Source organism: Cetorhinus maximus, chromosome 25 (assembly GCF_964194155.1).
Source record: "Cetorhinus maximus chromosome 25, sCetMax3.hap1.1, whole genome shotgun sequence".
Classification (NCBI taxonomy): domain Eukaryota; kingdom Metazoa; phylum Chordata; class Chondrichthyes; order Lamniformes; family Cetorhinidae; genus Cetorhinus; species Cetorhinus maximus.
The window spans coordinates 33,989,414-34,059,874 of NC_135903.1; the positions used below are offsets into that span (position 1 = coordinate 33,989,414).

General features: G+C 43.2%; 7 protein-coding genes across 7 annotated transcripts in view; all 7 read left to right on the plus strand.

Annotated features, from left to right (window-relative positions):
- Positions 1-347: 347 nt before the first annotated feature.
- On the plus strand, positions 348-5,886 carry LOC144667756 (interferon alpha-H-like). Its single transcript, XM_078529200.1, has 4 exons — positions 348-479; positions 2,745-2,834; positions 5,440-5,679; positions 5,788-5,886. The coding sequence occupies exons 1-4, from the start codon at positions 348-350 to the stop codon at positions 5,884-5,886; spliced, it is 561 nt and encodes a 186-aa protein (XP_078385326.1).
- A 4,109-nt stretch (positions 5,887-9,995) lies between these two features.
- Positions 9,996-13,510, plus strand: LOC144667755 (interferon alpha-F-like). The gene is made up of 4 exons (XM_078529198.1): positions 9,996-10,127; positions 10,304-10,393; positions 12,986-13,225; positions 13,333-13,510. The coding sequence occupies exons 1-4, from the start codon at positions 9,996-9,998 to the stop codon at positions 13,429-13,431; spliced, it is 561 nt and encodes a 186-aa protein (XP_078385324.1). The 3' UTR covers positions 13,432-13,510.
- Positions 13,511-21,338: 7,828 nt separating this feature from the next.
- Positions 21,339-23,889, plus strand: LOC144667757 (interferon alpha-F-like). The gene is made up of 4 exons (XM_078529201.1): positions 21,339-21,470; positions 21,647-21,736; positions 23,443-23,682; positions 23,791-23,889. Exons 1-4 carry the CDS (start codon positions 21,339-21,341, stop codon positions 23,887-23,889), a joined length of 561 nt encoding a protein of 186 aa, XP_078385327.1.
- Positions 23,890-31,743: 7,854 nt separating this feature from the next.
- LOC144667758 (interferon alpha-F-like) lies at positions 31,744-37,377 on the plus strand. Its single transcript, XM_078529202.1, has 4 exons — positions 31,744-31,893; positions 34,235-34,324; positions 36,931-37,170; positions 37,279-37,377. Exons 1-4 carry the CDS (start codon positions 31,762-31,764, stop codon positions 37,375-37,377), a joined length of 561 nt encoding a protein of 186 aa, XP_078385328.1. The 5' UTR covers positions 31,744-31,761.
- A 3,803-nt stretch (positions 37,378-41,180) lies between these two features.
- On the plus strand, positions 41,181-48,018 carry LOC144667759 (interferon tau-like). The gene is made up of 4 exons (XM_078529203.1): positions 41,181-41,385; positions 44,208-44,297; positions 47,572-47,811; positions 47,920-48,018. The coding sequence occupies exons 1-4, from the start codon at positions 41,254-41,256 to the stop codon at positions 48,016-48,018; spliced, it is 561 nt and encodes a 186-aa protein (XP_078385329.1). The 5' UTR covers positions 41,181-41,253.
- Positions 48,019-60,056: 12,038 nt separating this feature from the next.
- LOC144667760 (interferon alpha-F-like) lies at positions 60,057-64,356 on the plus strand. The gene is made up of 4 exons (XM_078529204.1): positions 60,057-60,188; positions 60,356-60,445; positions 63,909-64,148; positions 64,258-64,356. Exons 1-4 carry the CDS (start codon positions 60,057-60,059, stop codon positions 64,354-64,356), a joined length of 561 nt encoding a protein of 186 aa, XP_078385330.1.
- Positions 64,357-69,380: 5,024 nt separating this feature from the next.
- The window catches only part of LOC144667761 (interferon alpha-F-like), a 5,600-nt gene continuing 4,519 nt past the window's right edge, over positions 69,381-70,461 (plus strand). Inside the window, exon 1 of the mRNA XM_078529205.1 lies at positions 69,381-69,512. Coding sequence (XP_078385331.1) covers positions 69,381-69,512 — 132 coding nt within the window. The remainder of the gene's footprint in view (positions 69,513-70,461) is intronic.

The window sequence follows — 70,461 nt, forward strand, 5'->3', positions numbered from 1 at the left end:
ACCGGGGATTTTCCACTCGCTGCTTCCGGAATCTCCAGCTTTTACATTCCTGACCTCAGAAAGGAAACCGGACAAACTATTGATCTCCCGCAGCTCTTCCAAAAATCCTCGAGCCCGTTTTCACTTTTCGAATGTAATGCCACACATTAAAGCCGACAGCATGGCAGCGCCAGTGAGAGCACCGAGCAGACTCCACACTCACACTCACACCGTTCGGCAGCACAGGCGCTCGCTCCCGGATCACAAGCGGCTCCGATTCGACTTTCCCAGTTTAAATCCGCCGCGGAATCACGAAGCAGTCGGTTTCTCATCTTTCACATCAGTGTTTCACTCTGGGTCGCTTGATCATGGCTTTGGCGAGTATCTGGAGATTCTGGATGGTGTTGCTCTTCTTGTCCGGGACCCTCAGTCTGGGATGTGACAGGCTGCAGTTACAGCAAGTTCTCAACACAGAGACTCTCAGCAAACTGAATGCAATGGTGAGTTGAACCCAAAACACCGAGTCGGTAATTATGTTGAGGGGAGAGAGGGAATCAGCCTCCAGGAGAGATTAAATCTGGATTTGGGTGAAGGAACAAATGGGATCTGAGAGGAAATTGGAAAGCAGACATTGAGGAGGAGGGCGCTCAATGACGGAAGAAGCGGAATGTGAACCTGAAGGGGGAGAGGGGGCAAATCAGAGACAGCCCATCAGTAACAACCATTCAGAATAATAGAGCCACTTTAAGGTCTCAAGGTGCCTCACGGGAATGTTATACAGCAACATTTGTTGTGGTGGGCACAGCAAGATTTCAAACTTTGCAGATGATACAAATTTTGGAAATGTTGTCAACTGTGATGCGGATGGTGCTGAACTTAAAAACGACATTGGCATGTTTGTGGATTGGGCAGACAAGTGGCAGATGAAGTTCAATGTAGAGAAATGTGAGGTGATACGTTTTGGGAGGCAAGATAAGGCGAGACCTTATAAAATAAAGGGAGTGACTCTACAGGATGTGCAGGAACAGAGGGACCTCGGTGTATATGCGGATTGGTCATTGAAGATGGCAGGGCATATTGAGAGCAGTTAATAAAGAATATACTAGCATAGGCTTTATTAATTGTGGCGTTGAGTAGAAGAGAAAAGAGGTCATGTCGAACTTGTATAAGACACCAGTTAGGCATCATCTGGAGTACTGTTCTGGGCACCATACTTGAGGAAGGATGTAAGGGTATTGTTGAGAGTACAGAGGAGGTTAACAAGAATCATTCCCAGGATAACGAACTGTAGCTACGCGGGAGGATTGGAGAGGTTGTCACTGTTTTCCTTGGAGAAAAGAATGTGGAGATTAGGCTTAATTGAGGAACTCAAGGTACCCTGTGGGGTATGGACAGCGTTAATAATAAGAAACCGTCTCCACGAAAACGAACATCAAGAAATATAGGGCACAGGTTGAAAATAGTTGGCAAAGGGAGTAAATGTGATATGAGGAGCAATTTTTGAACCCAGGGTGTGATTGGAGCAAACTTCACGCAGTGCTTTCAATATTTGAAAATGAGGGTGAGAATTTTAAAATGAAGGTATTTCTTATCCAGGAGACTGACGCTGTGTTTTGTTTGATCTCCCTGAGGAGATGCATGTCGAACAGAAATAGAAAGGGACCTAAAATAGATTCTTGGGGACACAGAGGCTAAACGTTGGGGCTGGGTGGGTGATGGTGGGGAAGAGATGCCATTCTGGGCTTTTACAGTCTGCATTTAGACAGTGGGAGCCAGGCAGTGTATCCCCAACCAGCAGGCCCATGGTGGAGAAAGTTGAATTCTGATGTTCATGTCGACTATGTCACAGGGCTAGAAGGAGGAGAATGTTTTACATATGTCACGGGCATGTTGAATGTAATTTATGAATTTGCCTATCACCTTATGGAGATCTTGTGATGCAATGGGTCGGACCTGCTTTCAGGCAGAGAACTCAAGAACAAGTACAGCCTTATAATGAATCAATGTTACCAAATGCCCCTTCATTGCCCCCTTAATGCGAATCCGTTCAATTTGGAGGAAGCATGATAATGTTCCCAAAACATTGTTAAAACTGTTGATCCAAATTATTAGAACTTTGAGCTGGAACCGAGCGCGGGTTGTGATTTTCTCTCGGGCATCTTCCAGTCACTGGTTCAGGAATCTCCAGATTTCAGATTCCTTACCTCAGACAGGGAGCAGACAAACTCTTCCTCTCCTGAAGTCCTTCCAAAACTCCCGCAACCAGATTTCACTTATAGAGTGTAATAGCAACATCGCCAGTCCCCCCTCTTCACAGCGACAGCTCCTCCCAGCACAATTCTCACACAAACATACACAAACAGGACTGGACATTCAGGCGGTCGCTCCGGCTTCACAAGCTGCAGCATTTCCACTCCTCGTGTTTCATTCGCTTCAAAGTAACAGACTTTCGGAGTTGATCCCAGATCCGGTCAGTGTCTGATCCTCAACTCGGGGTGTTTCACTCTGGGTCGCTTGATCATGGCTTTGGCGAGTATCTGGAGAATTTGGATGGTGTTGCTCTTCTTGTCCGGGACCCTCAGTCATATTTCTTGATGTTCGCTTTCGTGGAAACGGTTTCTTATTATTTACGCTGTCCATACCCCACAGGCTATCTTGAGTTCCTCAATTAAGCCTAATCTCCACATTCTTTTCTCCAAGGAAAACAGTGACAACCTCTCCAATCCTCCCGCGTAGTTACAGTTCACCTCCTCTGTACCTCTCAGGGCGGACCTTTTCCCCGACACTGTATAAGACAGAGACTCTCACTGAAAACCAAACCCTTGAACCTGGTGAAACTCTCGAAGGAATTAGAGGTGAGTAAACACTCGGTTCATTTGATTCACACAGGGCTTATATACAAAGTAAGATCAACAACCGGATCGGAAACTTCCACATCAGGAATTTGGAATAGAGTGATTTGTACCCATTGTGAATGTAGGAGCAGTCTCACTTATTGTATTTCACTCACTATCTCACTCATGAACTATATCACTCTCTCTAACCGCACTCACTACTCCCTTATCTCCAACTCTCTCCCTCCCAGATATTATGTCCCTCCCTCTAACTACCTGCTCTGCGAGCCATCCGACTGGATCTCCCATCTCCTTTTCCTGCAGGGTCTCTAGATTATTCCGTGCAGACCACTGCCTGATGGGCCTGTTGTCAAAGGTGTTTCTCTGCCTGAACATTTCTACACGGGATAGGTGGTGAGTCAGGTTCCAAAGGCTTCGAGTGTTCCCGACAACAAGGCCAGTCCCATCCTTTGCAACACCGGGGACAGGTTGAAAGTCAGCACTTGCAGTTTGCGTTCCAAGGGTCCACGCACAGCTTGATGCAGCAAGACACAAATGTAGTCATCAGGATGAGGGCGATGTTGACTGCGTTTGGTCCTCTGATCATTGACTATGTGAAAACTTCTCAACTTTTCTCAACCTAACACCCTTTAATTTTCTCACCGCCTCTAACCACCTCACTTCCTCTAAACATCTTATTCCCTGTAACAATTTGCCTCCCTCGAAACATCTCACTCCTCAGCTGCACTGAAAGACTTTGGGGCATGAACCACGCAGGCAGGTTAGGCCATAGGAACATAGAATGATCCTGTGCTGAAGGAGACCGATTGGGCAGAATGGCCTGTTTCTGTGCCACGTTTCCGATCAACTACCTGGTGGAAAAATACGTTAGTAGGTACGCACTAACCAGCATTCATATATTCAAGAAAAATCACCTTTCCCAAACTTGATTGAGTTATGTGATAATGCAGCAGAGAGTGTTCATGAGGTTAGTGCGCTTAATCTTCTGATGATGTCATCATACCTCTGCAGCACTTTGAATGAACGATTCAAATTATTCCCGATCTCATCCCCCATTACAATGCAAAAATCTTCTCTGACTATTTATCCAATTCTCTCTTGAAAGTTATTATTGAATCTGCTTTTGCTGTTTTGAAAATCAATCCATACGCACAGTTTTAAAAGACTAATCATCAGAAGATCCAGCGCACAATCCTCATCAACGCTCTGCTACATTAACACATAACTCAATCAAGCTTGGTAAAGATAATTTGATGGTAAAGATGTCTCCCCAGAGATCTCTGTGTCTGAAGGTTTCCCACCACCCAAAATGGTCTAACTGGCCTGTATTTGTTGGGTTTATCCCTCTTCCATTTTTGAATGGGATGTAAGTATTTGAAATCTTCTGGTCCGCTGCCATCATGTCCCTCATATCTAAAGAGGACTGGAGGAATGCGGCCAGAAGTGTCATTTCAACCCTTGCTTTCCTCAGCAATCTCAGCTGTATTCCGACCAGATCAGGTGACTTTCCTAACCTGAGTGCTGCCAATATTTTACGTACCTCCTCTTTATCTATTTTAATCCTACCCAATTTCTCTACTCGCTCCCCCTTCACTGTGACTTTTGAAGCATCTGCTTGTGAAGTGAAGACAAATTCCAAGAACTGGTTTAGGTCCTCCGCCATGTCCTTTGTGTCCCACAAGAAGATTTATTTTTTGCTCACTAATCAACACAAACAAACATTTATTTACATGCTTATTAAAAGTTATTAGCTTCCCTCTTATGTGACCTGCTCATCAATTCTCATGCATTCTGTTTATTCCTTATTTCTTTTGATAACTTTTCTCCATATTGGCTGCATTCAGCTTGGTTCCTCACTCAGCTAAGAGCCTAATGTTTCACATAAGGCTTCGTTTTCTGTTTTGTTTTAATGTCTACATCTTTTGGCGATGAGGTCATTGACCTTGCCATGCCCTTCCTTTCTGCTTCATTGAAAGGAGTCCAGTCTGCAACCATAACATCTCCACTTAAAAAGAGCCTCAATTGCTACTTTCCTCCTGAGGAAGCACTATTTAAGAGGAGTCAGTGGCTTAGTGGTAGATTCACAGGGTTAATAATTCATGGCCTAGGCTAATGCTCTGGGCACCTGAGTTCATGCCCCATCACACAGCTGGTGGAATTTTAATTCAATCAATAAACGTGGAATATAACACTAGTGTCAGTAATACTGACCATGCAACTATCATGGATCTTTGTAAAACCCTTCTGATTCACTAATGCCTTTTAAGAAAGGAAATGTGACTTCTGCATCTGGACTGGATGACATGTCACTCTCAGCACATGGTCGAATCTTCACTGTCCTTTCTAATATTCAGTTCAAGGGACATTAGGGATGGACATGTAATTCTGGCTTTGCCAGTGATGCACACATCCCATGAATGTCTAAAGGAAAATAGAATCCTTGATTCAAATACACCTGGGCCAGATCCCCTTTAAATGCACTAAAATTAATCCTCCCCCTTTTGCCCATTTTCAGCTGTATTTGTATTTTGTTCTTTAACATAGTCTGTTCTAAAATTAAAAGTGAACATGTCCTTTCTAATGTCATTCTCTACATTATACACAGATACAGGATAGGATCCAGATTGTCCATCAAACCCTGTGTCACATCAGAAAGATCTACAGCATGAACCTGGGTTCAGCCGCATGGGCCCAGGACAAGGTGGAAAACCTTCGGCTTCTCCTGGATCGGCAGCTCGGTGAGCTGGAAGAATGTGTCAGGAAAGCAGGATCAGAGCACAAGATGAGGAGAAACTCCGCCATTCACAATTACTTTAGGAAACTGGAAAAGTTTCTCAAACAGGAGGTAGGTCAATTGATAAATGACAATGTGATTGCTGGCATGTAGTTCATTTCACCACATTTAAATCTGCTCATTCTCTAATCGGTTTCCCTGAATAATTTTCTTTTTCAGAAATTCAGTGACTGTGCCTGGGAAATAATGCGCAATGAGACCAGAGCCCGTTTACAACAGCTCCTTTTCATCATAGCACAAATCATCAGAAGAAACTGAGAAAGATGTTTAGCACAGACTGGGAGCAATGAATATTTATTTTAAAAACTTTTAACATAAAGCTATTTATATATATATTTGTAACAAATTTTATATTTTATTGTACTGATGACAGAACAATGAGTGACATGATTGGATTATTTATTTATTTTAATTATTCATTTATTTATTGATATTTATTGCTATGATATTTTCCCCTGATATAATCCTAACCCTTTAGTGGGTGGGGTGTCTGCTCTGGAATTTACTGGTAGGCTTTCAAGATATGGGTTTTCAGACCTATAAACCCTGGGCTGCACTGACCTTTCCATTTCTCCTCTCCTAAGTGGCCAACTTTTCAATCTATTTCAGCCACTGTAATTTATTGATCTTTATTGTTGTGATGTCTTCATGTAATGAAATGTTACATGTAATTTAATGTGTAATGTGAATTTTTAATGATAATTTATGTATTGATATTTATTAAGTGTTGGCGAACAGATAAATTTTTTTGTAACTGGAATATTTTATACACAATGAGAGCCTTTGGTACAAATAAATTGTTTTCAATATTACGCATTGACTGGAATGATGTTCATTTTTCAATTCTGTCGGTTGGCTTTCCATACTCAATACAAATGCTCTGGATTCTCCCAGCTGCTGCCTCTTCCTGTCAGCCCTTCTCTGTTCGCCTCTTCTGTCTCCACAATCAGATTTTCCCTCACCCGTTGGAACTGTGAACCTATTGTGAACCGAACTGCCCTGATTTATCATCTTTTACCCCTCTGCATCTCAACGCCACATTCCAGCTCCAAAGGAGAGAGGCCTGAGCTTGATGTTCAGGAGACAAGTGGAAAATAGAGGTATAAATTAGAAATGGACAGATGGAGAAATGGAATGGGTGGACATAGAAGATGACTGGAGTGTCAGCCTCTGCGAATATATGGGGACATCAGACAATGGGGTTGAGAATGACATCAGGTAATGAGTAGGAAGGAGAATGAGTGCAGAGTGGGAATGGAAATCTTTTGTTTCGCATGGTTGTTTACACCTTCTGAAAATCTGTATGATAAATACTGTCTGCATTACATTAGAACAGAAGAAAAAAGAGAAGTAGGCCATTTGGCCACTCAAGCCTGCTCCACCATTCAATAAGATTCCAACTGATTTGATTGTGGCCTTAAATCCACTCCCCTGCCTGCCACCTATAACCTTTGACTCCTTTGTTGATCAATCCCATCTAACTCATACTTGAATATATTCAATAACACAATCTCCAACTGTACTCTGAGGTGGAGATTTAAAAGATTAATGACACTCAGCACAAAAGAAATCCACCTCATCTCCGTCTCATGTGCATATTGAAACTTTGGCCCCCAGTTAGAGACTCCCACAGAGAGGAAACACCTCAACATCTACACGGTCAAATCTCCTCACAATCTTAAATGATTCAATGACATCACCTCTCATTCTTCCAAACTCGAAGGAGTATAGGCTCAACCTGGTTATGATTGCTTCATAAACCAACTTCTCTTTCCAGGAATCAACCTGGTGAACCCTCTCTGAAGTGTCTCCAATGCAAGTTAATCCCTGCTTAAATAAGGAGACCAAATCTGTACATAGTACTCCAGGTCTGGTCTCACAAATGGCCTGTAGAGTTGAAGCAAAACTTCCCTACTTCTATTCTTCATCCTCTTTGCAATAAAGGACCACATACCATTTACCTTTCCAATTAATTGCTCTACCTGTTTGCTAAATTTTAATTGCTCAGGTCCAAGGACACCCAGGTCCCTCTGCACTGAAAGATTCTGTGTTCTTTCTCCATTTAAACAACATTCTGACTTTCTGCTGGGCAGAGCAACGGCTAACTTGTGTCCTACATTACATCAGTCACTATATATCTAAAGTACTTTATAAGCTGCTGAGTGCTTTGAGACACCTGTGGTCAGGAAGGGCACAATGTGAAAGGAAGCCTGTTTTGAAAAAAATATCATCGAGAAAGTTGGGCCTACACACAAAACTGCCCTCACTCCAGGGTGAAATTATCAGCAGTGCAGTTGTTTACAGGCCTTCCAAAGGGCCCCAAAAAATAAACTGGATGATTTGGGTTTGAGCACAGCAACAGACATGTGTTAAAAGATATGCAAAGCAACTTTATTAATTTACAAAGACAATAACTATTGCACTCCAATTCCAAAAAAGTGGGGATGAACCAATCCAATTTCCATCACCATTAATTTCTACAAAACAGAAAACCGACCCCAAAAGTGGTATCAAGTTGTGAACGTCAGTAAGTCTACAACGCTCTAACCAACTTCAATATTTACTGTCCACCACCGACAAACACTGGGGTCAGTGTGTACCATGTACATGGTGAACTGCAGGATCTCACCAAAGCCCCTTCAACACCGCTTCCCAAACTGACGGCTTCTACAACCCAGAAGAACAAGGGTAGCAGGTGCAAGGGACCAGCAGAAAAGTTCGTTTCCCATTCAAGGGACAAGATACTGACTTGGAACTATTTCCCATTTTTTCACTGTTACAGGCTAACACTCCTGGAAAACCCTTCCCAACACCTCTGTAAATTCACCTACACCACATGAATGGCAGCAGTTCACGGGTTGAAGGGGGCGGTTCATCACCACCTTCTGTCGGGTAATTAGGGAGGAGCAACAAATTCTGGCCTTTCCAGAGACGCCCACGTCCCATCAAGGAGAAAATGAAACCAAATTTTGCAAAAGGAGCTGTGAATGGGCCGCATATTTTAGTAATGTAAAAATGCACACGCTCCCGCAGGTCCTTCCTATTTCCTCCAATGTCACTCTCCAGTGCTTTTAATATTCTTCCTTCAGTTCCCTGACCCTCCTTCCGCCTCCGCCTTCAATAATTACAATTCCCACTGTTTTATTCGCCAATAACAGCATTTTCGTAAGTTGTAGTTTCTCTCGTGTCTCCAGTTGGGGAATGTGGGATCCCGCTCCCACATCTACCCGGACGGTAGATTTTGGTGACACTTCCAGCTGAGAGGGATTTGGTGCCATTTCCTATGTAGCCGGGCATTTAGCGAATACCCCAAAGCAATTCCCAACTGCCCCTCACCCCTCTCAGTCTGATCCACCCTCTTTACAAACCCTCCTCCCTTTCGGAAATGACAAAACACGTCACTTTCCTTCAGGCACTTTCGCTTTTGGCTGAAATGGACACCAGGTTAATTTCCAGAGAGAAAGTGACACAGACACTTTCCCGGGAGAGAGACAAGAAAGAAAGGATGAAAGAAAAGAGAGCGGGATCACTTTCGGACTCAGAATCGGAGCAGATCAAATATTCTTTCAATCCGACTCTGAAAATGGCTCCAGAAAACAACCGAGAAATGAGAAACTTCTCCCAGTTAAAGAGCAGATTGTGGGACAGGTCAATCGGAGCGGAGTCTGTCCCCATGAAGCGGTGTCCCTGGGCTGTGAGCCGAGCTGTCTGCAATGTCCAACCTGTGAAGTGTGAACAGGACAAGCGCCAGGTGAACACACCGCGGGGACACAGTGGATTTCAAAGGGAATCGCTCTTCATGGTGCCCAATGTCAGCACTAAAAGCCGCCGCACCGGATCACCGCTGTCGCTCTCTCTATAATCCGGATGATAAAATCCAGCCCCCGATACATGTTCACACTGCCCCCAATTCAGAGCCTCCCTCTACACCACCTTCGTGCCCCAGGTGAGCTGAAGCCACACAACACTGAGCTGGAACCGAGCGCTGCCTGTGATTTTCAACCGGGGATTTTCCACTCGCTGCTTCCGGAATCTCCAGCTTTTACATTCCTGACCTCAGAAAGGAAACCGGACAAACTATTGATCTCCCGCAGCTCTTCCAAAAATCCTCGAGCCCGTTTTCACTTTTCGAATGTAATGCCACACATTAAAGCCGACAGCATGGCAGCGCCAGTGAGAGCACCGAACATACTCCACACTCACACTCACACTGTTCGGCAGCACAGGCGCTCGCTCCCGGATCACAAGCGGCTCCGATTCGACTTTCCCAGTTTAAATCCGCTCGCAAGAACCATTTTCGCCGCGGAAACACGAAGCCGCCGGTTTCTCATCTTTCACATCGGTATTTCACTCTGGGTCGTTTGATCATGGCTTTGGCGAGTATCTGGAGATTCTGGATGGTGTTGCTCTTCTTGTCCGGGACCCTCAGTCTCGGATGTGACAGGCTGCAGCTACAGCAAGTTCTCAACACAGAGACTCTCAGCAAACTGAATGCAATGGTGAGTTGAACCTGCAGCCAGAGCAGGAGGTGAATCACATTGTGTCCGCTTGCTGTGAAATGTCACATCAGGGGAAATGTTTTGCAATTTGTCATTTTGTGCAATGAATAGCCTGTGATTCTCCAGTATTTGAGTTTTTGGGGCTGATTGTAACAGTGATTGTTTTCCCCTCTCAGGGCGGACCCTTTCCCCGACACTGTATAAGACAGAGACTCTCACTGAAAACCAAACCCTTGAACATGGTGAAACTCTCGAAGGAATTAGAGGTGAGTGAACACTCGGTTCATTTGATTCACACAGGGCTTTTATACAAAGTAAGATTAGCAACCGAATCGGAAACTTCCACATCAGGAATTTGGAATAGAGTGATTTGTACCCATTGTGAATGTAGGAGCAGTCTTACTTATTGAATTTCACTCACTATCTCACCCATGAACTATATCACTCTCTCTAACTGCATTCACTACCGACTTATCTCCAACTATATCCCTCCCTGATATTATGTCCCTCCCTCTAACCACCTGCTCTGGGAGCCATCCGACTGGATCGCCCATCTCCTTTTCCTGCAGGGCCTTTAGATTATTCTGTGCAGACCACTGCCTGCTGGGCATGTTGTCAAAGATGTTTCTCTGCCTAAGCATTTCTACACGGGATAGGTGGTGAGGCAATTACAAAGGCTTCGAGTGTTCACGACAGCAAGGCCACTCCCATCCTTTGCAACACTGGGGACAGGTTGAAACTCAGCACTTGCAGTTTGCGCTCCAAGGGTCCACGCACAGCTTGATGCAGCCAGACACAAATGTAGTCATCAGGATGAGGGCGATGCTGAGAGCATTTTGTCCTCTGATCATTGACTACGTGAAAACGTCTCAACTTCTCTCAACCTAACACCATTTAATTTTCTCCCTGCCTCTAACCACCTCACTTCCTCTAATCATCTTATTCCCTGTAACAATTTGCCTCCCTCGAAACATCTCACTCCTCAGCTGCACTGAATGACTTTGGGGCATGAACCACGCAGGCAGGTTAGGCCATAGGATCATAGAATGATCCTGTGTTGAAAGAGACCGATTGGGCAGAATAGTCTGTTTCCTTGCCACGTTTCCGATCAAGTACCTGGTGGAAAAATACGTTAGTAGGTACGCACTAACCAGCATTCATATATTCAAGAAAAATCACCTTTCCCAAACTTGATTGAGTTATGTTATAATGTAGCAGAGAGTGTTCATGAGGTTAGTGCGCTTAATCTTCTGATGATGTCATCATACCTCTGCAGCACTTTGAATGAACGATTCAAATTATTCCCGATCTCATCCCCCATTACAATGCAAAAATCTTCTCTGACTATTTATCCAATTCTCTCTAGAAAGTTATTATTGAATCTGCTTTTGCTGTTTTGTAAATCAATCCATACGCACACTTTTAAAAGATTAATCATCAGAAGATCCAGCGCACAATCCTCATCAACGCTCTGCTACATTATCACATAACTCAATCAAGCTTGGTAAAGATAATTTGATGGTAAAGATGTCTCCCCAGAGATCACTGTGTCTGAAGTTTTCCCACCACCCAAAATAGTCTAACTGGCCTGTATTTGTTGGGTTTATCCCTCTTCCATTTTTGAATGGGATGTAAGTATTTGAAATCTGCTGGTCCGCTGCCATCATGTCCTTCATATCTAAAGAGGACTGGAGGAATGCGGCCAGAAGTGTCATTTCAACCCATGCTTTCCTCAGCAATCTCAGCTGTATTCCGTCCAGATCAGGTGACTTTCCTAACCTGAGTGCTGCCAATATTTTACGTACCTCCTCTATCTAGTTTTATCCTACCCAATTCCTCTACTCGCTCCCCCTGCACTGTGACTTTTGAAGCATCTGCTTGTGAAGTGAAGACAAATTCCAAGAATTGGTTTAGATCCTCCGCCATGTCCTTTGTGTCCCACAAGAAGATTTATTTTTTGCTCACTAATCAACATTTATTTACATGCTTATTAAAGGTTTTTAGCTTCCCTCTTACGTGACCTGCTCATCAATTCTCATGCATTCTGTTTATTCCTTATTTCTTTTGATAACTTTTCTCCATATTGGCTGCATTCAGTTTGGTTCCTCACTCAGCTAAGAGCCTAATGTTTCACATAAGGCTTCGTTTTCTGTTTTGTTTTAATCTCTACATCTTTTGGCGATGAGGTCATTGACCTTTCCATGCCCTTCCTTTCTGCTTCATTGAAAGGAGTCCAGTCTGCAACCATAACATCTCCACTTAAAAAGAGCCTCAATTGCTACTTTCCTCCTGAGGAAGCACTATTTAAGAGGAGTCGGTGGCTTAGTGGTAGATTCACAGGGTTAATAATTCATGGCCTAGGCTAATGCTCTGGGTACCTGAGTTCATGCCCCATCACACAGCTGGTGGAATTTTAATTCAATCAATGAACGTGGAATATAACACTAGTGTCAGTAATACTGACCATGCAACTATCATGGATCTTTGTAAAACCCTTCTGATTCACTAATGCCTTTTAAGAAAGCAAACGTGTCTTCTGCACCTGGACTGGATGACATGTCACTCTCAGCACATGGTCGAATCTTCACTGTCCTTTCAAATATTCAGTTCAAGGGATATTAGGGAAGGACATCTAATGCTGGCTTTGCCAGTGATGCCCACATCCCATGAATGAATAAAGGAAAAAAGAATCCTTGATTCAAATACACCTGGGCCAGATCCCCTTTAAACAAACTAAAATTAATCCTCCCCCTTTTGCCCATTTTTAGCTCTATTTGTATTTTGTTCTTTAACATAGTCTGTTCTAAAACTAAAGGTGTACATGTCCTCTCTAATGTCATTCTCTTCATTATACACAGACACAGGACAGGATCCAGATTGTCCATCAAACCCTGCGTTACATCAGCAAGATCTACAGCATGAACCTGGGTTCAGCCACATGGGCCCAGGACAAGGTGGAAAACCTCCGGCTTCTCCTGGATCGGCAGCTCGGTGAGCTGGAAGAATGTGTCAGGAAAGCAGGATCAGAGCACAAGATGAGGAGAAACTCTGCCATTCACAATTACTTTAGGAAACTGGAAAAGTTTCTCAAACAGGAGGTAGGTCAATTGATAAATGACAATGTGATTGCTGGCATGTAGTTCATTTCACCACATTTAAATCTGCTCATGCTCTAATCGGTTTCCCTGAATAATTTTCTTTTCAGAAATTCAGTGACTGTGCCTGGGAAATAATCCGCAATGAGACCAGAGCCCGTTTACAACAGCTCCTTTTCATCATAGCACAAATCAGCCGAAGAAACTGAGAAAGACATGTTTAGCACAGACTGGGAACAATGAATATTTATTTTAAAAACTTTTAACATAAAGCTATTTATATATATATTTGTAACAAATTTTATATTTTATTGTACTGATGACAGAACAATGTGTGACATGATTGGATTATTTATTTATTTTATTTATTCACTTATTTATTGATATTTATTGCTATGATATTTTCCCCTGATATAATCCTAACCCTTTAGTGGGTGGGGTGTCTGCTCTGGAATTTACTGGTAGGCATTCAAGATATGGGTTTTCAGACCTATAAACTCTGGGCCGCACTGACCTTTCCATTTCTCCTCTCCTAAGTGGCCAACTTTTCAATCTATTTCAGCCACTGTAATTTATTGATCTTTATTGTTGTGATGTCTTTATGTAATGAAATGTTACATGTAATTTAATGTGTAATGTGAATTTTTAATGATAATTTATTTATTGATATTTATTAAGTGTTGGCGAACCGATAAAATTTGTTTGTAACTGGAATATTTTATACACAATGAGAGACTTTGGTACAAATAAATTGTTTTCAATATTACGCATTGACATGAATGATGTTCATATTTCAATTCTGTCGGTTGGCTTTCCATAATCAGTATAAATGCTCTGGATTCTCCCACCTGCTGCCTCTTCCTGTCAGCCCTTCTCTGTTCGCCTCTTCTGTCTCAACAATCAGATTTTCCCTCACCCGTTGGAACTGTGAACCTATTGTGAACCGAACTGCCCTGATTTATCATCTTTTACCCCTCTGCTTCTCTACACCACATTCCAGCTCCAAAGGAGAGAGGCCTGAGCTTGATGTTCAGGAGAAAAGTGGAAAATAGAGGTATAAATTAGAAATACACAGATGGAGAAATGGAATGGGTGGACATAGAAGATGACTGGAGTATCAGCCTCTGTGAATATATGCGGACATCAGACAATGGGGTTGAGAGTGACATCAGGTAATGAGTAGGAAGGAAAATGAGTGGAGGGTGGGGATGGAAATCTTTTGTTTCGCATGGTTGTTTACACCTTCTGAAAATCTGTATGATAAATACTGTCTGCATTACATTAGAACAGAAGATAAAAGAGAAGTAGGCCATTTGGCCACTCAAGCCTGCTCCACCATTCAATAAGATTCCAATTGATTTGATTGTGGCCTTAAATCCACTCCCCTGCCTGCCACCTATAACCTTTGACTCCTTTGTTGATCAATCCCATCTAACTCAGACTTGAATATATTCAATAACATAACCTCCACTGTTCTCTGAGGTGGAGATTTAAAAGATTAATGACACTCGGCACAAAAGAAATCCTCCTCATCTCCGTCTCACGTGCATATTGAAACTTTGGCCCCCAGTTACAGACTCCCACAGAGAGGAAACACCTCAACATCTACACGGTCAAATCTCCTCACAATCTTAAATGATTCAATGACATCACATCTCATTCTTCAAAACTCAAAGGAGTGTTGGCTCAACCTGGTTAAGATTGCTTCATAAACCAACTTCTCTTTCCAGGAATCAACCTGGTCAACCCTCTCTGAAGTGTCTCTAATGCAAGTTAATCGCTGCTTAAATAAGGAGACCAATGCTGTACATAGTACTCCAGGTCTGGTCTCACAAATGGCCTGTAGAGTTGAAGCAAAACTTCCCTACTTCTATTCTTCATCCTCTTTGCAATAAAGGACAACGTACCATTTACCTTTCCAATTACTTGCTCTACCTGTTTGCTAAATTTTAATTGCTCAGTTCCAAGGTCACCCAGGTCCCTCTGCACTGAAAGATTCTGTGTTCTTTCTCCATTTAAACAACATTCTGACTTTCTGCTGGGCGCAGCAATGGCTAACTTGTGTCCTACATTACATCAGTCACTATATATCTAAAGTACTTTATAAGCTGCTGAGTGCTTTGAGACACCTGTGGTCAGGAAGAGCACAATGTGAATGCAAGCCTGTTTTGAAAAAAATATCATCGAGAAAGTTGGGCCTACACACAAAACTGCCCTCACTCCAGGGTGAATTTATCAGCAGTGCAGTTGTTTACAGTCCTTCCAAAGGGCCCCAAAAAATAAACTGGATGATTTGGGTTTGAGCACAGCAACAGACATGTGTTAAAAGATATGCAATGCAACTTTATTAATTTACAAAGACAATAACTATTGCACTCCAATTCCAAAAAAGTGGGGATGAACCAATCCAATTTCCATCACCATTAAATTCTACAAAACAGAAAACCGACCCCAAAAGTGGTATCAAGTTGTGAACATCAGTAAGTCTACAACGCTCTAACCAACTTCAATATTTACTGTCCACCACCGACAAACACTGGGGTCAGTGTGTACCATATACATGGTGAACTGCAGGATCTGACCAAAGCCCCTTCAACGCCGCTTCCCAAACTGACGACTTCTACCACCCAGATGATCAAGCGTAGCAGGTGCAAGGGACCAGCAGAAAAGTTCGTTTCCCATTCAAGGGACAAGCATCCTGACTTGGAACTATTTCCCATTTTTTCACTGTTACAGGCTAACACTCCTGGAAAACCCTTCCCAACACCTTTGTAAATTCTCGTACACCACATGAATGGCAGCAGTTCACGGGTTAAAGGGGGCGGTTCATCATCACCTTCTGTTTTGTTTTAATCTCTACATTTTTGGCGATGACGTCATTGACCTTTCGATGCCCTCCCTTTGTACTTCATTGAAAGGAGTCCAGTCTGCAACCATTACATCTACGGTTAAAAAGAACCTCAATTGCTCCTTTTCTACTGACAAAGCACTATTTAAGAGGAGATGGTCACTTAATGGTAGATAGTGGTGGTAGATAGTAGTGGTAGATTCACAGGTTTAATAATTCATGGCCTAGGCTAATGCTCTGGGTACCTGAGTTCATGTCCCATCACACAGATGGTGGAATTTTAATTCAATCAATAAACGTGGAATATAACACTAGTGTCAGTAATACTGACCATGCAACTATCATGGATCTTTGTAAAACCCTTCTGATTCACTAATGACTTTTAAGAAAGGAAACGTGAATTCTGCACCTGGACTGGATGACATGTCACTCTCAGCACATGGTCGAATCTTCACTGTCCTTTCAAATATTCAGTTCAAGGGACATTAGGGATGGGCATCTAATGCTGGCTTTGCCAGTGATGCCCACATCCCATGAATGAATAAAGGAAAAAAGAATCCTTGATTCAAATACACCTGGGCCAGATGCCCTTTAAACGCACTAAAATTAATCCTCCCCCCTTTGAACATTTTTATCTCTATTTATAATTTGTTCTTTAACATAGTCTGTTCTAAAATTAAAGGTGAACATGTCCTCTCTAATGTCATTCCTTACATTATACACAGACACAGGACAGGATCCAGATTGTCCATCAAACCCTGCGTCACATCAGCAAGATCTACAGCATGAACCTGGGTTCAGCCACATGGGCCCAGGACAAGGTGGAAAAGTTCCAGCTTCTCCTGGACCGGCAGCTCGGTGAGCTGGAAGAATGTGTCAGGAAAGCAGGATCAGAGCACAAGATGAGGAGAAACTCCGCCATTCACAATTAATTTAGGAAACTGGAAAAGTTTCTCAAACAGGAGGTAGGTCAATTGATAAATGACAATGTGAATGCTGGCATGTAGTTCATTTCACCACATTGAAAACTGCTCATTCTCTAATCGGTTTCCCTGAATAATTTTCTTTTTCAGAAATTCAGTGACTGTGCCTGGGAAATAATCCGCAATGAGACCAGAGCCCGTTTACAACAACTCCTTTTCATCATAGCACAAATCAGCAGAAGAAACTGAGAAAGACATGTTTAGCTGAGACTGGGAACAAAGATTATCTATTTAAAAACTTTTAACATAAAGCTATCTATATATATATTTGTAACAAATTTTATATTTTATTGTACTGATGACAGAACAATGAGTGACATGAGGAGATTATTTTATTTATTTATTTATTTATTTATTGATATTTGATGCTATGTCATTTTCCTCTGATATAATCCTAACCCTTTAATGGGTGGGGTGTCTGCTCTGGAATTTACTGGTAGGCTTTCAAGATATGGGTTTTCAGACCTATAAACCCTGGGCCGCACTGACCTTTCCATTTCTCCTCTCCTAAGTGGCCAACTTTTCAATCTATTTCAGCCACTGTAATTTATTGACCTTTATTGTTGTGATGTCTTCATGTAATGAAATGTTACATGTTATTTAATGTGCAATGTGAATTTTTAATGATAATTTATTTATTGATATTTATTAAGTGTTGGCGAACAGATAAATTTTTTTGTAACAGGCAAATTTTATACACAATGAGAGCCTTTGCTACAAATAAATTGTTTTCAATATTACGCATTGAGTGGAATGATGTTCATTTTACAATTCTGTCGGTTGCCTTTCCATATTCAGTATAAATGCTGTGGATTCTCCCACCTGCTGCCTCATCCTGTCAGCCCTTCTCTGTTCTCCTCTTCTTTCTCCACAATCAGATTTTCCCTCACCCTTTGGAACTGTGAACCTATTGTGAACAGAACTACCCTGATCTATCATCTTTTACCCCTCTGCTTCTCAACGCCACATTCCAGCTCCAAAGGAGAGAGGACTGAGCGTGATGTTCAGGAGACAAGTGGAAAATAGAGATATAAATTAGAAATGGACAGATGGAGAAATGGAATGTGTGGTCATAGAAGATGACTGGAGTGTCAGACTCTATGAATATATGGGGACATCAGACAATGGGTTTGAGAATTACATCAGGCAATTAGTAGGAAGGAGAATGAGTGCAGAGTGGGGATGAAAATCTTATATTTTGCATTGTTGTTTACACCTTCTGAAAATCTGTATGATAAATACTGTCTGCATTACAATAGAACAGAAGGAAAAAGAGAAGTAGGCCATTTGGCCACTCAAGCCTGCTCCACCATTCAATAAGATTCTGACTGATTTGATTGTGGCCTTAAATCCACTCCCCTGCCTGCCACCTATAACCTTTGACTCCTTTGTTGATCAATCCCATCTAACTCAGACTTGAATATATTCAATAACACAACCTCCACTGTTCTCTGAGGTGATGAAATTAAAAGATTAATGACACTCGGCACAAACGAAACCCTCCTCATCTCCGTCTCAGGTGCAGTTGCCACATATTGAAACTTTGGCCCCCAGTTACAGACTCCTCCAGAGAGGAAACACCTCAACATCTACCCGATCAAATCTCCTCACAATCTTAAATGACTCAATGATATCACCTCTCATTCTTCAAAACTCGAAGGAGTATAGGCTCAACCTGGTTAAGATTGCTTCATAAACCAACTTCTCTTTCCAGGAATCAACCTGGTCAACCCTCTCTGAAGTGTCTCCAATGCAAGTTAATCGCTGCTTAAATAAGGAGACCAAAGCTGTACAAAGTACTCCAGGCCTAGTCTCACAAATGGCCTGTAGAGTTGAAGCAAAACTTCACTACTTCTTTTCTTCATCCTCTTTGCAATAAAGGAGAACATACCATTTACCTTTCCAATTAATTGCACTACTGTTTGCTAAATTTTCATTGCTCAGTTCCTAGGACACCCAGGTCTCTCTGCACTGAAAGATTCTGTGTTCTTTCTCCATTTAAACAACATTCTTACTTTCTGCTGGGCACAGTAAAGGCTAACTTGTGCCCTACATTACATCAGTCACTATATATCTAAAGTATTTTATAAGCTGCTGAGTGCTTTGAGACACCTGTGGTCAGGAAGGGCACAATGTGAATGCAAGCCTGTTTTGATAAAAAGATCATAGAGAAAGTGGGGCCTACACACAAAACTGACCTCACTCCAGGGTGAATTTATCAGCAGTGCTGTTGTTTACAGACATTCCAAAGGGCCCCAAAAAATAAACTGGATGATTTGGGTTTGAGCACAGCAACAGACATGTGTTAAAAGGTTTGCATAGCAACTTTATTAATTTACAAAGACAATAACTAATGCACTCCAATTCCAAAAAAGTGGGGATGAACCAATCCAATTTCCATCACCATTAATTTCTACAAAACAGAAAACCGACCCCAAAAGTGGTATCAAGTTGTGGACGACAGGAAGTCTACAACGCTCTAACCAACTTCAATATTTACTGTCCACCACCGACACACACTGGGATCAGTGTGTACCATGTACATGGTGAACTGCAGGATCTCAGCAAAGCCCCTTCAACACCGATTCCCAAACTGACGACTTCTACCACCTAGAAGAACAAGGGTAGCAGACGCAAGGGACCAGCACCAAAGTTCGCTTCCCATTCAAGGGACAAGCATACTGACTTGGAACTATTTCCCATTTCTTCACTGTTACAGGCTAACACTCCTGGTAAACCCTTCCCAACACCCCTGTAAATTCACCTACACCACATGAACGGCAGCAGTTCAGTGGTTAAATGGGGCGGTTCATCACCACCTTCTGTCGGGTAATTAGGGAGGAGCAACAAATTCTGGCCTTTCCAGAGACGCCCACGTTCCATCAAGGAAGAAATGAAGCCAAATTATTCAAAAGAAGCTGTGAATGGGCCGCAGATTTTTGTAAGTTAAAAATGCACACGCTCCCGCAGGTCCTTCCTATTTCCTCTAATGTCACTCGCCAGTGCTTTTATTATTCTTCCTTCAGTTCCCTGACCCTCCTTCCGCCTCCGCCTTCAATAATTACAATTCCCACTGTTTTATTCGACAATAACAGCATTGTTGTAAATTGTAGTTTCTCGCGTGTCTCCAGTTGGGGAATGTGGGATCCCGCTCCCACATCCACCCGGACGGTAGATTTTGGTCACACTTCCAGCTGAGAGGGATTTGGTGACATTTCCTATGTACCCGGGCATTTACCGAATACCCCAAAGCCTTTCCCAACTGCCCCTCACCCCTCTCAGTCTGATCCACCCTCTTTACAAACTCTCCTCCCTTTCGGAAATGACAAAACACGTCACTTTCCTTCAGGCACTTTCGCTTTTGGCTGAAATGGACACCAGGTTAATTTCCAGAGAGAAAGTGACACGGACACTTTCCTGGGAGAGAGACAAGAAAGAAAGGATGAAAGAAAAGAGAGCGGGATCACTTTCGGACTCAGAATCGGAGCAGATCAAATATTCTTTCAATCCGACTCTGAAAATGGCTCCAGAAAACAACCGAGAAATGAGAAACTTCTCCCAGTTAAAGAGCAGATTGTGGGACAGGTCAATCGGAGCGGAGTCTGTCTCCATGAAGCGGTGTCCCTGGGCTGTGAGCCGAGCTCTCTGCAATGTCCAACCTGTGAAGTGTGAACAGGACAAGCGCCAGGTGAACACACCGCGGGGACACAGTGGATTTCAAAGGGAATCGCTCTTCATGGGGCCCAATGTCAGCACTAAAAGCCGCCGCACCGGATCACCGCTGTCGCTCTCTCTATAATCCGGATGATAAAATCCAGCCCCCGATACATGTTCACACTGCCCCCAATTCAGAGCCTCCCTCTACACCACCTTCGTGCCCCAGGTGAGCTGAAGCCACACAACACTGAGCTGGAACCGAGCGCTGCCTGTGATTTTCAACCGGGGATTTTCCACTCGCTGCTTCCGGAATCTCCAGCTTTTACATTCCTGACCTCAGAAAGGAAACCGGACAAACTATTGATCTCCCGCAGCTCTTCCAAAAATCCTCGAGCCCGTTTTCACTTTTCGAATGTAATGCCACACATTAAAGCCGACAGCATGGCAGCGCCAGTGAGAGCACCGAGCAGACTCCACACTCACACTCACACCGTTCGGCAGCACAGGCGCTCGCTCCCGGATCACAAGCGGCTCAGATTCCACTTTCCCAGTTTAAATCCGCCGCGGAATCAAGAAGCCGTCGGTTTCTCATCTTTCACATCGGTGTCTCACTCTGGGTCGCTTGATCATGGCTTTGGCGAGTATCTGGAGATTTTGGATGGTGTTGCTCTTCTTGTCCGGGACCCTCAGTCTGGGATGTGACAGGCTGCAGCTACAGCAAGTTCTCAACACAGAGACTCTCAGCAAACTGAATGCAATGGTGAGTTGAACCTGCAGCCAGAGCAGGAGGTGAATCACATTGTGTCCGCTTGCTGTGAAATGTCACATCAGGGGAAATGTTTTGCGATTTGTCATTTTGTGCAATGAATAGCCTGTGATTCTCCAGTATTTGAGTTTTTGGGGCTGATTGTAACAGTGATTGTTTTCCCCTCTCAGGGCGGACCCTTTCCCCGACACTGTATAAGACAGAGACTCTCACTGAAAACCAAACCCTTGAACCTGGTGAAACTCTCGAAGGAATTAGAGGTGAGTGAACACTCGGTTCATTTGATTCACACAGGGCTTTTATACAAAGTAAGATCAACAACCGGATCGGAAACTTCCACATCAGGAATTTGGAACAGAGTGATTTGTACCCATTGTGAATGTAAGAGCAGTCTTACTTATTGTATTTCACTCACTATCTCACTCATGAACTATATCACTCTCTCTAACCGCACTCACTACCCCCTTATCTCCAACTATATCCCTCCCTGATATTATGTCCCTTCCTCTAACTACCTGCTCTGCGAGCCATCCGACTGGATCTCCCATCTCCTTTTCCTGCAGGGCCTATAGATTATTCTGGGCAGACCACTGCCTGATGGGCCTGTTGTCAAAGATGTTTCTCTGCCTAAGCATTTCTATACGGGAAAGGTGGTGAGGCAATTCCAAAGGCTTCGAGTGTTCACGACAGCAAGGCCACTCCCATCCTTTGCAACAACGGGGACTGGTTGAAACTCAGCACTTGCAGTTTGCGTTCCAAGGGTCCACGCACAGCTTGATGCAGCAAGACACCAATGTAGTTATCAGGATGAGGGCGATGTTGAGAGCATTTTGTCCTCTGATCATTGACTACGTGAAAACTTCTCAACATTTCTCAACCTAACACCATTTAATTTTCTCCCTGCCTCTAACCACCTCACTTCCTCTAATCATCTTATTCCCTGTAACAATTTGCCTCGCTCGAAACATCTCACTCCTGAGCTGCACTGAATGACTTTGGGGCATGAATCACGCAGGCAGGATAGGCCAAAGGATCATAGAATGAAGGTTTATTTTATGCTCATGAATGATCAAAAACAAAAATTTAATTACATGCTTATTAAAGGTTTTTAGCTTCCCTCTTACGTGACCTACTCATCAATTCTCATGCATTCTGTTCACTCCTCATTTCTCTTGATAACTTTTCTCCATATTGGCTGCATTCAGCTTGGTTCCTCACTCTGCTAAGAGCCTAATGTTTCACATAAGGCTTCGTTTTCTGTTTTGTTTTAATCTCTACATCTTTTGGCGAGGACGTCATTGACCTTTCCATGCCCTTCCTTTCTGCTTCATTGAAAGGAGTCCAGTCTGCAACCATAACATCTCCACTTAAAAAGAGCCTCAATTGCTACTTTCCTCCTGAGGAAGCACTATTTAAGAGGAGATGGTGGCTTAGTGGTAGATTCACAGGTTTAATAATTCATGGCCTAGGCTAATGCTCTGGGTACCTGAGTTCATGCCCCATCACACAGCTGGTGGAATTTTAATTCAATCAATAAACGTGGAATATAACACTAGTGTCAGTATTACTGACCATGCAACTGTCATGGATCTTTGTAAAACCCTTCTGATTCACTAATGCCTTTTAAGAAAGAAAACGTGACTTCTGCACCTGGACTGGATGACATGTCACTCTCAGCACATGGTCGAATCTTCACTGTCCTTTCAAATATTCAGTTCAAGGGACATTAGGGATGGACATGTAATGCTGGCTTTGCCAGTGATGCCCACATCCCATGAATGAATAAAGGAAAAAAGAATCCTTGATTCAAATACACCTGGGCCAGATCCCTTTTAATTGAAACTAAAATTAATCCTCCCCCTTTGCCCATTTTTATCTCCATTTATAATTTGTTCTTTAACATAGTCAGTTCTAAAATTAAAGGTGAACATGTCCTCTCTAATGTCATTCTCTACATTATACACAGACACAGGACAGGATCCAGATTGTCCATCAAACCCTGCATCACGTCAGCAAGATCTACAGCATGAACCTGGGTTCAGCCACATGGGCCCAGGACAAGGTGGAAAACCTTCGGCTTCTCCTGGATCGGCAGCTCGGTGAGCTGGAAGAATGTGTCAGGAAAGCAGGATCAGAGCACAAGATGAGGAGAAACTCTGCCATTCACAATTACTTTAGGAAACTGGAAAAGTTTCTCAAACAGGAGGTAGGTCAATTGATAAATGACAATGTGAATGGTGGCATGTAGTTCATTTCACCCCATTTAAATCTGCTCATTCTCTAATCGGTTTCCCTGAATAATTTTCTTTTTCAGAAATTCAGTGACTGTGCCTGGGAAATAATTCGCAATGAGACCAGAGCCCGTTTACAACAGCTCCTTTTCATCATAGGACAAATCAGCAGAAGAAACTGAGAAAGATGTTTAGCACAGAATGGGAGCAATGAATATTTATTTTAAAAAACTTTTAACATGAAGCTATTTATATATATATTTGTAACAAATTTTATATTTTATGAGTCACAATGAGTGACATGATTGGATTATTTATTTATTTTATTTATTCATTTATTTATTGATATTTATTGCTTTGAGATTTTCCCCTGATATAATCCTAACCCTTTAGTGGGTGGGGTGTGTGCTCTGGAATTTACTGGTAGGCTTTCAAGATATGGGTTTTCAGAACTATAAACCCTGGGCCGCACTGACCTTTCCATTTCTCCTCTCCTAAGTGGCCAACTTTTCAATCTATTTCAGCCACTGTAATTTATTGATCATTATTGTTGTGATGTCTTCATGTAATGAAATGTTACATGTTATTTAATGTGTAATGTGAATTTTTAATGATAATTTATTTATTGATATTTATTAAGTGTTGGCGAACAGATAAATTTTTTTGTAACTGGAAATTTTATACACAATGAGAGCCTTTGCTACAAATAAATTGTTTTCAATATTACGCATTGAGTGGAATGATGTTCATTTTTCAATTCTGTCGTTTGGCTTTCCATACTCAGTGTAAATGCTCTGGATTCTCTCACCTGCTGACTCTTCCTGTCAGCCCTTCTCTGTTCTCCTCTTCTGTCTTCACAATCAGATTTTCCCTCACCCATTGGAAATGTGAACCTATTGTGAACCGAACTGCCCTGATTTATCATCTTTTAGCCCTCTGCTTCTCAACGCCACATTCCAGCTGCAAAGGAGAGAGGACTGAGCGTGACATTCAGGAGACAAGTGGAAAATAGAGGTATAAATTAGAAATGGACAGATGGAGAACTGGAATGGGTGGACATAGAAGATGACTGGAGTGTCAGCCTCTGCGAATATATGGGGACATCAGACAATGGGGCTGAGAGTGACATCAGGTAATGAGTAGGAAGGAGAATGAGTGGAGAGTGGGGATGGAAATCTTTAGATTCACATGGTTGTTTACACCTTCAGAAAATCTGTATGATAAATACTGTCTGCATTACATTAGAACAGAAGAAAAAAGAGAAGTAGGCCATTTGGCCACTCAAGCCTGCTCCACCATGCAATAAGATTCCGACTGATTTGATTGTGGCCTTAAATCCATTCCCCTGCCTGCCACCTATAACCTTTGACTCCTTTGTTGATTAAATCGCATCTAACTCAGACTTGAATATATTCAATAACACAACCTCCACTGTTCTCTGAGGTGGAGATTTAAAAGATTAATGACACTCGGCACAAAATAAATCCTCCTCATCTCCGTCTCACGTGCATATTGAAACTTTGGCCCCCAGTTACAGACTCCCCCAGAGAGGAAACACCTCAACATCTACACGGTCAAATTTCCTCACAATCTTAAATGATTCAATGACATCACCTCTCATTCTTCAAAACCCGAAGGACTATAGGCTCAAACTGGTTAAGATTGCTCATAAATTCTCTTTCCAGGAATCAACCTGGTCAACCCTCTCTGAAGTGTCTCTAATGCAAGTTAATCCCTGCTTAAATAAGGAGACAAAAGCTGTACATAGTACTCCAGGCCTGGTCTCACAAATGGCCTGTAGAGTTGAATCAAAACTTCCCTACTTGTATTCTTCATCCTCTTTGCAATAAAGGACAACATACCATTTAACTTTCCAATTAATTGCTCTACCTGTTTGCTAAATTTTAATTGCTCAGGTCCAAGGACAACCAGGTTCGTCTGCACTGAAAGATTCTGTGTTCTTTCTCCATTTAAACAACATTCTGACTTTCTGCTGGGCACAGCAACGGCTAACTTGTGTCCTACATTACTTCAGTCACTATATATCTAAATAACTTTATAAGCTGCTGAGTGCTTTGAGACACCTGTGGTCAGGAAGGGCACAATGTGAATGCAAGCCTGTTTTGAAAAAAATATCATAGAGAAAGCTGGGCCTTCACACAAAACTGACCTCACTCCAGGGTGAATTTATCAGCAGTGCAGTTGTTTACAGTCCTTCCAAAGGGCCCCAAAAAATAAACTGGATGATTTGGATTTGAGCACAGCAACAGACATGTGTTAAAAGATTTGCAAAGCAACTTTATTAATTTACAAAGACAATAACTATTGCATTCCAATTCCAAAAAAGTGGGGATGAACCACTCCAATTTCCATCACCATTAATTTCTACAAAACAGAAAACCGACCCCAAAAGTGGTATCAAGTTGTGTACGTCAGGAAGTCTACAACGCTCTAACCAACTTCAATATTTACTGTCCACCACCGACAAACACTGGGGTCAGTGTGTATCATGTACATAGTGAACTGCAGGATCTCACCAAAGCCCCTTCAATGCCGCTTCCCAAACTGACGACTTCTACCACCCAGAAGAACAAGGGTAGCAGGCGCAAGGGACCAGCAGAAAAGTTCGTTTCCCATTCAAGGGACAAGCATACTGACTTGGAACTATTTCCCATTTCTTCCCTTTTGCTGGCTAACAGTCCTGGAAAACCCTTCCCAACACCCCTGTAAATTCACCTACACCACATGAACGGCAGCAGTTCAGGGGTTCAAGGGGGCGGTTTATCACCACCTTCTGTTTTGTTTTAATCTCTACATTTTTGGCTAATGACGTCATTGACCTTTCGATGCCCTCCCTTTGTACTTCATTGAAAGGAGTCCAGTCTGCAACCATAACATCTCCAGTTAAAAAGAGCCTCAATTGCTCCTTTTCTCACGAGGAAGCACTATTTAAGAGGAGATGGTGGCTTAGTGGTAGATTCCCAACTTTAATAATTCATGGCCTAGGCTAATGCTCTGGGCACCTGAGTTCATGCCCCATCACACAGATGGTGGAATTTTAATTCAATCAATAAACGTGGAATATAACACTAGTGTCAGTAATACTGACCATGCAACTATCATGGATCTTTGTAAAACCCCTCTGATTCATAATACCTTTTAAGAAAGGAATCGTGCCTTCTGCACCTGGCTTGGATGACATGTCACTCTCAGCACATGGTCGAATCTTCACTGTCCTTTCAAATATTCAGTTCAAGGGACATTAGGGATGGGCATCTAATGCTGCCAGTGATGCCCACATCCCATGAAAGAATAAAGGAAAAAAGAATCCTTGATTCAAATACACCTGCGCCAGATCCCCTTTAAACACACTAAAATTAAACCTCCCCCTTCTGAACATTTTTAGCTCTATTTGTATTTTGTTCTTTAACATAGTCTTTTCTAAAACTAAAGGTGAGCATGTCCTCTCTAATGTCATTCTCTACATTATACACAGACACAGGACAGGATCCAGATTGTCCATCAAACCCTGCGTCACATCAGTAAGATCTACAGCATGAACCTGGGTTCAGCCACATGGGCCCAGGACAAGCTGGAAAACCTCTGGCTTCTCCTGGATTGGCAGCTCGGTGAGCTGGAAGAATGTGTCAGGAAAGCAGGATCAGAGCACAAGATGAGGAGAAACTCCGCCATTCACAATTACTTTAGGAAACTGGAAAAGTTTCTCAAACAGGAGGTAGGTCAATTGATAAATGACAATGTGATTGCTGGCATTTAGTTCATTTCACCACATTTAAATCTGCTCATTCTCTAATCGGTTACCCTGAATAACTTTCTTTGTCAGAAATTCAGTGACTGTGCCTGGGAAATAATCCGCACCGAGACCAGAGCCCGTTTACAACAGCTCCTTTTCATCATAGGACAAATCAGCAGAAGAAAGTGAGAAAGACATCTTTAGCACAGACTGGGAACAAAGATTATTTATTTTAATGGCTTTTAACATAAAGCTTTTTATATATATATTCGTAACATATTTTATATTTTATTGTACTGATGACAGAACAATGAGTGACATGATGGGATTATTTATTTTATTTGTTTATTTATTGATATTTATTGCTATGATATTTTCCCCTGATGTAATCCTAACACTTCAGTGGATGGGGTGTCTGCTCTGGAATTTACTGTCAGGCTTTCAAGATATGGGTTTGCAGACCTATAAACCCTGGGCCGCACTGACCTTTCCATTTCTCCTCTCCTAAGTGGCCAACTTTTCAATCTATTTCAGCCACTGTAATTTATTGATCTTTATTGTTGTGATGTATTCATGTAATGAAATGTTACATGTTATTTAATGTGTAATGTGAATTTTTACTGATAATTTATTTATTGATATTTATGAACTGTTGGCAAACACATAAATTTATTTGTAACTGGAAAATTTTATGCACAATGAGAGCCTTTGCTAAAATAAATTGTTTTCAATATTACGCATTGACTGGAATGATGTTCATTTTCCAATTCTGTCGGTTGGCTTTCCATACTCAGTATAAATGCTCTGGATTCTCCCACCTGCTGCCTCTTCCTGTCAGTCCTTCTCTGTTCTCCTGTCCTTTCTCCACAATCAGATTTTCCCTCACCCGTTGGAACTGTGAACCTATTGTGAACCGAACTGCCCTGATTTATCATCTTTTACCCCTCTGCTTCTCTACACCACATTCCAGTTCCAAAGGAGAGAGGCCTGAGCGTGATGTTCAGGAGACAAGGTGAAAAGAGAGGCATAAATTAGAAATGAACAGATGCAGAAATGGAATGGGTGGGCATAGAAGATGACTGGAGTGTCAGCCTCTGTGAATATATGGGGACATCAGACAGTTGGGTTGGGAGTGTCATCAGGCAATGAATAGGGAGGAGAATGAGTGGAAAGTGGGGATGGAAATCTTTTGTTTCGCATGGTTGTTTACACCTTCTGAAAATCTGTATGATAAATACTGTCTGCATTACATAAGTACAGAAGGAAAAAGAGATGTAGGCCACTTGGCCTCTCAGGCCTGCTCCACCATTCAATAAGATTCTGACTGATTTGATTGTGGCCTTAAATCCACTTCCCTGCCTGCCACCTATAACCTTTGACTCCTTTGTTGATCAATCCCATCTAACTCAGACTTGAATATATTTAATAACCCGACATCCACTGTTCTCTGAGGTGGAGAATTTACAAGATTAATGACACTCGGCGCAAAAGAAATCCTCCTCATCTACGTCTCACGCGCATTTGCCCTATTTTGAAACTGTGCTCCCCAGTTACAAATTCGCCCACAGTGGAAACGCCTCAACATCCACCCGGACAAATCTCCTCACAATCTTAAATGATTCAATGACATCACCTCTTATTCTTCAAAACTCGAAAAGAGTATAGGCTCAAACTGCTAAGATTGCTTCATAAACCAACTTCTCTTTCCAGGATTTAACCTGGTGAACCCTCTCTGAAGTGTCTCCAATGCAAGTTAATTCCTGCTGAAATAAGGAGAACAAAGCTGTACATAGTACTCCAGGCCTGGTCTCACAAATGGCCTGTAGAGTTGAAGCAAAACTTCCCTACTTGTATACTTCATCCTCTTTGCAATAAAGGACAACATACCATTTACCTTTCCAATTACTTGCTCGACCTGTTTGCTAAATTTTCATTGCTCAGTTCCAAGGACACCCAGGTCCCTCTGCACTGAAAGATTCTGTGTTCTTTCTCCATTTAAACAACATTCTGATTTTCTGCTGTGCACAGCATAGGCTAACTTGTGTCCTACATTACATCAGTCACTATATATCTAAAGTATTTTATAAGCTGCTTAGTGCTTTGAGACACCTGTGGTCAGGAAGGGCACAATGTGAATGCAAGCCTGTTTTGATAAAAATATCATAGAGAAAGCGGGGCCTACACACAAAACTGCCCTCACTCCAGGGTGAATTTATCAGCAGTGCAGTTGTTTACAGACATTCCAAAGGGCCCCAAAAAATAAACTGGATGATTTGGGTTTGAGCACAGCAACAGACATGTGTTAAAAGATTTGCAAAGCAACTTTATTAATTTACAAAGACAATAACTATTGCATTCCAATTCCAAAAAAGTGGGAATGAACCAATCCAATTTCCATCACCATTAAATTCTTCAAAACAGAAAACCGACCCCAAAAGTGGTATCAAGTTGTGTACGTCAGGAAGTCTACAACGCTCCAACCAACTTCAATATTTACTGTCCACCACCGACACACACTGGGATCAGTGTGTACCATGTACATGGTGAACTGCAGGATCTCAACAAAGCCCCTTCAACACGGCTTCCCAAACTGACGACTTCTACCAACCAGAAGAACAAGGGTAGCAGACGCAAGGGAGCAGCACCAAAGTTTGCTTCCCATTCAAGGGACAAGCATACTGACTTGGAACTATTTCCCATTTCTTCACTGTTACTGGCTAACACTCCTGGAAAACCCATCCCAACACCTCTGTAAATTCACCTACACCACATGAACGGCAGCAGTTCAAGGGTTAAAGGGGGCGGTTCATCACCACCTTCTGTCGGGTAATTAGGGAGGAGCAACAAATTCTGGCCTTTCCAGAGACGCCCACGTCCCTCAAGGAAGAAATGAAGCCAAATTATGCAAAAGTAGCTGTGAATGGGCGGTAGATTTTTGTAAGGTAAAAATGCACACGCTCCCGCAGGTCCTTCCTATTTCCCCTAATGTCACTCGCCAGTGCTTTTAATATTCTTCCTTCAGTTCCCTGACCCTCCTTCCGCCTCCGCTTTCAATAATTACAATTCCCACTGTTTTATTCGCCAATAACAGCATTGTTGTAAATTGTAGTTTCTCTCCAGTCTCCAGTTGGGGAATGTGGGATCCCGCTCCCACATCCACCCGGACGGTAGATTTTGGTCACACTTCCAGCTGAGAGGGATTTGGTGACATTTCCTATGTACCCGGGCATTTACCGAATACCCTAAAGCTTTTCCCAACTGCCCCTCACCCCTCTCAGTCTGATCCACCCTCTTTACATACCCTCCTCCCTTTCGGAAATGACAAAACACGTCACTTTCCTTCAGGCACTTTCGCTTTGGGATGAAATTGACACCAGGTTAATTTGCAGAAAGAAAGTGACACGGACACTTTCCCGGGACAGAGACAAGAAAGAAATGATGAAAGAAAAGAGAGCGGGATCACTTTCGGACTCAGAATCGGAGCAGATCAAATATTCTTTCAATCCGACTCTGAAAATGGCTCCAGAAAACAACCGAGAAATGAGAAACTTCTCCCAGTTAAAGAGCAGATTGTGGGACAGGTCAATCGGAGCGGAGTCTGTCTCCATGAAGCGGTGTCCCTGGGCTGTGAGCCGAGCTCTCTGCAATGTCCAACCTGTGAAGTGTGAACAGGACAAGCGCCAGGTGAACACACCGCGGGGACACAGTGGATTTCAAAGGGAATCGCTCTTCATGGGGCCCAATGTCAGCACTAAAAGCCGCCGCACCGGATCACCGCTGTCGCTCTCTCTATAATCCGGATGATAAAATCCAGCCCCCGATACATGTTCACACTGCCCCCAATTCAGAGCCTCCCTCTACACCACCTTCGTGCCCCAGGTGAGCTGAAGCCACACAACACTGAGCTGGAACCGAGCGCTGCCTGTGATTTTCAACCGGGGATTTTCCACTCGCTGCTTCCGGAATCTCCAGCTTTTACATTCCTGACCTCAGAAAGGAAACCGGACAAACTATTGATCTCCCGCAGCTCTTCCAAAAATCCTCGAGCCCGTTTTCACTTTTCGAATGTAATGCCACACATTAAAGCCGACAGCATGGCAGCGCCAGTGAGAGCACCGAGCAGACTCCACACTCACACTCACACCGTTCGGCAGCACAGGCGCTCGCTCCCGGATCACAAGCGGCTCAGATTCCACTTTCCCAGTTTTAACCCGCTCGCAAGAACCGTTTTCGCCGCGGAACCACGAAGCCGCCGGTTTCTCATCTTTCACATCGGTGTTTCACTCTGGGTCGCTTGATCATGGCTTTGGCGAGTATCTGGAGATTTTGGATGGTGTTGCTCTTCTTGTCCGGGACCCTCAGTCTGGGATGTGAGAGGCTGCAATTACAGCAAGTTCTCAACACAGAGACTCTCAGCAAACTGAATGCAATGGTGAGTTGAACCCAAAACACCGAGTCGGTAATTATGTTGAGGGGAGAGAGGGAATCAGCCTCCAGGAGAGATTAAATCTGAATTTGGGTGAAGGAACAAATGGGATCCGAGAGGAAACTGGAAAGCAGACATTGAGGAGGAGGGCGCTCAGTGACGGACGGAGCGGAATGTGACCCTGAAGGGGGAGAGGGGGCAAATCAGAGACAGCCCATCAGTAACAACCATTCAGAATAATAGAGCGACTTTAAGGTCTCAAGGTGCCTCACGGGAATGTTATACAGCAACATTTGTTGTGGTGGGCACAGCAAGATTTCAAACTTTGCAGATGATACGAAGTTGGAAATGCTGTCGACAGTGACGGGGATGGTGTTGAACTTAAAAAGGACATAGACATGTTGGTGGATTGGGCAGACAAGCGGCAGATGAAGTTTAGTGCAGAGAAGTGTGAGGTGATAAGTTTTGGGAGGCAAGATAAAGTGAGACGGTACAAAATAAAGGGAGTGACTCTACAGGAGGTGCAGGAACAGAGGGACCTCGGTGTATATGCGGATTGGTCAGTGAAGAAGGCAGGGAATATTGAGAGAGCAGTTAATAAAGCATATACTAGCTTAGGCTTTATTAATCGTGGCATTGAGTAGAACAGAAAAGAGGTCATGTCGAACTTGTATAAGACACTAGTTAGGCATCATCTGGAATACTGTTCTGGGCACCATACTTGAGGAAAGATGTGAGGGTATTGGTGAAAGTACAGAAGAGATGCACAAGAATGATTCCCAGGATAATGAACTGTATCTACGCGGGAGGATTGGAGAGGTTGTCAATGTTTTCCTTGGAGAAAAGAATGTGGAGATTAGGTTTAATTGAGGAACTCAAGATCCTGTGGGGTATGGACAGGGTAAATAATGAGAAACTGTCTCCACTAAAGCGAACATCAAGAAATATAGGGCAAAGGTTCAAAATAGTTGGCAAAATGAGTAAATGTGATGTGAGGAGCAATTTTTGAACCCAGGATGTGATTGGAGCAAACTTCACACAGTGCTTTCAATATTTGAAAATGAGGGTGAGAATTTTAAAATGAAGGTATTTCTTATCCAGGAGACTGACGCTGTGTTTTGTTTGATCTCCCCGAGGAGATGCATGTCGAACAGAAATAGAAAGGGACCAAAAATAGATTCTTGGGGACACAGGGGCTAAACGTTGGGGCTGGGTGGGTGATGGTTGAGAAGAGATGCCATTCTGGGGGTTTATAGGCTGCATTTAGACAGTGGGAGCCAGGCAGTGTATCCCCAACCAGCAGGCCCATGGTGGAGAATGTTGAATTCTGATGTTCATGTCGAACATGTCAAAGATTGCGGACAGGGCGAGAAGGAGGAGAACAGTTTACGTATGTCACGGGCATGTTGAATGTAATTTATGAATTTATCTATCATCTTATGGAGATCTTGTGATGCAATGGGTCGGACCTGCTTTCAGGCAGAGAACTCAAGAACAACTACAGCCTTATAACCTATCAATGTAACCAAATGCCCCTTCATTGCCCCCTTGATGTGAATCAGTTCAATTTGGAGGAAACATTATAATTTTCCCAAAATATTGTTAATACTTTTGATCAAAATTATAGAACTTTGAGCTGGAACCGAGCGCGTGTTGTGATTTTCTCTCGGGCATCTTCCAGTCACTGGTTCAGGAATCTCCAGATTTCAGATTCCTTACCTCAGACAGGGAGCAGACAAACTCGTCCGCTCCTGAAGTCCTTCCAAAACTCCCGCAAGCAGATTTCACTTTTCGGGTGTAATAGCAACATCGCCAGTCCCCCCTCTTCACAGCGACGGCAACTCCCAGCACAATTCTCACACAAACATACACACACACACAGGACTGGACATTCAGGCGGTCGCTCCGGCTTCACAAGCGGCAGCATTTCCACGCCTGGTGTTTCATTCGCTTCAAAGGAAGTGTCTTTCGGAGTTGATCCCGGATCCAGTCAGTGTCTGATCCTCAGCTCGGGGTGTTTCACTCTGGGTCTCTTGATCATGGCTTTGGCGAGTATCTGGAGATTCTGGATGGTGTTGCTCTTCTTGTCCGGGACCCTCAGTCTGGGATGTGACAGGCTGCACTTACAGCAAGTTCTCAACACAGAGACTCTCAGCAAACTGAATGCAATGGTGAGTTGAACCTGCAGCCAGAGCAGGAGGTGAATCACATTGTGTCCGCTTGCTGTGAAATGTCACATCAGGGGAAATGTTTTGCGATTTGTCATTTTGTGCAATGAATAGTCGGTGATTCTTCAGTATTTGAATTTATGGGGCTGATTGTAACAGTGATTGTTTTCCCCTCTCAGGGCGGACCCTTTCCCCGACACTGTATAAGACAGAGACTCTCACTGAAAACCAAACCGTTGAACCTGGTGAAACTCTCGAAGGAATTAGAGGTGAGTAAACACTCGGTTCATTTGATTCACACAGGGCTTTTATACAAAGTAAGATCAACAACCGGATCGGAAACTTCCACATCAGGAATTTGGAATAGAGTGATTTGTACCCATTGTGAATGTAGGAGCAGTCTCACTTATTGTATTTCACTCACTATCTCACTCATGAACTATATCACTCTCTCTAACCGCACTCACTACCCCTTATCTCCAACTCTCTCCCTCCCTGATATTATGTCCCTCCCGCTAACTACCTGCTCTGGGAACCATCCGACTGGATCTCACATCTCCTTTTCCTGCAGGGCCTCTAGATTATTCCGTGCAGACCACTGCCTGATGGGCCTGTTGTCAAAGATGTTTCTCTGCCTGAACATTTCTACACGGGATAGGTGGTGAGGCAAGTTCCAAAGGCTTCGAGTGTTCCCGACAACAAGGCCACTCCCATGCTTTACAACACCGGGGACAGGTTTAAACTCAACACTTGCAGTTTGCGTTCAAAGGGTCCACGCACAGCTTGATGCAGCCAGACACAAATGTAGTCATCAGGATGAGGGCGATGTTGAGTGCGTTTTGTCCTCTGATCATTGACTACGTGAAAACTTCTCAACTTTTCTCAACCTAACACCCTATAATTTTCTCACCGCCTCTAACCACCTCACTTCCTCTAAACATCTTATTCCCTGTAACAATTTGCCTCCCTCGAAACATCTCACTCCTGAGCTGCACTGAATGACTTTGGGGCATGAATCACGCAGGCAGGATAGGCCATAGGATCATAGAATGATCCTGTGCTGAAGGAGTCCGATTGGGCAGAATGGTCTGTTTCTGTGCCACGTTTCCGATCAACTACCTGGTGGATAAATACGTTAGTAGGTACGCACTAACCAGCATTCATATATTCAAGAAAAATCACCTTTCCCAAACTTGATTGAGTTATGTGATAATGTAGCAGAGCGTGTTCATGAGATTAGTGCGCTTAATCTTCTGATGATGTCATCATACCTCTGCAGCACTTTGAATGAACGATTCAAATTAATCCCGCTTTCATCCCCCATTACAATGCAAAATTTTTCTCTGACTATTTATCCAATTCTCTCTTGAAAGTTATTATTGAATCTGCTTTTGCTGTTTTGTAAATCAATCCGTACGCACACTTTTAAAAGGCTAATCATCAGAAGATCCAGCGCACAATCCTCATCAACGCTCTCTGCTACATTATCACTTAACACAATCAAGCTTGGTAAAGATAATTTGATGGTAAAGATGTCTCCCCAGAGATCATTGTGTCTGAAGGTTTCCCACCACCCAAAATGGACTAACTGGCCTGGAGTTGTTGGATTTATCCCTCTTCCATTTTTGAATGGGATGTAAGTATTTGAAATCTTCTGGTCCGCTGCCATCATGTCCCTCATATCTAAAGAGGACTGGAGGAATGCGGCCAGAAGTGTTATTAAAACCCTTGCTTTCCTCAGCAATCTCAGCTGTATTCCGTCCAGACCAGGTGACTTTCCCAACCTGAGTGCTGCCAATATTTTACGTACCTCCTCTTTATCTATTTTTATCCTGCCCAATTTCTCTACTCGCTCCCCCTTCACTGTGACTTTTGAAGCATCTGCTTGTGAAGTGAAGACAAATTCCAAGAATTGGTTTAGATCCTCCGCCATGTCCTTTGTATCCCACAAGAAGATTTATTTTTTGCTCACTAATCATCACAAACAAACATTTATTTACATGCTTATTAAAGGTTTTTAGCTTCCCTCTTACGTGATCTGCTCATCAATTTTCATGCATTCTGTTTATTCCTCATTTCTTTTGATAACCTTTCTCCATATGGGCTGCATTCAGCTTGGTTCCTCACTGTGCTAAGAGCCTAATGTTTCACATAAGGCTTCGTTTTCTGTTTTGTTTTAATCTCTACATCTTTTGGCGATGACGTCATTGACCTTTCAATGCCCTTCCTTTCTGCTTCATTGAAAGGAGTCCAGTCTGCAACCATAACATCTCCACTTAAAAAGAGCCTCAATTGCTACTTTCCTCCCGAGGATGCACTATTTAAGAGGAGATGGTGGCTTAGTGGTAGATTCACAGGTTTAATAATTCATGGCCTAGGCTAATGCTCTGGGCACCTGAGTTCATGCCCCATCACACAGATGGTGGAATTTTAATTCAATCAATAAACGTGGAATATAACACTAGTGTCAGTAATACTGACCATGCAACTATCATGGATCTTTGTAAAACCCTTCTGATTCACTAATGTCTTTTAAGAAAGGAAACGTGACTTCTGCACCTGGACTGGATGACATGTCACTCTCAGCACATGGTCGAATCTTCACTGTCCTTTCAAATATTCAGTTCAAGGGACATTAGGGATGGGCATCTAATGCTGGCTTTGCCAGTGATGCCCACATCCCATGAATGAATAAAGGAAAAAAGAATCCTTGATTCAAATACACCTGGGCCAGATCCCATTTAAATGCACTAAAATTAATCCTCCCCTTTTTGACCGATTTTAGCTCTATTTGAATTTTGTTCTTTAACATAGTCTGTTCTAAAACTAAAGGTGAACATGTCCTCTCTAATGTCATTCTCTACATTATACACAGACACAGGACAGGATCCAGATTGTCCATCAAACCCTGCGTCACATCAGCAAGATCTACAGCATGAACCTGGGTTCAGCCACATGGGCCCAGGACAAGGTGGAAAACCTTCGGCTTCTCCTGGATCGGCAGCTCGGTGAGCTGGAAGAATGTGTCAGGAAAGCAGGATCAGAGCACAAGATGAGGAGAAACTCTGCCATTCACAATTACTTTAGGAAACTGGAAAAGTTTCTCAAACAGGAGGTAGGTCAATTGATAAATGACAATGTGAATGCTGGCATGTAGTTCATTTCACCACATTTAAATCTGCTCATGCTCTAATCGGTTTCCCTGAATAACTTTCTTTTTCAGAAATTCAGTGACTGTGCCTGGGAAATAATCCGCAATGAGACCAGAGCCCGTTTACAACAACTCCTTTTCATCATAGCACAAATCAGCAGAAGAAACTGAGAAAGAGATGTTTAGCATAGACTGGGAGCAAAGATTATTTATTTTAATGGCTTTTAACATAAAGTTATTTATATATATATTTGTAACAAATTTTATATTTTATTGTACTGATGACAGAACAATGAGTGACATGATGGGATTATTTATTTTATTTATTTATTTATTTATTTATTGATATTTATTGCTATGACATTTTCCTCTGATATAATCCTATCCTTTAGTGGGTGGGGTGTCTGCTCTGGAATTTACTGGTAGGCTTTCAAGATATGGGTTTTCAGACCTATAAACCCTGGGCCGCACTGACCTTTCCATTTCTCCTCTCCTAGGTGGCCAACTTTTCAATCTATTTCAGCCACTGTAATTTATTGATCTTTATTATTGTGATGTCTTCATGTAATGAAATGTTACATGTTATTTAATGTGTAATGTGAATTTTTAATGATAGTTTATTTATTGATATTTATCAAGAGTTGGAGAAGAGCTAAATATTTTTGTAACTGGTAAATTTTATACACAATGAAAGCCTTTGCTAAAATAAATTGTTTTCAATATTACGCATTGACTGGAATGATGTTCATTTTTCAATTCTGTCGGTTGGCTTTCCATACTCAGTATAAATGCTCTGGATTTTCCCACCTGCTGCCTCGTCCTGTCAGCCCTTCTCTGTTCTCCTCTCCTTTCTGCACAATCAGGTTTTCCCTCACCCGTTGGAACTGTGAACGTATTGTGAACCGAACTGCCCTGATTTATCATCTTTTACCCCTCTGCTTCTCAACGCCACATTCCAGCTCCAAAGGAGAGAGCACTGAGCGTGATGTTCAGGAGGCAAATGGAAAATAGAGGCATAAATTAGAAATGGCCAGATGGAGAAATGGAATGGGTGGACATAGAAGATGACTGAAGTGTCAGCCTGTGTGAATATATGTGGACATCAGACAATGGGGTTGAGAGTGACATCAGGAAATTAGTAGGAAGGAGAATGAGTGGAGAGTGGGGATGAAAATCTTTTATTTCGCACGGTTGTTTACACCTACTGAAAATCTGTATGATAAATACTGTCTGCATTACATTAGAACAGAAGAAAAAAGGCCATCCAAGCCTGCTCCACCATTCAATAAGATAACGACTGATTTGATCGTGGCCTTAAATCTACTCCCCTGCCTGCCACCTATAACCTTTGACTCCTTTGTTGATCAATCCCATCTAACTCAGACTTGAATATATTCAATAACACAACCTCCACTGTTCTCTGAGGTGGAGATTTAAAAGATTAATGACACTCGGGGCAAAAGAAATCCTCCTCATCGCCGTCTCACGTGCAGTTGCTGCATATTGAAACCTTGGCCCTAGTTACAGCCTCCCCAAGAGAGGAACCACCTCAACATCCACCCGGTCAAATCTCCTCACAATCTTAAATGAGTTAATGACATCACCTCTCATTCTTCAAAACTCAAAGGAGTATAGGCTCAACCTGGTTAAGATTGTTTTATATACCAACTTCTCTTTCCAGGAATCAACCTGGTGAACCCTCTCTGAAGTGTCTCCAATGCAAGTTAATCCCTGCTTAAATAAGGAGACCAAAGCTGTACATAGTACTCCAGGCCTGGTCTCACAAATGGCCTGTAGAGTTGAAGCAAAACTTCCCTACTTGTATTCTTCATCCTCTTTGCAATAAAGGACAACATACCATTTACTTTTCCAATTCTTTGCTCGACCTGTTTGCTAAATTTTCATTGCTCATTTCTAAGGACACCCAGGTCCCTCTGCACTGATAGATTCTGTGTTCTTTCTCCATTTAAAAAACATTCTGACATTCTGCTGGGCACAACAAAGGCTAACTTGTGTCCTACATTACCATAGTCACTTTATATCAAAAGTACTTTATAAGCTGCTGAGTGCTTTGAGACACCTGTGGTCAGGAAGGGCACAATGTGAATGCAAGCCTGTTTTGAAAAAAATATCATAGAGAAATCTGGACCGACACACAAAACTGCCCTCACTCCAGGGTGAATTTATCAGCAGTGCAGTTGTTTACAGGCCTTCCAAAGGGCCCCAAAAAATAAACCGGATGATTTGGGTTTGAGCACAGCAACAGACATGTGTTAAAGGTTTGCAAAGCAACTTTATTAATTTACAAAGACAATAAATATTGCATTCCAATTCCAAAAAAGTGGGGATGAACCAACCTAATTTCCATCACCATTAATTTCTACAAAACAGCAAAGGTTGCTTCCCATTCAAGGGACAAGCATACTGACTTGGAACTATTTACCATTTCTTCACTGTTACTGGCTAACACTCCTGGAAAACCCATCCCAACACCTCTGTAAATTCACCTACACCACATGAACGGCAGCAGTTCAGGGGTTAAAGGGGGCGGTTAATCGCCACCTTCTGTCGGGTAATTAGGGAGGAGCAACAAATTCTGGCCTTTCCAGAGACGCCCACGTTCCATCAAGGAAGAAATGAAGCCAAATTATGCAAAAGTAGCTGTGAATGGGCCGCAGATTTTTGTAAGGTAAAAATGCACACGCTCCCGTAGGTCCTTCCTATTTCCTCTAATGTCACTCGCCAGTGTTTTTAATATTCTTCCTTCAGTTCCCTGACTCTCCTTCCGCCTCCGCCTTCAATAATTACAATTCCCACTGTTCTATTCGCCAATAACAGCATTGTTGTAAATTGTAGTTTCTCTCCAGTCTCCAGTTGGGGAATGTGGGATTCCGCTCCCACATCCACCCGGACGGTAGATTTTGGTTACACTTCCAGCTGAGAGGGATTTGGTGACATTTCCTATGTACCCGGACATTTACCGAATACCCTAAAGCTTTTCCCAACAGCCCCTCACCCCTCTCAGTCTGATTCACCCTCTTTACAAACCCTCCTCCCTTTCGGAAATGACAAAACACATCACTTTCCTTCAGGCACTTCCACTTTTGGCTGAAATTGACACCAGGTTAATTTGCAGAGAGAAAGTGACACGGACACTTTCCCGGGAGAGAGACAAGAAAGAAAGGATGAAAGAAAAGAGAGCGGGATCACTTTCGGACTCAGAATCGGAGCAGATCAAATATTCTTTCAATCCGACTCTGAAAATGGCTCCAGAAAACAACCGAGAAATGAGAAACTTCTCCCAGTTAAAGAGCAGATTGTGGGACAGGTCACTCGGAGCGGAGTCTGTCTCCATGAAGCGGTGTCCCTGGGCTGTGAGCCGAGCTCTCTGCAATGTCCAACCTGTGAAGTGTGAACAGGACAAGCGCCAGGTGAACACACCGCGGGGACACAGTGGATTTCAAAGGGAATCGCTCTTCATGGGGCCCAATGTCAGCACTAAAAGCCGCCGCACCGGATCACCGCTGTCGCTCTCTCTATAATCCGGATGATAAAATCCAGCCCCCGATACATGTTCACACTGCCCCCAATTCAGAGCCTCCCTCTACACCACCTTCGTGCCCCAGGTGAGCTGAAGCCACACAACACTGAGCTGGAACCGAGCGCTGCCTGTGATTTTCAACCGGGGATTTTCCACTCGCTGCTTCCGGAATCTCCAGCTTTTACATTCCTGACCTCAGAAAGGAAACCGGACAAACTATTGATCTCCCGCAGCTCTTCCAAAAATCCTCGAGCCCGTTTTCACTTTTCGAATGTAATTCCACACGTTAAAGCCGACAGCATGGCAGCGCCAGTGAGAGCACCGAGCAGACTCCACACTCACACTCACACCGTTCGGCAGCACAGGCGCTCGCTCCCGGATCACAAGCGGCTCCGATTCGACTTTCCCAGTTTAAATCCGCTCGCAAGAACCGTTTTCGCCGCGGAACCACGAAGCCGCCGGTTTCTCATCTTTCACATCGGTGTTTCACTCTGGGTCGCTTGATCATGGCTTTGGCGAGTATCTGGAGATTTTGGATGATGTTGCTCTTCTTGTCCGGGACCCTCAGTCTGGGATGTGACAGGCTGCAGCTACAGCAAGTTCTCAACACAGAGACTCTCAGCAAACTGAATGCAATGGTGAGTTGAACCCAAAACACCGAGTCGGTAATTATGTTGAGGGGAGAGAGGGAATCAGCCTCCAGGAGAGATTAAATCTGAGTCTGGGCGAAGGTACAAATGGGATCTGAGAGGAAATTGGAAAGCAGACATTGAGGAGGAGAGCACTCAGTGACGGAAGAAGCGGAATGTGACCCTGAAAGGGGAGAGGGGGCAAATCAGAGGCAGCCCATCAGTAACAACCATTCAGAATGATAGAGCGACTTTAAGGTCTCAAGGTGCCTCACGGGAATGTTATACAGCAACATTTGTTGTGGTGGTCACAGCAAGATTTCAAACTTTTCAGATGATATGAAGTTGGAAATGTTGCCGACTGTGACGGGGATGGTGTTGAAGTTAAAAAGGACATAGACATGTTGGTGGACTGGGCAGACAAGTGGCAGATGTAGTTCAATGCAGAGAACTGTGAGGTGATCCGTTTTGGCAGGAAAGGTAAGGAGGGACGGTATAAATTAAAGGGAGTGACTGTACAGTAGGTACTGGAACAGAGGAACTTCGGTGTATATACGGATTGGTCAATGAAAATGGCATGGCATGTTGAGAGAGCTGTTAAAAAGCATATAGTAGCTTAGGCTTTATTAATAAGGGCATTGAGTGCTAGAGAAAAGAGGTCATGTCGAACTTGTATGAGACTCTAGTTAGGCGTCATTTGGAGTACTGTGTCCAGTTCTTCGCACCATTCTTGAGGAAGGATGTGAAGGCATTGGTGAGAGTACAGTGGAGATTCACAAGAATGATTCCCTGGATAATAAACTGTAGCTATGCGGGTGGATTGGAGAGTTTGGCACTGTTTTCCTTGGAGAAGAGATGGTGGAGATGACACTTGATTGAGGGACTCAAGTCGCTGGGGGGTATGGACAGGGTAAGTAATGAGAAACTGTTTCCACTAAAGCGAACATCAATAGTTAGAGGGCACAGGTTCAAAATAGTTGGCAAAAGGAGTAAATGTGATGTGAGGAAAAGTATTTGAACCCAGAAGGTGGTTGGAGTCTGGGGCAAACTTCCTGAAAGTGTATTGGGGGCAGGTTCGATCGAGGCATTGAACAGGGAATTGGATTTCTTCCTGAAAAGAGAGAGAATGTGCAAGGTTACAAGGATAAGGCAGGGGAGCGCAACTATGTTGAATGCTCTTTCAGAGAAGCAGTGCAGACTCGATGGGCCAAATGGCCTTCTTCTGCAATGTAAAGACATTGTGACACTGTGGACAATTGATGCCAAGTCACAGGAGAAGATATTAAAGCAGGTGACTAAAAGCTTGGTCAAAGAAGTTGATTTTAAGGAGCGTTTTAATGGCGAAATAGGGGGAAAGAGTCGGAGAGATTTAGGTCAGAAATTACTGAGGTTGAGAGTTCGGCAGGCGAAGGGACCGCCCCCAATGGTGGAATAGTTAAAGTGGGGATTGTGGAGACGGTAGAATTAGAGGAGAGCTGGTATCTCAGAAGGTTGAAAGGCTGGAGGTGATTACAGAGATAGGGAGTGTTTAGGGCCTGGAGTGATTTGAAAATGAGGATGAGGATTTTAAAGTCAAGCATTTCTTATCCAGGAGACTGACGCTGTGTTTTGTTTGATCTCCCCGAGGGGCGGCATGTTGATGAGAAATAGAAAGGGACCAAAGATAGGTCCTTGGGCACACAGAGGCTAAAGGTTGGGGCTGGGTGGGTGATGGTGGAGAAGAGATGCTATTCTGGGGGTTTACAGTCTGCATTTAGACAGTGGGAGCCAGGCAGTGTATCCCCAACCAGCAGGCCCATGGTGGAGAAAGTTCAATTCTGATGGTCTCGTCGACCATGTCAAAGATTGCGGACAGGGCGAGAAGGAGGAGAATAGTTTACATATGTCACGGGCATATTGAATGTAATTTATTAATTTGACTATCACCTTATGGAGATCTTGTGATGCAATGGGTCGAACCTGCTTTCAGGCAGAGAACTCAAGAACACGAACAGCCTTATAATCTAACAATCTAACCAAAGGCCCCTTTATTGCCCCCTTAATGCGAATCCGTTCAATTTGGAGGAAACATTATATTTTTCCCAAAGCGTTATGAATTATATTGATCCAAATTGTTGGAACGTTGACCAGGAACCGAGCGCGGGTTGTGATTTCCTCTCGGCATCTTCCAGTCACTGGTTCAGGAATCTCCAGATTTCAGATTCCTTACCTCAGACAGGGAGCAGACAAACTCGTCCTCTCCTGAAATTCTTCCAAATCTCCCGCAACCAGATTTCGCTTTTCGAATGTAATAGCAACATCGCCAGTGCCCCCTCTTCACAACGACAGCTCCTCCCAGCACAATTCGCACACACACACACACACAGGACTGGATGTTCAGGCGGTCGCTCCGGCTTCACAAGCAGCAGCTTTCCCACTCCCGGTGTTTCATTCGCTTCAGAAGAACCGTTGTTCGAAGTTGAACCCAGATCTGGTCAGTGCATGATCCTCAGGTCGGAGCGATTCACTCTGGGTCGCTTGATCATGGCTTTGGCGAGTATCTGGAGATTTTGGATGGTGTTGCTCTCCTTGTCCGGGACCCTCATTCTGGGATGTGACAGGCTGCAGTTACAGCAAGTTCTCAACACAGAGACTCTCAGAAAACTGAATGCAATGGTGAGTTGAACCTGCAGTCAGAGCAGGAGGTGAATCACATTGTGTCCGCTTGCTGTGAAATGTCACATCAGGGGAAATGTTTTGCGATTTGTCATTTTGTGCAATGAATTGTCTGTGATTCTCCAGTATTTGAGTTTTTGGGGCTGATTGTAACAGTGATTGTTTTCCCCTCTCAGGGCGGACCCTTTCCCCGACACTGTATAAGACAGAGACTCTCACTGAAAACCAAACCCTTGAACCTGGTGATACTCTCGAAGGAATTAGAGGTGAGTGAACACTCAGTTTATTTGATTCACACAGGGCTTTTATACAAAGTAAGATCAACAACCGGATCGGAAACTTCCACATCAGGAATTTGGAATAGAGTGATTTGTACCCATTGTGAATGTAGGTGCAGTCTCACTTATTGTATTTCACTCACTATCTCACTCATGAACTATATCACTCTCTCTAACCGCACTCACTACCCCCTTAACTCCAACTATCTCCCTCCCTGATATTATGTCCCTCCCTCGAACTACCTGTTCTGGGAACCACCGACTGAATCTCACATCTCCTTTTCCTGCAGGGCCTCTAGATTATTCCGTGCAGACCACTGCCTGCTGGGCCTGTTGTCAAAGGTGTTTCTCTGCTAAGCATTTCTACAGGGGATAGGTGGTGAGTCAGGTTCCAAAGGCTTCGAGTGTTCGCGACAACAAGGCCAGTCCCATCCTTTGCAACACCGGGGACAGGTTGAAAGTCAGCACTTGCAGTTTGCGTTCCAAGGGTCCACGCACAGCTTGATGCAGCCGGACACAAATGTAGTCATCAGGATGAGGGCGATGTTGAGTGCGTTTTGTCCTCTGATCATTGACTTCGTGAAAACTTCTCAACTTTTCTCAACCTAACACCCTATAATTATCTTACTGCCTCTAACCACCTCACTTCCTCTAATCATCTTATTCCCTTTAACAATTTGCCTCCTCGAAACATCTCCCTCCTGGGCTGCACTGATTGAATTTGGGGCATTAATCACGCAGGCAGGGTGATTCATAGAATCATAGAATGATCTTGTGCTGAAGGAGACCGATTGGGCCGAATGGCCTGTTTCTGTGCCACATTTCCTATCAACTGCCTCGTGGAAAAAATTAGGTTAGTAGGTACGCACTAACCAACATTCATATATTGAAGAAAAATCACCTTTCCCAAACTTGATTGAGTTATGTGATAATGTAGCCGAGAGTGTTGATACGAATAGTGCGCTGAAACTTCTGATGATGTCATCACACCTCTGCAGCTCTTTGAATGAATTATTCAAATTATTCCCGCTCTCATCCCCCATTACAATGCAAACTTTTCCTCCGACTATTTATCCAATTCTCTCTTGAAAGTTATTAATGAATCAGCTTTTGCTATTTTGTCAATAAATCCATACGCACACTTTTAAAAGACTAATCATCACAAGATCCAGCGCACAATCCTCATCAACACTCTCGGCTACATTATCACATAACTCAATCAAGTTTGGGAAAGATGATTTTTCTTGAATATACGAATGCTGGCTAGTTCGTACCTACTAACATATTTTTTTCTAAGTGGCAGTTGATAGGAAATGTGGCACAGAAACAGTCCATTCGTCCCAATCGGTCCATGCCAGTGATTATGCTCCACTCGAGTCTCCTCACATTTACTCATCTAAATCTAGCATTGTAACCATTTATTTCCAGCACAGGAGGTTGAGGACACATTTGATAGATGTGCACAAGGTTATGACAGGTTTGAATAAACAAGACAGGAAAAAAATCTTCCTGTTACCTCGTGGTGCAGGGTCTAGGAGACACAGTTAGTGTCTCGCCCCTCTGCCACTTGTATTCAACTAGCAGCAGGCAGGGGAGTCACCTAGTGGGAATTCCGAAGAGCAATCCCTGTCAGATTTGCTTCCTGGTTGCCATTAAGGGGTTGAGGGGATGGTGCCCTTCGTTCAACAGCAGTCAGTGCCTGGTCAAGTAACCCAGCACCAGGAAGATGTCGGGCTGTGGTGAAAGTCACAGGGATTTCCACCTACACCACCACAGCCCTCACCACCGCCCTCCACCCCCCACCCCCCGCCCCAACCCACCCACCCTGGTATCTTGCTCCTGGTAACCACTTAAGTGCCTAACTGGCACTGAATGCGGCTGGCCTACCATAAAGAAGGTGAAGCAAGGCTCTCCCTGCCTCTCCAGAGATTACTGTGTCTGAAAGTTTCCCATATCCCAAAATAGATTATCTGGCCTGTAGTTACTGGGTTTATCCCTCATCCATTTTTGAATGGGATGTAATTACTAGAAATCTTCTGCTCCCCTGCCATCATGTCCCTCATGTCTAAAGAGGACTGGAAGAATGAGGCCAGAAGCTCTGCTACCTCATTCCTTACTTCGCTCAGCAATCTCAGCTGTATTCCATCCAGACCAGGTGACTTTCCTACCCTGAGCGCTGCCAATATATTAAGTACCTCCTCTTCATCTCTTTTTATCCTACCCAATTTCTCTACTCGCTCCCCCTTCACTGTGACTTTTGAAGCATCTGCTTGTGAAGTGAAGACAAATTCCAAGAATTGGTTTAGTTCCTCAGCCATGGCCTTTGAATCCCACAAGAAGATTTCTATTTTGCTCACTAATCATCACAAACAAACATTTATTTACATGCTTATTAAAGGTTATTAGCTTCCCTCTTACGTGACCTGCTCATCAATTCTCATGCATTCTGTTTACTCCTCATTTCTTTTGGTAATTTTTCTCCATGTTGTCTGTATTCAGCTTGGATCCTCACTGTACTAAGAGCCTAATATTTAACATAAGGCTTCTTTTTCTGTTTTGTTTTAATCTCTACTTCTTTTGGCTATCGGGTCATTAACCTTTGGATGTCCTTCCCTTCTGCTGCATTGAAAGGAGTCCAGTGTGCAACCATAAGATCCCCACTTATAAAGAGCCTCAATTGCTCCTTTTCTCTTGACTTAGTAGCCTTATGGAGGAGATGGTGGCTTAGTGGTACTTTCAATTGGTTTAATAAATCATAGCTCAGGATAATGCTCTGGGGACATGAGTTCAAACCCCACCATAGAGGTGGTGGGATTTTAATTCAATCAATAAATGTGGAATACAACACGAGCCTCAGTAATGTTGACCGTGTAATGATCATTGATCATTGTAAAAGCCCTTCTGATTCACTGATGCCCTTTAAGAAAGGAAACCTGCTATCTATTCCTGGCCTGACTGACATGTCGCACTTGGCACATGTTCGACTTTCCACTGTCCTTTGAAATATTAAGTTCAAGGGAAATTAGGGATTGGCATCAAATGCTGGCTTTGCCAATGATGCCCACATCCCATGAAAGAATAAAGGAAAAAAGAATCTTTGATTCAAAAACACCTGAGCCAGATCCCCTTTAAACTCACTAAAATTAATCTTCTCTCTTTTAAACATTTTTAGCTTGATTTGTCTTTTGTTCTTTAACATAATCTGTTCTAAAACGAAAGGAGAACATGTCCTCTCTAATGTCATTCTCTACATTTTACACAGGCACAGGACAGGATCCAGATTGTCCATCAAACCCTGCGTCGTATCAGCAAGATCTACAGCATGAACCTGGGTTCAGTTGCATGGGCCCGGGACGAGGTGGAGAATTTCCGGATTCTCCTGGATCGGCAGCTCAGCGAGCTGGAAGAATGTGTTAGGAAACCAGGATCAGAGCACAAGATGAGGAGAAACTTCGCCATTCACAATTACTTTAGGAAACTGGAAAAGTTTCTCAAGCAGGAGGTGGGTCAATTGATAATTGACAGTGTGATTGCTGGCATGTAGTTCATTTCACCACATTGAAATCTGTTCATTCTCTAATCAATTTCCCTGAATGATTTTCTTTTTCAGAAATTCAGTGACTGTGCCTGGGAAATAATCCACACTGAGACCAGAGCCCGTTTACAACAGCTCCTTTTCATCATAGCACAAATCAGCAGAAGAAACTGAAAAATACATGTTTATTACAAACTGGGAGCAATGAATATTTATTTTAAAGACTTTCAATTTAAAGCTATTTCCATATATATTTGTAACAAATTTTATAGTTTATTGTACTGATCACAGAAGAATGAGTGACATGATGGGATTATTTATCTCATTTATTTATTTATTGATATTTTTTGCTATGATATTTTCCCCTGATGTAATCCTAACACTTCCGTGGATGGGGTGTCTGCTCTGGAATTTACTGTCAGGCTTTCAAGATATGGGTTTTCAGACCTATAAACCCTGGGCCGCACTGACCTTTCCATTTCTCCTCTCCTAAGTGGCCAACTTTTCAATCTATTTCAGCCACTGTAATTTATTGATCTTTATTGTTGTGATGTCTTCATGTAATGAAATGTTACATGTTATTTAATGTGTAATGTGAATTTTTAGTGATAATTTATTTATTGATATTTATTAAGAGTTGGCGAACAGGCAATGTTTTTGTAACTGGAAAATTTTATACACAATGAGAGCCTTTACTGCAAATAAATTATTTTCAATATTACGCATTAACTGAAATGATGTTCATTTTTCAGTTGTGTCGATTGGTTTTCCATACTCAGCTCTGGGTTCTACTAACTGCTGCCTCTTCCGGTCAGTCCTTTCCTTTTCTCCTCTCCTTTCTCCACAATCGGATTTTCCCTCACCCGTTGGAACTCTGAACCTATTGTGAACCGAACTGCCCTGATTTATCATCTTTTACGCCTCTGCTTCTCAACGCCACATTCCAGCTCCAAAGGAGAGAGGACTGAGCGTGATGTTCAGGACAGACAAGTGGAAAATGGAGGCATTAATTGGAAATGGACAGATGGAGAAATGGAATGGGTGGGATTAGAAGATGACTGGAGTGTCAGCATCTGTGAATATATGGGGACATCAGACAATGGGGTTGAGAGTGACATCAGTCATTGAGTAGGAAGGAGAATGAGTGGAGGGTGGGGATGAAAATCTCTTATTTCGCATGGTGGTTTACACATTCTGAAAATCTGTATGATAAACACTGTCTGCATTACATGAGAAGAGAAAAAAAAGGAGCTGGAGTTGGCCATTTGTCCCCTCAAGCCTGTTCCACCATTCAATAAGATTCCGACTGATTTGATTGTGGCCTTAAATCCACTTGTCTACCAGCCACTTATAACCTTTGACTCCTTTGTTGATCAAATTCTAACGCAGACTTGAATATATTCAATGACATGACCTCTACTGTTCTCTGGGGTGAAGAATTTCAAAGATTAATGACACTCGGTGCAAAAGAAATCCTCCTCATCTCCATCTCACATGCAGTTGCCGTGCTTTGAATCTGTGACCCCCAACCACCGTTCCTGATTCCTCCAGAGAGGAAACACCTCAACATCTACCCGGTCAAATCTCCTCACAATCTTAAATGATTCAATGACATCACCTCTAATTCCTCTAAACTCGAAGGAGTATCGGCCCAACCTGGTCAAGATTGCTTCATTAACCAACTGCTCCTTCCAGGAATCAACCTGGTGAACCCTTTCTGAATTGCCTCCAATGCAAGTTAATCCCTGTTTATTTAAGGAGTCCAAAGCTGTACATAGTACTCCAGGTCTGGTCTCACAAATGGCCTGTAGAGTTGAAGCAAAACTTCCCTACTTGTATTCTTCATCCTCTTTGCAATAAAGGACAACATACCATTTACCTTTCCAATTGCTTGCCTTACCAGCTAGCTAAATTTTCATTGCTCACTTACAATGACACCCAGATCCCTTTACACTGCAAGGTTCTGCAGTGTTTTTCCATTTAAACAACATTCTGATTTTCTGTTCCGTGTTATACAATTTATAAAGTGAGTATTTAATGAAAACTTATCCAATGATATTTAAACAAAGGCTAACTTTTATCCCACATGACAGCAGTCACTATACACCTAAAGTACTTTATAAGCTGTGGAGTGCTTTGAGATGCCTGTAGACAGGAGGGGCACTATGTGAACGCAAGTCTGTTTTGAAAAGAAATCAGAGAGAAAGCTGGTTCCACACACAAAACTGACCACATCCCAGGGTGAATTAATAAGTAGTGCAATTGTTTCCAGGCCTTCCAAAGAGCCCCAAAGATAAACTTGGTCATTTGGGATTGAGGACTGTAACAGACATGTGTTAAAGGGTTTGCAATGCAGATTTTTTTAATTTACAAAGACAATAACTATTGCATTCCAATATAACCAGAAAATGGGCCTGTCTTCTTTTCAAGTAAGTTTCAGCATTTGAAAAGTATGTTACACACAGCAGGTGGATTGATACTGTTGTTAAAATCCTGAAGTTTTGGAATGAACACATTTTCTGTGTACTAATAGAATTGCACCCTTTAACATGCTTAAATATGTAAATGAATATTTCAAGACAGTTTTACAAATTCCATTTTAAAATCTTGCCCAATTGTGCTGGTTCATGGTAGATGTCAGGTTTGGTGATTGGCGCATGCGTTTGAGTGGGAAGTCTAGGAAAAGAATCCCAGTTTTGCTGGGGGGATGGTGTGGGTGGGGGGTCAGACAGGGTGAAAAGTGCAGATGAACCAACCCAATTTCTAACATCATTAATTTCTACAAAACAGAAAACAGACCCCAAAAGTGGTGTCAAGATGTGGACGTCAGGAAGTCTACAACCCTCCCACCAACTTCAATATTCAATGCCCACCACCGACGCACAATGGGATCAGTGTGTACCATGTACATGGTGAACTGCAGGAACTCACCAAAGCCCCTTCAACACCGCTTCCCAAACTCATGACTTCTACCACACAGAAGAAAAAGCGTAGCAGACGCAAGGGAGCAGAACCAACCTTTGGTTCCCATTCAAGATACACAGCATCTTGCCTTAAGAACATAAGAACATAAAAACTAGAAGCAGGAGTAGGCAATTAAGCCCCTCGAGCCTTCCCCGCCATTCAATACAGTCATGGCTGATCGTATTTCGGCCTCAATTCCAATTTCCCACCCTCTCCCCAAAACGTTTCAACCAGAAACTAATTAAAGATCTGTCTATCTCCTCCTTAAATCTATTCAGCGTCCCAGCATCCACTGCATTCTGAGGTAATTAATTCCACAGATTCATGACCTTTGAGAAAAGTAATTCCTCCTTATCTCTGATTTAAAACTACCACCCCTTAGCCTAAAGCTATGGCCTCTTGTTCTAGAATGCCCCACAAGGAGAAACCGCCACTCCATGTCTATTTTGTCTATCCCCTTTAGCATCTTATATACCTCAATTAGATATCCTCTCATCCTTCTAAACTCTAGCGAGTATAGGCCTAAACTGTCCAATCCCTCCTCATAATACAAGCCCCACATCTCTGGAATCAATCTAGTGAACCTACTCTGAACTGCCTCCAGTGCAACTACATCTTCCTCAAGTAAGGAGACCAAAATTGTGCACAGTACTCCAGGTGCGGGCTCACCAATGCATTTTACAGTTGCAACAACACTTCCCTATTTTTATACTCTATTCCTTTAGCAATAAATGCCAAAATTCCATTTGCCTTCTGTATTATCTGCTTTACCTGTTTGCTAGCTTTCAGCGATTCATGCACGAGGACACCCAGATCCCTCTGCACTGAAGCATTCTGAAGTTTCTCTCCATTTAAATACTAAGTCACCTTTTTATTCTTCTGACCAAGCTGGTTAACTTCACACTTATCCATGTTAAACTCCATCTGCCAAATTTTGGCCCATTCACCTATCTTGTCTATATCCATTTGTAAATTTCTTATTTCTTCACAACAACTTATTTTCCCACCTATTTTGGTGTCATCTGCAAAGTTAGCTATGGTACCTTCTATCCCTGAATCAAAGTCAGTATTATAGATTGTAAATAGTTGGGGCCCAAGGACCGAACCCTCTGGCACCCCACTAGTTACAGCTTGCCATCCAGAAAAAGACCCATGTATACCAATTCTCTGCTTTCTGTTGTTTAGACAATCCTCTATCCAAGCTCATATATTACCCCTAACTCCGTGTGATCTTAAGACCATAAGACATAGGAGCAGAAATTAGGCCATTCGGCCCATCAAGTCTGCTCCGCCATTCCATCATGGCTGATAAGTTTCTCAAGCCCATTCTCCCGCGTTCTCCCCGTAACCTTTGATCCCCTTACCAATCAAGAACCTATCTTATCTTGTGTATTAACCTTTTGTGCGGCACCTTATCAAAGGTCTTCTTTGGAATCTTCTCCCAAAACGACACTTTCTCTCAGACGCCTTCGCTTCACGTTCAGGGTTTCGAACTCCTTCCGATATTCCTCTCCCCTGGGTCGCCACATGCATTCAAACTGTCTTCTGTGCACTCTCTATCACCGACTCAGCCGTCAACAGTGCACACTGCTTCAAATGCCCATAGCAAAGACTTACAGCCCTTCAACCGTCTCTTTCGGCCGTCTTGTCTCTTGCAAGCTGTTTTTGACCCTGAAGTTAATCCAGGCTTGACTGCAACCATTTTACCTGAACTCCAATTCCAGAGTGGGAAAAGCTCCCTGCTTCACTGGACTCAAAGGTACATGAACTGCTAACTATTCTGCTTGTTTTAATATGTGTAGAAGTGCACAAATGTTTTTAATTGTATCTTTCTTGGGCATGTGTTGTGTGATTGATGTTGCAATACATCTTTCTGAGGTTTATGTGTGTGTACGAATAAATAATGCTTCTTGTTTACATCCATGAAAGTCTGCTGCTGGTGGCTTAAATTGACCGCACACTAATGGGAAAGGGGTATGGGGGTTTCAGTCTCTCCCACTCTCTCTTCTCAGTCTGTAACAAGATGAATTTAGGTAATGTTTTGAAAGATGAGAGAGAAGTACAAAATTGTAGGCACTTAGTGGACAGATTGGGCTAAATGACCTGTTTCTGTGCCATATGCCCCACGTAGGGGAGGTATTACTTGAACTGCTGCCTTCAGGGACCTGTGTACTTGTACGTCAAGATCTCTCACTTCATCTACCCCTCTTAGTATATTCCCATTTATTGTGTAATCCCTGTAACTGTTTGACCTCCCTAAATGTGGTATTGTCACTGGACTAGTAATCTAGAGACCCAGGGTAATGCTGGGCAGAAGGTGGAATTTGAATTCAATACAAATCCGGAATTAAATGTCTAATGATGACCATGAAACCATTGTCGACTAATGTTCTTGTGGGAAGGAAATCTGCTTTACCTGGTTAGGCCTACATGTGATTCCAGACCCACAGGAACCATCATGTGGAAAGGCATGGACTAGTCAGGGATTGTCAGCATGGAATTGTTAAAGGAAGGTCTTGCCTCACAAATTTGATTGGATTCTTTGAGGAAGTGACAAGAAGGACTGATGAAGGTAGTGCACTGGATGTTGCGTACATGGATTTTAGCAAGGCATTTGACAAGGTCCCACATGTCAGGTTGGTGAGGAAAGTAAAAGCCCATGGGATTCAGGGTAATATGGCAAAATGGAAAAAAGGTTGGCTTTGTAACAGGAAACAAAGGTAATGGTCGATGGATGCCCTTACGAATGGAAAGATGTGTTAAGTGGTGTTCCACATGACTCGGTGTTGTTTGTGTTATATATTAACGATTTGGACTTGAATGTGGGGGGCACGATTAGGAAATTTGCAGATGACACAAAGATTGGCTGAGTTGTGGATGTGTAGAGGATAGCCATAATCTCCAAAATGATATAGATGGGTTGGTGGAGTTGGCGGTAAAGTGGCAGATGGATTTTAACATAGAGAAGTGTGAGCTCATACATTTAGGGAGGACAAGGTTGTAAAGAAGGCATATGGAATGCTCTCCTTCATTGGCAGAGATATAGAATATAAAAGTAAGGATATGATGTTGTAATTGTATAAAACACTGGTGAGGCCACAACTGGAGTATTGTGTGCAGTTTTGGCTACCACATTACAGGAAGGACATAATAGCTCTGGAGAGAATGCAGAGGAGGTTTACAAGAATGTTGCCAGTGTTAGAAAAGTTTAGCTATGAGGAGAGATTGGATAGGTTAGGGTTATTTTCCTTAGAATAAAGAAGGCTGAGAGGTGACTTGATTGAGGTGTACAAAATTATGAGGGGAATAGATAAAATGGACAGGATAAAATTGTTTCTCTTGATGGAGAATTCTAGAAACAGGGGACATAGATTCAAGATAAGTGGCAGAAGGTGTAGGGGATCATGAGGAAGATCCTTTTTTCCGCAGAAGGTAGTGGGTGTCTGGAATTCGCTGCCCAAGTTGGTGGTAGAGGCAGAAACTTTTAACTCTTTTAAAAAGTACCTGAAAGTGCTGTAAGCTGCAAGGCTATGGGCCGAGTGCAGGATGGTGGGATTAGAAAGGGCACCTGGGTGTCCTCGGGCTGGCATGGACAAGATGGACCGAATGGCCTCCTTCTGTGCTGTAACTTTTCTATGGTTCTATGGTCCTGGAAGTCCAGATGTACTACATCTACAGGATCCCCATTATCCACTTTGCTTGTCACATCTTCAAAGAACTCATTACTACTTCCTTAATAATGGATTCCAACAATTTCCCAATGACAGACGTTAAACTAATTGGTTTATAGTTTTCTGCTTTCTGCCTCCCTCCCTTTTTGAATAATGGCATTATATTAGCATTTTTCCAATCCATTGGATTCTTTGCAGAATCCAGGGAATTTTGGAATATTATTAACAATGCATGCACTATATCCATTGCCACTTTCTTTAAGACCCTGGGATGTAGGCCATCAGGTCCTGGGGGCTTGTCACCCTTTAATCCCAATAGTTTTCACAGTACTTTTTCTCTTGTGATGGTGATTGTTCTAAGTTCCTCCTTCTCTATACCCTCTGCTCTTCTTGTTACTATTGGGGTGGTGCTAGTGTTCTCCACTGTGAAAATTGAGGCAAAATGTTGATTAAACATCTCTGCCATTTCTGTGTTCCCCACTATTAACTCCCCAGTCTCATCCTCCAATGGACCAACGTACACTTTAGCTACACTCTTTCCTTTTTTATACTTGTAGAAGCTTTTGCTATCAATTTTTACATTTTGCGCTAGATTTCTTTCATAATTTACCTTTGCTTGTTTTATTGTTTTTTTAGTAACGCTTTGTTGATCTTTAAAAGTTTCTCAATCTTCCAGCCTGCCACTGACCTTTGCAATTTAGTATGCCTTAGTTTTTGCCTTTATGTTACCTTTAATTTCCTTGCTTAGCCATGGATGCTTTTTCCCCCTCTTACCATCTTTCTTCCTCTTTAGAATATATTTTACTTGGGAGGAATTGAATATCCCCTTAAATATCTGCCATTGCTCATCATGGCAGATTGGTCAGGAAAGTAAAAGCCCATGGGATTCAGGGTAAAACTGGATAAAAGGTTGGCTTTGTAACAGGAAAGAAACGGTAATGGTCGATAGATGTCCTTGCAAATGGAAAGTTGTCTCAAGTGGTGTTCCACAGGGCTTGTTGTTGGGACCCTTGCTGTTTGTGTTATATATTAATGATTTGGATGTGAACATAGGGGTCATGATTGGGAAATTTGCAGATGACACAAAGATTGAGTGGTGGATAGTGTAGAGGATAGCCATAATCTCCAAAACGATATAGATGGGTTGGTGGAGTGGTTGGTAAAGTGGCAGATGGATTTTAACATAGAGAAGTGTGAGCTCATACATTTAGAGAGGTCAAACAGTTACAGAGATTACACAATAAAAGGGAATATACTAAGAGGGGTAGATGAAGTGAGAGATGTTGGCGTGCAAGTACACAGGTCCCGGAAGGCAGCAGTTCAAGTAAACAAGGTTGTAAAGAAGGCATATGGAATGCTCTCCTTCAATGGCAGAGGTATAGAATATACAAGTAAGGATATGATGTTGGAATTGCATAAAACACTGGTGAGACCACAACTGGAGTATTGTGTGCAGTTCTCATCACCACATTACAGGAAGGACGTAATAGCTCTGGAGAGAGTGCAGAGGAGGTTTACAAGAATGTTGCCTGTGTTAGAAATGTGTAGCTATAAAGAGAGATTGAATAGGTTAAGGCTATTTTCCCTGAGAACAAAGAAGGCTGAGAGGTGACTTGATTGAGGTGTACAAAATTATGAGGGGAATAGATAGATGGACAGGATAAAATTGTTTCCCTTGATGGAGAATTCTAGAACCAGGGGACATAGATTCAAGATAAGTGGCAGAAGGTGTAGGGGGGACATGAGGAAGAATTTTTTATGCAGAGGGTAGTGGGTGTCTGGAATTCACTGCCCAACTTGGTGGTGGAGGCAGAAACTTTAAACTCTTTTAAAAAGTACCTGGATCTGCACCTAAAATGCTGTAAGGTGCAAGACTATGGGCCGAGTGCAGGAACGTGGGATTAGAAAGGGTACCTGGGAGTCCCTGGGCTGGCATGGACAAGTTGGGCCGAATGGCCTCCTTCTGTGCTGTAACTTTTCTATGGTTCTACGGATCTGGAAGTCCAGAAGTACTACAGATACAGGATCCCCATTGTCCACTTTGCTTGTCACATCTTCAAAGAACTCATTACTACTTCCTTACTAATGGATTTCAACAATTTCCCAATGACAGACATTAAACTAACTGCTTTATAATTTTCTACTTTCTGCCTCCCCCCCCCCCCACCTTTTTGAATAAGGGCATTATATTAGCATTTTTCCAATCCACTGGAATCTTTCCAGAATCCAGGGAATTTTGGAACATTATTACCAATGCACCCACTATCTCCATTTCCACTTCCTTTAACACCCTGTGATGTAGGCCATCAGGTCCTGGGGGCTTGTCACCCTTTAATCCCAATAGTTTTCTCAGTGCTTTTTCTCGAGAGATGGTGATGGTTCTAAGGTCCTCCATTTCTATACCCTCTGCACTACTTATTATTGGGGTGGTGCTAGTGTCCTCCACCATGAAAACTGAGGCAAAATATTGATTAAGCGTCTCTGCCATTTCTGCGTTCCCCCCTATTAACTCCCCAGTCTCATCCTCCAAGGGACCAACATTCAGTTTAGCTACTCTCTTTCCTTTTATATAATTGTAGAAGCTTTTGCTATCAGTTTTTACATTTTGCGCTAGTTTTCTTTCATAATTTACCTTTGCACATTTTTTAATCATTTTTTAGTAACGCTTTGTTGATCTTTAAAAGTTTCCCAATCTTCCAGCCTGCCACTGACCTTTGCAATTTTGTATGCCTTAGATTTTACCCTTATGTTACTTTTAACTTCCTTGCTTAGCCATGGATGCTTTTTCCCCCTCTTACCATCTTCCTTCCTCAATAGAATATATTTTCCTTGGGAGGTATTGAATATCCCCTTAAATATCTGCCATTGTTCATCAACTGTCCTACCTTGTATTCTTCCTGCCCCAGTCCACTAGGCCCAAAACTGCTCTCATGCCTATGTAGTTCCCTTTGTTAAACTCCAGAACACTAGTGTGGGACTCAGGTTTCTTGCTCTCAAACTGAACTTGAAATTCTAGCATGCTATGATCACTCTTCCCTAGAGGATCCTTTACTCAGAGATCATCAATTAATCCCATCTCATTACACAAAACAAAATCCATAACAGCCTGCTGCCTGGTTGGTTCCACAACATATTGCTCCAAGGAACAATCTCTAATACACTCTATGAACTCTCCCTTGAGGCTACCCTTGCCAATTTGATTAGTCCAGTCCATATGCATGTTAAAATCACCCAGGATTATTGCCGTGCCTTTCTTACATGCTCCCACTATTTCCTGGTTTATACTGTGCCCTACTGCTGAACTATTGTTTGGGGACCTATAGATTACTCCCACCAGGGACTTTTTTCCCTTGCAATTTCTTATTTCTACCCAGACTGACTCTATGTCTTGCTCTCCAGTGCCTATATCATTCCTCACTATAGTATTGATCTCTTCATTTACTAACAAATCTACACCACCTCCTTTTTGGTAACAATCAGCCCCATCACTAATCTGCACTCTTACCCTCTCCTTAAACTTTGATTGTTTATATTTCCATGCAACTGAACCCTCCTCCCAACTATTTAGTTTAAAGCCCTATCTACAGCCCTAGTTCTGCGATTCACCAAGACACTGGTCCCAGCCTGATTCAAGCGAAGCCGATCTGAATGAAATAGCTCCCTCTTTCCCCAGTATTGGTGCCAATGTCCCATGAATTCGAACCCATTTTTCCCACACCAATCTTTGAGCCATGCATTTATCTCCATAATCTTATTGGCCCTGTGCCAATTAGCTCGTGGCTCAGGTAGTAATCGGGAGATTGTTATCTTTTTGGTTCTGCTTTTTAATTTATCCCCCAGCTGCTCGTATTCCCTCAGCAGAACCTCTTTCCTAATTCTACCTATATCATTAGTACCTACGAGGACCACCACAACTGGATATTTCCCCTCCCACTCAAGTTCCTCTGCAACCTAGATGAGATATCCTTAACCCTGGTACCAGGTAGGCAACACAGCCTTAGGGACTCTTGATCCTGGATACAGAGAACAGTATCTATTCCCCTGCCTATACTATCACGGATTACAACTACATTTCTCTTTTCTCCCCCAACTTGAATGGCTCTCTGTACCATGGTGCTATGGGAGCTCATCCTCCCGACAGTCCCCGCTCTCGGCCACACAGGGGGCAAGAATCTAGAACCTGTTGGATAAGGGCAAGGGTTGAGGCTCCTGCAGTGCTACTTCCTGGATCCCTCTACCTGCCTCACCCATACTTGGGCTCAAGTCTTGGGCTCAGAACTATGTCCTCATTCCTTCACTGTTACTGGCTAAAACTCCTGGAAACACCCCTGTACATTTAGCTACACCACATGGTCGGCAGTGGTTCAAGGAGAGGGTTCTTCACCACCTTCTGAGGGGTAATTAGGGAGGAGAAACAAATTCTGGCCTTGCCAGTGACGCCCACATCCGATCAGGGAATAAATGAAGCCGAATACTTCAAAAGTACCTGTGAATGAGCCTAATATTTTTGTATGGTAAAGATGGACACGCTCCTGTAGGTCCGTCCTTTTCCAACTGCCCATCACCCCTCTCAGTCTGATCCACCCTCTTTACAAACTCTCCTCCCTTTCGGAAATGACAAAACACGTCACTTTCCTTCAGACACTTTCGCTTTGGGATGAAATTGACACCAGGTTAATTTCCAGAGAGAAAGTGACACGGACACTTTCCCGGGAGAGAGACAAGAAAGAAAGGATGAAAGAAAAGAGAGCGGGATCACTTTCGGACTCAGAATCGGAGCAGATCAAATATTCTTTCAATCCGACTCTGAAAATGGCTCCAGAAAACAACCGAGAAATGAGAAACTTCTCCCAGTTAAAGAGCAGATTGTGGGACAGGTCAATCGGAGCGGAGTCTGTCCCCATGAAGCGGTGTCCCTGGGCTGTGAGCCGAGCTCTCTGCAATGTCCAACCTGTGAAGTGTGAACAGGACAAGCGCCAGGTGAACACACCGCGGGGACACAGTGGATTTCAAAGGGAATCGCTCTTCATGGGGCCCAATGTCAGCACTAAAAGCCGCCGCACCGGATCACCGCTGTCGCTCTCTCTATAATCCGGATGATAAAATCCAGCCCCCGATACATGTTCACACTGCCCCCAATTCAGAGCCTCCCTCTACACCACCTTCGTGCCCCAGGTGAGCTGAAGCCACACAACACTGAGCTGGAACCGAGCGCTGCCTGTGATTTTCAACCGGGGATTTTCCACTCGCTGCTTCCGGAATCTCCAGCTTTTACATTCCTGACCTCAGAAAGGAAACCGGACAAACTATTGATCTCCCGCAGCTCTTCCAAAAATCCTCGAGCCCGTTTTCACTTTTCGAATGTAATGCCACACATTAAAGCCGACAGCATGGCAGCGCCAGTGAGAGCACCGAGCAGACTCCACACTCACACTCACACCGTTCGGCAGCACAGGCGCTCGCTCCCGGATCACAAGCGGCTCCGATTCGACTTTCCCAGTTTAAATCCGCCGCGGAATCAAGAAGCCGTCGGTTTCTCATCTTTCACATCGGTGTTTCACTCTGGGTCGCTTGATCATGGCTTTGGCGAGTATCTGGAGATTCTGGATGGTGTTGCTCTTCTTGTCCGGGACCCTCAGTCTGGGATGTGAGAGGCTGCAATTACAGCAAGTTCTCAACACAGAGACTCTCAGCAAACTGAATGCAATGGTGAGTTGAACCTGCAGCCAGAGCAGGAGGTGAATCACATTGTGTCCATTTGTTTTGAAAAATTATATCAGGAGAAGTCGTTTTCGTCCTTGCAACGGTTAATTGTCAGCGGACTGCAGTATTTCTGTTTCTCATGTGTTTGAAACAGTGTTTGTCTTTTCTCTCAGGGCGGTCGCTTCCCCCGACAATGTATAAGGGAAAGGTTGGACCTGAAAACCAAGCCCATGGATCTAGTGAGGCTTTCGGAGGGTTTGCAGGTGAGTGAACACTGGGGCTTATTTTCACTTATACTAACAGAATTTTATGTAAAACCAGGTTGAGATCCACAGCCCTCGCCCAGAACGTACATAGCAGGTCGCCCACTGATGTGAAGATGTCGGTAGAGATAAGAGTCAGTTCCTGCTTAGAGTCAGGATTGATTACGTGCTGCGCAGTTTAAGATCCCTGGAGGGATGTCCACATGTCAGATCCACATCCCTGAAAAACTCAGCAGGTTTGGCAGCATCGGCGGAGAAGAAAAGAGTTGACGTTTCGAGTCCTCATGACCCTTCGGCAGAACTGAGTAAAGTTAGGAGAGGGGTGAAATATAAACTGGTATAAGGTGGGGGGTGGGGGCGGGGGAGAGAAGTTGGTGCGATGCGGGGGGTGGGGGGAGTGGTTGTAGGGACAAGCAAGCAGTGATAGGAGCAGATAATCAAAAGATGTCACAGACAAAAGGATCAAAGGGGTGTTAAAGGTGGTGATATTACCTAAGAAAATGTGCTAATTAAGAATGGATGGCAGGACACTCAAGGTACAGCTCTAGTGGGGCTGGGGTGGAAAGACTGACGACAGGGTATTACAGTTATAGATTTAAAAATAATGGAAATAGGTGGGAAAAGAAAAATCTATATAAATTATTGGACCAAAACAAAAGGGAGGGGGATGAAACGGGAAGGGGGTGGGGATGGGGGAGGGAGTTTAAGATCTAAAGTTTTGAATTCAATATTCAGCCCGGAAGGCTGTAAAGTGCCTAGTCGGAAGATGAGGTGCTGTTCCTCCAGTTTGCGTTGGGCTTCACTGGAACAATGCAGCAAGCCAAGGACAGATATGTGGGCAAGAGAGCAGGGTGGAGTGTTAAAATGGCAAGCGACAGGGAGGTTTGGGTCTTTCTTGCGGTCAGACCGCAAGTGTTCTGCAAAGCAGTCACCCAGTTTGCATTTGGTCTCTCCAATGTAGAGGAGACTGCATTGGGAGCAACGAATGCAGTGGACTAAATTAGGGGAAATGCAATTGAAATGCTGCTTCACTTGGAAGGAATGTTTGGGCCCTTGGACGGTGAGGAAAGAGGAAGTGAAGGGGCAGGTGTTGCATCTTCTGCGTGGGCATGGGTAAGTGCCATAGGTGGGGGGTGAGGAGTAGGGGGTGATGGAGGAGTGGACCAGGGTGTCCCGGAGGAAACGATCCCTACAGAATGCCGCCAGGGGGGGTGAAGGGAAGATGCGTTTGGTGGTGGCATCATGCTGGAGTTGGCAGAAATGGCGGAGGATGATCCTTTGAATGCGGAGGCTGGTGGGGTGATAAGTGAGGACAAGGGGGACCCTATCATGTTTCTGGGAGGGAGGAGAAGGCATGAGGGTGGATGCACGGGAGATGGGCCGGACACGGTTGAGGGCCCTGTCAACGACCGTGGGTGGAAAACCTCGGTTAAGGAAGAAGGAGGACATGTCAGAGGAACTGTTTTTGAAGGTAGCATCATCAGAACAGATGTGACGGAGGCAAAGGAACTGAGAGAATGGGATGGAGTCCTTACAGGAAGTGGGGTGTGAGGAGCTGTAGTCGAGGTAGCTGTGGGAGTCAGTAGGCTTGTAATGGATATTGGTGGACAGTCTATCATCAGAAATTGAGACAGAGAGGTCAAGGAAGGGAAGGGAAGTGTCAGAGATGGACCATATGAAAATGATGGCCATTAGCTTAGTTGGTTAGTCGAGAATAACGCCACCAGAGCGGGTTCAATTCCTTTCCCACTGAGGTAGATTTTGAGACCTGCCGCTTTGCCCTGCACCTGACATTGGGAGAAAATGGCAAACCACCACCGACAAATGAAAAACTGCCCAGAAATCAGTTCAGGATGAAGAATCAACAGATAACAAGCCAAGGACATGCCTTCTGGCACAGCGCACCTCCCGCTGGCAGGGATACAATCAACTAATTGGCAGTCAATTAAATATTGAGAAGTCCAAAGACATTCTTTTCAACTACCGCCATTAACTCTGTTCCCTAGTTACTGACTTCAAAGCTCTACCGAACCAATGTCTGATACTGACTCAGAATATTGGCCTTCTATTTAACCCACAGCTGAGCTTCCAACACCATCAGCAAGCTAACCTATTTCAACCTTCGTAATATCACCCATCTCTGCACTTGCCTCAGCTCATCTGATCCTGAAACTTTGATCCATGTATTTCTTCCCCTAGACTCCATTATTCTAATACTCTTCAGGCTGACCTCCCACCTTGCACCCTCTATAAACTCGAACTCACTCAATTAACTGCTGCAATATATCTAAACTCTAATATATCTAAATATCCCAACGAGCACAATGTCCTAATCAGCCATCACCTCAGTATTCTGAGATCTATTCTGAGGCAATGTAAGATCAAAAGGCAGCTGTAAGCCTCCAACTGGCTCCACAGTGGAAAGAACCTCATTTTGAATTCGTAAGATGAAAATGCTTTGCCTGATGTTTGGTTAAGTCTGTGCGTTTCTGGTGCCTTAATGGAGATTAGTTTGGGAATCTGTTTAAAATTATGATGGTAGTAATTTGTAGCCATGTGTGCATATTTTAACCTGTGTAAATGAATAAAATATTTCAATTAGTTTCATGTAAAACCTCAAGAACTGGTGGTCTGATTCCTGAATTTAGAGTTGTATCTCAAACATAACACTTAAAATGATAGGTTATTACAGTTGTTTAAAGTTTTCCTCAGGGACTTTTAAATAACTCAGCTGCACCAACTGCATCGCCCCAGCTTCCAAACCAGCAACATCTCTTTTTTTATATACTCATGCTGGTTTTGCCCCTTGCATTTTTTGTAACTTCCTCCAGGCCCCAACAACCCTTCCAGATCTCTGTGTTACATCCAATGTTCTCATCATGCTCATTCCAGATGTTCATTGCTCCATCACTGTGTAGCTGTGCCTTCATCTGTCTGGCCCTTAAGCTCTGGAATTAACTCCTTCCTAACTCTCTCTCCTCTGTAATTGCCTCCTAAAAGCCTAACTCTGAGCAAACATTCCACCTCCTTTTGTGGCTGGGTGTAAATTTTCTTTGATAATGCCCCTGTGAACCTTCTTGAGGTTTTTCACTATGTTAAATGTCCTACATAAATGCAAGTTGTTATTGTTGGTATCATGGGACCAATTGGAACTGTACATAGACTGGTCTAAATGGGGTGTGATGTCACCATCAGCAGAGAGTCTCAAAGTGTTTGGCCAGGTGATAGATCTTCAGTGCCAGTTGGACTGTAGAGTTTGCATCAGTACTAGCCTGTACCACCTAGTAACTACATTTCAGGGAATATAATAATCAGTTAAATAGAGGCAGCAACTTTATTGATGTGATGTAATTAGTCACTTTCTCCTGAGCAACAGCAAGGATTAACTGTGAAATTTGCACCAACCCTGACTGGTTACACAGGAACAGGTCCTCTCTAATGTCCTTGTGAATATTTCTCACAGGCCCAGGACAGGATCCAGATTGTCCATCAAACCCTGCGTCACATCAGTAAGATCTACAGCATGAACCTGGGCTCAGTCACGTGGCCCCGAGACAAGGTGGAAAACGTCCGGCTTCTCCTGGATCGGCAGCTCAGCGAGCTGGAAGAATGTGTCAGGGAACCAGGGTCAGAGCACAAGATGAGGAGAAACTCCGCCATTCAAAAATACTTCAGGAAACTTCGAAAGTTTCTCAAACAGAAGGTGAGACAATAAATAATTGACAGTGTGATTACTGCCATGTCGTTCATTCAGCTGCATTTAAATCTGTTCATTCTCTAATGAGGTTTCCTGAATGATTTCTCTTTTTCAGGGATTCAGTGACTGTGCCTGGGAAATAATCCGCACTGAGACCAGGACCCGTTTACAACAGCTCCTTTTCGTAACGGCACAAATCAACAGAAGAAACTGAAAAAATTCCAGTAGTAGAGACTAAATTAATTTATTTAAATTACCTCCTATTTATAAAAATAATTATATCTTATTGTATTTTATTGTATTGCTGAGATGACACTTTGATGCTTGGTGGCCGATGGAGAGCAAAGAATATCTTGATGCCACTTTATATTTGATTATTTGTTTCAATTTATTGATAGTTCTCGCTCTGATATTTTTCTGTGTTGAAATGTTAAATGTTTCACGAGGGGAAAAATCTGAGGAAAAATGCTATTTCTGTCCCTCCCTTTATTGGCTGGCAGTGGCTGCAATAACAGTTTCATTTCACCTTTGCTCTGTTAAGCACCTGATTCCAGTGGTTGGATATCCAGCGTAGATTCTCTGAACTGGCCCACGTAGCTTGCTCCTAATGCTCCTTATCTTATCTGCATTGAGTTAAACTGAATGCCATGATGCCTTTCTGCAATAGATGTTACGGTTTTTAAGGTGTAAAATCAAAAATGAAAAGAAGGAACTGAAGATTTTTCAATGACAAGTTTTATACAGATTGAAAAGATAATAAGTTATTTTAGAGTCCTCACTTTTTAAAGAAGTATAATATTTTATGCATACAGAATGCAAAGTATCATTAATTATAAAGTTCTGTCAGCTTGGCTCAATGCTGGCACTCTGAGGCAGAAAGTGGTAGGTTCAAACCCCACTCCAAAGGTTTAATTTCCATTGAGTTTTATGAAGCTCCTTATCCAACTGCTGGACTTCCAGTGACAATTCTGCACTGGAAATGGTCTGGCCATTCCACAACTCTGGTTTCCAGGTTACTCTCAGGCTCAAGGGTGGGGTTGCAGCCCAATGACCACTGACCTTATTCCTGTTCCACAGTAACCTTTACATTTCTGCTCTCCAAGACGTCAACACTGCAACTAATTCCACGTCATTTTAATGTATTGATATTTATCATTGTGATGCCTTTGTGTAATGAATTGCTACAGTTTTATACAATGTATGAAGTGAGTTCAAAAAGAAATGTTAATTTATTGATATTTAAGATTTGCGAAATTAGTGTTTTTTTTATAAAACTGAAAACTTTTTATGTTGAAGGAAAGCATGTTTGTAATAGCTCAAATCAGCAGAAGAAACTGAAAAAGACATGTTTACTACAGGCTGGGAGCAATGAATATTTATTTTTAAAAACTTTCAATTTAAAGCTATTTCCATATATATTTGTAACAAATTTTATATTTTATTGTACTGATCACAGAACAATCAGTGACATGATGGTATTATTTATTTTATTTATTGATTGATATTTATTGCTGTGACATTTTCACCTGATGTAATCCTAAACCTTCAGTGGCTGGGGTGTCTGCTCTGGAATTTACTGTCAGGCTTTCAAGATATGGGTTTGCAGACCTATAAACCCTGGGCTGCACTGACCTTTCCATTTCTCCCTTCCTAAGTTAAGTGGCCAACTTTCCAATCTATTTCAGCCACTGTAATTTATTGATCTTTATTGTTGTGATGTCTTCATATAATGAAATATTACAGTGTTATACAATGTATAACGTGAGTTTTTCACAATAACTTATTTAATGATATTTATTAAGATTTGGGGAACACACAATGTTTTTTGTAACTGGAAAATTTTATATACAATGAGAGCCTTTTCCTGTAAATAAATTATTTTCAATATTACGCATTAACTGAAATGATGTTCGTTTGTCAGTTCTGTGGATTGGTTTTCCATACTCTGTATAAATGCTCTGGGTTCTCTTACCTGCTGCCTCTTCCTGTCAGTCCTTCTCTGTTCTCCTCTCCTTTCTCCACAATTGGATTTTCCCTCACCCGTTGGAACTGTGACCACATTGTGAACCAAACAGGCCTGATTTATCATCTTTTAACCCTCTGCTTCTCAAGGCCATATTCCAGCTCCAAATGAGAGAGGACTGAACGTTATGTTCAGGACAGACAAGTGGAAAATGGAGGCAATAATTGGAAATGGACAGATGGAGAAATGGAATAGTTGGATGTAGGAGATGACTGGAGTGTCAGCCATAGTGAAGATATGGGGACAACAGACAATGGGGTTAAAAGTGACATCAGGCAATGAGTAGGAAGGAGATGACTGGAGAGTGGGGATGAAAATCTCTTATTTCGCATTGTGGTTTACACCTTCTGAAAATCTGCATGTTAAACACTGTCTGCATTACATAAGAACAGAAAAAAAATAGAAGGATTAGGCCATTTGGCCACTCAAGCCTGCTCCACCATTCAATAATATTCTGACTGATTTGATTGTGGCCTGAAATTCACTTCCCTGCCTTCCACCCATAACATTTGACTCCTTTGTTGATCAAATTCTATATAACTCAGTTTTGGATATATTCAGTAACCCAACCTCTACTGTTCTCTGGGGTGAAGAAATTCAAAGGTTAATGACACTCGGCACAAAAGAAATCCTCCTCATCTCCATGTCACATGCAGTTGCCGTACTCTGAAACTGTGACCCTGAATCCCCCTCCCGCCCTCACCCCATTCCAGATTCCTCCAGAGAGGAAATATCTCAATACCTACCCGTTCAAATCTCCTCACAATCTGAAATGATTCAATGACATCACCTCTCATTCTTCAAAACTCGAAGGAGTATAGGCTCAACCTGGTTAAGTTTGCTTCATAAACCAACTTCTCTTTCCAGGAATCAACCTGGTGAACCCTCTCTGAAGTGTCTCCAATGCAAGTTAATCGCTGCTTAAATAAGGAGACCAAAGCTGTACATAGTACTCCAGGCCTGGTCTCACAAATGGCCTGTAGAGTTGAAGCAAAACTTCCCTAATTGTATTCTTCATCCTCTTTGCAATAAAGGACAACATACCATTTACCTTTCCAATTAATTGCTCTACCTGTTTGCTAAATTTTCATTGCTCAGGTCCAAGGACACCCAGGTCCCTCTGCACTGAAAGATTCTGTGTTCTTTCTCCATTTAAACAACATTCTGACTTTCTGCTGGGCACAGCAACGGCTAACTTGTGTCTTAAATTACATCAGTCACTATATATCTAAAGTACTTTATAAGCTGTTGAGTGCTTTGAGACACCTGTGGTCAGGAAGGGCACAATGTGAATGCAAGCCTGTTTTGAAAAAAATATCATCGAGAAAGCTGGGCCTACACACAAAACTGCCCTCACTCCAGGGTGAATTTATCAGCAGTGCAGTTGTTTACAGGCCTTCCAAAGGGCCCCAAAAAATAAACTGGATGATTTGGGTTTGAGTACAGCAACAGACATGTGTTAAAAGGTTTGCAAAGCAACTTTATTAATTTACAAATACAATAACTATTGCATTCCAATTCCAAAAAAGTGGGAATGAACCAATCCAATTTCCATCACCATTAATTTCTACAAAACAGCAAAGGTTGCTTCCCATTCAAGGGACAAGCATACTGACTTGGAACTATTTACCATTTCTTCACTGTTACTGGCTAACACTCCTGGAAAACCCTTCCCAACACCTCTGTAAATTCACCTACACCACATGAACGGCAGCAGTTCAGGTGTTCAAGGGGGCGGTTCATCACCACCTTCTGTCGGGTAATTAGGGAGGAGCAACAAATTCTGGCCTTTCCAGAGACGCCCACGTTCCATCAAGGAAGAAATGAAGCCAAATTATGCAAAAGTAGCTGTGAATGATCCGCATATTTTAGTAATGTAAAAATGCACACGCTCCCGTAGGTCCTTCCTATTTCCTCTAATGTCACTCGCCAGTGTTTTTAATATTCTTCCTTCAGTTCCCTGACCCTCCTTCCGCCTCCGCCTTCAATAATTACAATTCCCACTGTTCTATTCGCCAATAACAGCATTGTTGTAAATTGTAGTTTCTCGCGTGTCTCCAGTTGGGGAATGTGGGATCCCGCTCCCACATCCACCCGGACGGTAGATTTTGGTTACACTTCCAGCTGAGAGGGATTTGGTGACATTTCCTATGTACCCGGGCATTTACCGAATACCCTAAAGCTTTTCCCAACTGCCCCTCACCCCTCTCAGTCTGATCCACCCTCTTTACAAACCCTCCTCCCTTTCGGAAATGACAAAACACGTCACTTTCCTTCAGGCACTTTCGCTTTGGGATGAAATGGACACCAGGTTAATTTCCAGAGAGAAAGTGACACGGACACTTTCCCGGGAGAGAGACAAGAAAGAAAGGATGAAAGAAAAGAGAGCGGGATCACTTTCGGACTCAGAATCGGAGCAGATCAAATATTCTTTCAATCCGACTCTGAAAATGGCTCCAGAAAACAACCGAGAAATGAGAAACTTCTCCCAGTTAAAGAGCAGATTGTGGGACAGGTCAATCGGAGCGGAGTCTGTCCCCATGAAGCGGTGTCCCTGGGCTGTGAGCCGAGCTGTCTGCAATGTCCAGCCTGTGAAGTGTGAACAGGACAAGCGCCAGGTGAACACACCGCGGGGACACAGTGGATTTCAAAGGGAATCGCTCTTCATGGGGCCCAATGTCAGCACTAAAAGCCGCCGCACCGGATCACCGCTGTCGCTCTCTCTATAATCCGGATGATAAAATCCAGCCCCCGATACATGTTCACACTGCCCCCAATTCAGAGCCTCCCTCTACACCACCTTCGTGCCCCAGGTGAGCTGAAGCCACACAACACTGAGCTGGAACCGAGCGCTGCCTGTGATTTTCAACCGGGGATTTTCCACTCGCTGCTTCCGGAATCTCCAGCTTTTACATTCCTGACCTCAGAAAGGAAACCGGACAAACTATTGATCTCCCGCAGCTCTTCCAAAAATCCTCGAGCCCGTTTTCACTTTTCGAATGTAATGCCACACATTAAAGCCGACAGCATGGCAGCGCCAGTGAGAGCACCGAGCAGACTCCACACTCACACTCACACCGTTCGGCAGCACAGGCGCTCGCTCCCGGATCACAAGCGGCTCCGATTCCACTTTCCCAGTTTAAATCCGCCGCGGAATCACGAAGCCGTCGGTTTCTCATCTTTCACATCGGTGTTTCACTCTGGGTCGCTTGATCATGGCTTTGGCGAGTATCTGGAGATTCTGGATGGTGTTGCTCTTCTTGTCCGGGACCATCAGTCTGGGATGTGACAGGCTGCAGTTACAGCAAGTTCTCAACACAGAGACTCTCAGCAAACTGAATGCAATGGTGAGTTGAACCCAAAACACCGAGTCGGTAATTAGGTTGAGGGGAGACAGGGAATCAGCCTCCAGGAGAGATTAAATCTGGATTTGGGTGAAGGAACAAATGGGATCTGAGAGGAAATTGGAAAGCAGACATTGAGGAGGAGGGCGCTCAATGACGGAAGAAGCGGAATGTGAACCTGAAGGGGGAGAGGGGGCAAATCAGAGACAGCCCATCAGTAACAACCATTCAGAATAATAGAGCGACTTTAAGGTCTCAAGGTGCCTCACGGGAATGTTATACAGCAACATTTGTTGTGGTGGGCACAGCAAGATTTCAAACTTTGCAGATGATACAAATTTTGGAAATGTTGTCAACTGTGATGCGGATGGTGCTGAACTTAAAAACGACGTTGGCATGTTTGTGGATTGGGCAGACAAGTGGCAGATGAAGTTCAATGTAGAGAAATGTGAGGTGATACGTTTTGGGAGGCAAGATAAGGCGAGACCTTATAAAATAAAGGGAGTGACTCTACAGGATGTGCAGGAACAGAGGGACCTCGGTGTATATGCGGATTGGTCATTGAAGATGGCAGGGCATATTGAGAGCAGTTAATAAAGAATATACTAGCATAGGCTTTATTAATTGTGGCGTTGAGTAGAAGAGAAAAGAGGTCATGTCGAACTTGTATAAGACACCAGTTAGGCATCATCTGGAGTACTGTTCTGGGCACCATACTTGAGGAAGGATGTGAGGGTATTGGTGAGAGTACAGAGGAGGTTAACAAGAATCATTCCCAGGATAACGAACTGTAGCTACGCGGGAGGATTGGAGAGGTTGTCACTGTTTTCCTTGGAGAAAAGAATGTGGAGATTAGGCTTAATTGAGGAACTCAAGATACCCTGTGGGGTATGGACAGCGTAAATAATAAGAAACCGTCTCCACGAAAGCGAACATCAAGAAATATAGGGCA

Excerpts from the sequence above, each read along its gene's own strand:
- LOC144667757 (XM_078529201.1), top strand. The coding sequence starts at position 21,339 with ATGGCTTTGGCGAGTATCTGGAGATTTTGGATGGTGTTGCTCTTCTTG. Across the intron at positions 21,471-21,646 it reads TCAGCAAACTGAATGCAATG|GGCGGACCCTTTCCCCGACA; the intron begins GTGAGTTGAACC and ends TTCCCCTCTCAG. Across the intron at positions 21,737-23,442 it reads AACTCTCGAAGGAATTAGAG|ACACAGGACAGGATCCAGAT; the intron begins GTGAGTGAACAC and ends CATTATACACAG.
- LOC144667758 (XM_078529202.1), top strand. The coding sequence starts at position 31,762 with ATGGCTTTGGCGAGTATCTGGAGATTTTGGATGGTGTTGCTCTTCTTG. Across the intron at positions 31,894-34,234 it reads TCAGCAAACTGAATGCAATG|GGCGGACCCTTTCCCCGACA; the intron begins GTGAGTTGAACC and ends TTCCCCTCTCAG. Across the intron at positions 34,325-36,930 it reads AACTCTCGAAGGAATTAGAG|ACACAGGACAGGATCCAGAT; the intron begins GTGAGTAAACAC and ends CATTATACACAG.
- LOC144667759 (XM_078529203.1), top strand. The coding sequence starts at position 41,254 with ATGGCTTTGGCGAGTATCTGGAGATTTTGGATGATGTTGCTCTTCTTG. Across the intron at positions 41,386-44,207 it reads TCAGCAAACTGAATGCAATG|GGCGGACCCTTTCCCCGACA; the intron begins GTGAGTTGAACC and ends TTCCCCTCTCAG. Across the intron at positions 47,812-47,919 it reads AAAAGTTTCTCAAGCAGGAG|AAATTCAGTGACTGTGCCTG; the intron begins GTGGGTCAATTG and ends TTTCTTTTTCAG.
- LOC144667756 (XM_078529200.1), top strand. The coding sequence starts at position 348 with ATGGCTTTGGCGAGTATCTGGAGATTCTGGATGGTGTTGCTCTTCTTG. Across the intron at positions 480-2,744 it reads TCAGCAAACTGAATGCAATG|GGCGGACCTTTTCCCCGACA; the intron begins GTGAGTTGAACC and ends TGTACCTCTCAG. Across the intron at positions 5,680-5,787 it reads AAAAGTTTCTCAAACAGGAG|AAATTCAGTGACTGTGCCTG; the intron begins GTAGGTCAATTG and ends TTTCTTTTTCAG.
- LOC144667760 (XM_078529204.1), top strand. The coding sequence starts at position 60,057 with ATGGCTTTGGCGAGTATCTGGAGATTCTGGATGGTGTTGCTCTTCTTG. Across the intron at positions 60,189-60,355 it reads TCAGCAAACTGAATGCAATG|GGCGGTCGCTTCCCCCGACA; the intron begins GTGAGTTGAACC and ends CTTTTCTCTCAG. Across the intron at positions 64,149-64,257 it reads GAAAGTTTCTCAAACAGAAG|GGATTCAGTGACTGTGCCTG; the intron begins GTGAGACAATAA and ends TCTCTTTTTCAG.
- LOC144667755 (XM_078529198.1), top strand. The coding sequence starts at position 9,996 with ATGGCTTTGGCGAGTATCTGGAGATTCTGGATGGTGTTGCTCTTCTTG. Across the intron at positions 10,128-10,303 it reads TCAGCAAACTGAATGCAATG|GGCGGACCCTTTCCCCGACA; the intron begins GTGAGTTGAACC and ends TTCCCCTCTCAG. Across the intron at positions 13,226-13,332 it reads AAAAGTTTCTCAAACAGGAG|AAATTCAGTGACTGTGCCTG; the intron begins GTAGGTCAATTG and ends TTTTCTTTTCAG.